A 72,089-nucleotide genomic window follows, 5' to 3' on the forward strand; every position below is an offset into this window, starting at 1 on the left:
ACCCATTAGGGATTAAAGAACTCTGACCAAGAGTCTATACTTTAAATATTAAAATATTTAATTAAGTATACAAGTATGCGTTCATACTAAAATCAGTGTCACAATGACAAGAACAAAAGTATTACGATTGTTGAATATCACAAGTAAGCTCGGGGATGTATAGTCAGTCCTGGGAATGGCATAGCCTGATCAGCTATGCTGGTCCTAGGAGTGATTAGCATATGCCCTAGAATGGTTGTGATGTGTTAACAAGTCTAAAAACTTACCAACAATACCACAAGAAGATCAGTAGAACTTAAACTTAAAATACTATAGGTGTATTTTGTACTACTAGTTACATGTATACTATATTCGTATACCTCTCTTCTCGCGTAGATTTAAATGGTTGGATTCCATCACGGCGACCCGTACTTTCCAAATGAAGGCAATGCCGGGTGGATCGAAGAAGAGCCCGAAGATGAGCATCCAATCCCTTTGGATGATCACCTCGCAGAAGGCTTTTCTGATGGATCTGACTCCGAGCCTGAAGTGACAACCTACCGCTAGTAGGTCAAGCCCCGAACAACAACCCCCGACTAGCTTTTCCAAGTCCTACACCCTTGTGGGCAAACAACTTGAATCACTGGAGTGATGAATAGGGTCAACCCTTACCATACTTTGGGGACCGAAGCTTTTACAACATCAGTGAAGGTGGTTCTGCTGACCGAGCTCTGCCCCTCATTATCCGCAGGATAGCTCGTAATGTTGAGCAAGGTCGAGCAGCCATCGACCGGGTCATGGAGATTGATGCCAACTCAGGTGTCCACATAGTCCGCATCCGCCATCTTGAAGAAGACATGGAACAGACCCGGAGAACCAATGAAACCCTGCAGCAACAGCTGGCTGCCTCCCAAGCTGAAGTCTTGGAACTTCGAGCCCGCCAGAGGGCTCAGGAGCGACACCTTCAAGAGGTGTTTCGTCATGTGTCAGACCTCAGGGCTCGCCCGAGAAATTCCCATCGCCGTTAGATGATGTCTAGTACATCTCTGTCTTTTGTATAAGGAATAGCCTTTAACATCCGTGCTCTAAGTAGCACTTGTCTGTAAAATATTCCTAACTTTCAGTACTCTAATTAGGAATCCAAGAACTGTCAAACTTTTCTGTATGGTATGATGTAAGACCTACTGTTAGGTCGATTTTCCCTAAACTTAATTACATCAGTAATGCCAGTGTTATTGACATCTATCTAATCTGTGGGAAAAATCTATACATTTTTGTTTTCCTACTAATATTCCTTTTTGTACTCTCAAACACTCATTCAACTGTTGGGCTATGGTTAGTTAGTCCATGTGTCACTCTCACGTTGCTTACAAATTGATTCTTACCATTTTTCTTATCTTTATAAACTTATAGCTGAAAGTTGCCTCCTCGCAAATCTCCCAGGAATAACCCTGCACCTCCACCACCTCCTCTTCCTCCGGTCATTGATACTGCAACCTTGAATGCTGTCGTAGCTGCAGCAGTGGCAACTGCCATGGCTCAATATCACTCATCTGATGCCAGCAGAGGTGGAACCCCTATTGAATCAACCCCGGTTGAAACCTCTATGTGCTCGAGAGAGTGCTCCTACAAGGATTTCACCAACTGCAAGCCGAAGCCTTTCTATGGCACCGGCGGAGTCATTGCCCTCTCGCAATAGTTTGAGAAGACTGAATCAGTCTTCGAAATCTGTTCATGCCCTGCTGCGAGCAAAGTCAAATATGCCGCATGCACCTTTGAGGGAAAGGCCCTGACGTGGTGGAACAGCCAGGTTAAAGTTGTAACCCTCGTCATAGCCAACGACATGGGCTGGGAAATGATGAAAGACCTCATGATGGAGGAATACTGCCCGAGGGGCGAAGTCCAGAAATTGGAACAGGAACTTTGGAACCTGACTATGAAGGGCACCAACGTGGTCGCTTATACTGCCCGATTCAGCGAACTGGTGGTCCGCTGCCCCAATATGGTTCCCACTGAAGGGAAAAAGATCGAGAAGTACATATGGGGGCTAGTGCCTCCGTATCAGGGGAATGTCCTAGCATCAAACCCCGCTACCTTCGACAATGCCAAGCGATTGGCACAACGACTCATTGACCATGTAGTCAAAACCCCTGCAACCACAACAACCCTAGCCATCCCGGAACCCTCCAAACCCGCTGACCCCAAGCGGAAGTTTTGGGACGAAAAGAAGAAGCAGCAAGCTGCCAAAAAGCAGCAAATTGTGGCAGTGCATGTCGCGGTAACCCCTACTACTGCTACTGCTCTGGGAAAACAGTATGCTGGAAGTTTGCCTAAGTGCAAAAAATGCAACTTCCACCACAACGGCCCCTGCCGTGAAATGCAGTGCTGTAACTGCAACAGGAAAGGACACACCGTCCGTTTCTGTAAGTTCCCGGCACAACCGATCACCCAAGTCCCTGGCTTTGGCGCGAGCCCGACCTGCTATGGATGTGGCGAAACAGGCCACTTTAAGAGGGACTGCCCCAAAGCGAAGAATGCTGGAGGAGCAGGGAGGGTACTAGCTATAGGCCACGGGGAAGCAGTTGCTGACCCGACAGTGGTGACTGGTACGTTCCTCCTCGATAACTCCTATGCATGCATTCTGTTCGATAGAGGAGCGGAGCGAAGCTTCGTAAACCATAAATTTGCTCGCATGCTTAAACAACAACCACACACACTTAAGGAACAATTGACAGTAGAAATGGCTAATGGGAAAACTGAAAGTACGAATAGCATATACTTAAGTTGTACCCTAACTCTAGATAACCTTTCATTCCCAATCGACCTCATGCCGGTCTCAATAAAAAGCTTCGACGTTATCTTTGGCATGGATTGGTTAAATCTTCATCGCGCCGACATCATATGCTACGAGAAAGCAGTCCGTCTAAACCTCCCGTCTAACGAAACTCTTATAGTCTACGGCGACAAAATCGGTGCAAGTCTTCGTATTATATCAAGTATTCAAGCACAGAAGTATCTGCGTAAGGAATACCATGCATTCCTTGCTCACGTCATCGACACGAGCCTCGAAGCAAAGGAGCTAAAGAACATCCCAGTAGTGAGCGACTTCCCCGACATTTTCCCAGAAGAACTACCTAGGTTACCTCCGAAACGACAGGTCGAGTTCAGAATTGACTTAGTCCCAGGAGCTACCCCAGTAGCCAAGTCGCCCTACCGTTTAGCACCAGCAGCGATGCAGGAACTCTCTCGTCAACTTAACGAACTGCTCAGCAAGGGCTTTATAAGACCAAGTTTCTCACCTTGGGGGGCACCGGTCTTGTTCGTTAAGAAGAAAGACATAACATTTCGTATGTGTATCGACTACAGAGAACTCAACAAACTGACAGTCAAGAATCGTTACCCTTTGCCTCGCATAGACTATCTATTTGATCAACTGCAAGGGGCAAACTGTTTTTCCAAAATTGATCTGAGATCTGGATATCACAAGTTACGAGTACTAGAGGAGGATGTGCCGATGACAGCTTTCCGAACTCGTTACGGACACTACGAGTTCGTGGTGATGCCATTCGGATTGACCAATGCGCCCGCAGTCTTCATGGATCTGATGAATAGAGTATGCCGACCTTACTTGGATCAGTTCGTCATCGTTTACACTGACGACATCCTGGTCTACTCCCGAAGTAAGGAAGAACATGGCGATCACCTGCGACAAGTTCTAGGGACATTACGAAAGGAGAAACTTTATGCGAAGTTCTCGAAATGTGAATTTTGGATCCGAAGAGTCGAATTCTTAGGACACATGGTAAGTGAAGAGGGAATCCACGTGGACCCATCCAAAATTAAAGCCATTGAGAACTGGTCAGCACCCAAGACGCCTACAGAAATTCTTCAATTTCTAGGTCTCGCTGGCTACTACCGCAGATTCATACAGAACTTCTCCCGAATAGCGAAACCTCTTACAACCCTAACCCAGAAAGGCATGGCCTTTGACTGGGAAGAGAAACAAGAGAGAGCGTTCCAAACGCTCAAGCGAGCCTTGTGCACCGCGCCAATACTATCCCTCCCCGAAGGGATAGAAGACTTCGTAGTCTATTGCGATGCATCAAATCAAGGGCTCGGGTGTGTTCTGATGTAGCGAGGTAAGGTCATCGCCTACTCCTCGAGACAATTGAAGACACACGAAGTTAACTACACGACCCACGATCTTGAACTGGGAGCAGTAGTGTTTGCTCTGAAGATCTGGAGACATTACTTGTACGGAATGAAAAACACTATCTTTACCGACCACAGGAGTTTACAACATATTTTCGATCAGAAGGAGCTCAACATGAGACAACGACAATGGGTCGAGCTACTCAGTGACTATGAATGCGATATTCGTTATCATCCGGGTAAAGCCAACGTAGTAGCAGACGCCCTAAGTCGGATGGAATATTCTGGTCGCAAAGTCAAGTCATTGTCAATAACCATCCATTCACACTTGTCTAAGCAAATTCAGGCAGCTCAACTTGAAGCCATGAAACCTGAAAATGTGACGAGTGAATCCCTTAGAGGAATGGACAAGAATTTAGAAGCCAAGGGTGACGGAGCCTTATATTTCATGAACCGGATCTGGACACCGAAACACAATGGTTTCCGAGACTTGGTCATGACCGAGGCGCACAACACTCGGTATTCCGTCCACCCAGGTTCAGATAAGATGTATCTGGATCTTAAAAAGCTATACGGGTGGCCTAATATTAAAGCAGAGATTGCTACCTTCGTAAGTAAATGCCTTACTTGCGCAAAGGTTAAGGTCGAGTACCAAAAGCCCTCTGGTTAACTACAACAACCAGAGATTCCAGAATGGAAGTGGGAGCGGATCACTATGGATTTCATAACCAAGTTGCCCAAGACAACGGGTGGACTTGATACCATATGGGTCATCGTCGATAGATTGACCAAGTCTGCACACTTCCTGCCTATCAAAGAAACTGACAAAATGGAGAAACTTACGAGAACATACATTAGGGAAATCATATGGCTACATGGTGTACCTATGTCCATTATCTCCGATAGAGATAGTAGGTTCACCTTAAGATTCTGGCAATCACTACAACATTCCCTAGGAACAAGGCTGGACATGAGCAGTTATCACACGAGCATCAAGGCAGCTCCATTTGAAGCCCTCTACGGCTGAAAGTGCAGATCCCCTCTGTGCTGGGCTGAGGTGGGTAATACCCAATTAGCCAGGGGGCAAGCTTCCGACAATACTCTCACCGGTCCGGAGATCATTCGGGAAACGACAGAGAAAATCGTTCAGATTCGTGAACGATTGAAAGCCTCTAGAGACCGACAGAAGAGCTACGTTGATAAACGAAGAAAACCTTTGGAAGTTCAGGTGGGAGACCGAGTCCTTCTCAAAGTCTCACCCTGGAAGGGCTTGATACGCTTCAGAAAGCGTGGGAAGCTTAATCCGAGGTACATAGGGCCTTTCGAGATTCTTGCAAGAGTCGGCCCCGTAGCTTACAAACTCGACCTACCCGACGCACTTCGTAACGTACATTCTACATTCCACGTATCTAACTAGAAAAAGTGTCTGTCCGACAAGACTCTTGTAATCCCACTCGACGAGATCGAGATCAATGAGAGCCTCAACTTCGTGGATGAACCGGTAGAGATCATGGACCGTGAGGTCAAGCAGACAAAGCAAAGCCGCATCCCTATCGTGAAGGTTCGCTGGAACCCCAAGCGAGGACCGGAATTCACTTGGGAATGCGAGGATCAGATGAAACTGAAATACCCTCATCTTTTCGCTTAATTGTTGTAACTTCTTATTTACTTAAATTCTAATTTCGGGACGAAATTCCTTCTAATGGGGGGATGATGTGACAACCCAAAATTTCCATTTTGTACGAACAATATCTATTCAATAGAAGCTAGTCCAGTTTCAGTGATTTTAAGACTTTTCCGAATAAGTTTGTGTACATTAGGGCTTACGTTTAAGGAGATATCAGGAGAGTGGATGCTCCTGGGTTTGTGAAACTTGAGCATTTCAAAACTTCATAATGTTATAGTCCAATTCCGGAATAAAAATATTTTTGCCAAAAATATTTCAGGACTATAAATAGAATTCTGAACTAAATTATTCATTATTCACATTTCCAACTAGAGAAAAGCCAATTTCTCTCTCACGGATCTTCGGGTTTCATCCCAAATCGTGAGTACACTTCCCTAGTTGTGTTATAATACTTATTTTATGCTTCATAACATATATTACATGTCAAATATGTGAGATCCGGGAGTTTACCGCCCAAGAACGTTCTTGGGGAGTAAACTCCAAAATGGAGCCTAAAGGCCATCTAGTCCCATTTCCTTGTTAGGCAACTAGTTTAGGATAATATGTAGGTACATTTGAGACTAGAAAGCAACCAAAAACACCAAGTTATAGGTGTTTACGGCCCAAGAACTTCTTGGACCGTGAACACCAAATTCAAGGGCCAAAAATGTGTTTTAATTATTCCTAAGGCTTTAGACACTTAACCTCATTTAATCCTAGCTAATTTAGGGACTTTTAAACATCAAGAACACCCCTTAAAGGGATTTTACGGCCAAGGATATGCTCTTGGGCCGTAAACACAAAGTAAGGGCACCAAAGTGTGCCTAGAGTCCCCCTTAGCCTTAAACAAAAGCCTAGAAATTATCCTACTTGTGCAAGAGGCTTAAAAGAGTTAAAACATCCATCCCATGAGAGTTTACAGCCATAAACTCTAAGGGATATGGTCATTTGGCCGTAAACTCCTCAAAGGAGTTTTAACTATGCCCTAAACTACCCAAAGGATTAAACCACCTCTTATAAATTGCATGCCCATATATCTATAGATATATAAGTAATGTTTAAAGGGATTAGGAAGGCCATCCGCCCTATTTCCTTTTTCTCGATTTGGATGTGGTCTGGTGGGATTTCGGGTAACCATCCAAAGGTCGTTTCAATATTAATTATATATCAAATATACATATATAGACATAAAGGTACTTCCATATTCATGCGTACTAGACACATCATTAGTGAGTTACGATCGGGGTAACACAGGATCATACTATTACAACTTCTAGATCAATGAGTGAGTTCATTCATGAGTCTATACATTACGTTACTATGAGAACATATACAACTATACTAGAAAGAGAATATATACAACTATACTAGAAAGAGAACATATACAACTATACTAGGAGAAGAACATATACAACTATACTAGAAAGGGAACATATACAACTATACTAGGAGGAGAACATATACAACTATACTAGAATGAGAAACATTATATTACATATACAAGAATACGTTAACAATTGTGATCCACTGTGTCGGAGCATGCCTTAAATGTCATGGCCCGAGTTGTAGCCAGAATTCTCTTGGAGGGAGAGTGTGAGTTTGCGTATAGATCTATACTGGATTGACTATCCTACACCTTGCTGCTAGCTACAGCCGGACCTGCAGGTCTGCGGGTGCCAAACGTCATTCCGTTATTACGACCATTCGTATGTCATTGTTACCAGTCGATAGTATGTTGCAATTTATTACATTATACCTTAATATAAATTCGGTTTAAGGTAGTCAGTACAGAAGTAGTTCCTATAATACAAAACTACAGTACTACAATGATTTACCCATTACATATTTTTAGTGATTATTTCACTTAAACATTAGTGTACAAACTATATTTTGTTAAATAATAGTTACACTTGGGAAAATTACACACTTTTACAACAAACGAGCATACAAAACAGTTAAGCCTTGCTAGAAGGCTAGTTTAATAGAAAATATAGGTTTTTCTGAGAAATTCAAACTTTTACAAACACTTACAAACAATTGCTTATATTTTACAACTTGTACTTGAGACAGGTTCAAACGTTTTTGATAACCAACACCGACACTAAAATACTTATGAACTCACCAGCTTAATGCTGATAAACACTTTCAAAATAACTTGTATTCTCAGGTCATCAGTAGACAGGTACCGAGGCTAGCTTTTGAGAAGATGGAGCGCATCCAAGACTCATCTTATTATTTTGATTTACATTATTTTGGTGTCTATAACTGTACAGAACACGCTTGTATTAAAATTATATATTTAATGCAATGGATGATGTTGTTTGCTTATTTACATTTACTATGTTGTGATACTTTACATGACGTCCTCCGCCCCAGAACGTTTCCGCCGTTCTTGGTTTTAAAGTGTGACATATGGGCACAGAATATGTGAACATGATAGGTTATAAACCTCAAGTCGTGTGCTAGTGAAGAAATTCAGGTTTTATTCTTGATTAGTTCTTGAGACTTTCAAGACCTTTAAGACTCCCACTGTCCTCTTGACATATAAGACTCCCTTGTCAAATATTCAAGAGATGATGTTGCATGGAAACATGAACTATATTGCATGGATATCCAAGGGACAATAATGAGGTGGCATACTTAAGTCAACTCTTCCTTATCTTCTTGGATTTGGGCCTTTGGGCCGAGATTTTTGAAAGGGAAAAGAAAAATTTGGGCTTTTTCCGTTAAGCCCAAAATTAGAGTTAGTTAGAGTGTGTTTTATGCTTAAAAGAATGTAGTATGATTTTTATATTTTTATTGGACTAGTTTAGGTTATTCATGGCTCAAAGCTTTCAATTCATTTCATTATAGGCCCAACATGGCCCAAAATGTTGAAATAAATAAATGTGGGTCCAATTAGAGCCCAATTAGGGTTCTAAGCCCAAAATGGACTTAAACAAGAACTTCTAAAGTTTCCAATTGTTTGATGACTATTTGTAGTACTTGTATAATGTATTTGATTGAAGTTTTTGATTCACATTAACTTGAATGTTTAGATTACATGACACAAAATTTCTAGTTGTGACATCCTAAGTAACTAAGATTGGGTATTATTAAGAGTTTAGTTACTTAGTATTTATCATTAATACTTTTAATGAAGGGAGAATTATAGTCTTCTCAAACCTGTTCAGCTAACGACCCTCCACTGGTCAAGGAAGCGGTGGGTGAGAGTGGACACCCATTAAACTGCCATTTTATAGTTAGTAACCTTATACCCCCCTTATAGACTGACTTCATGAATGAGGCCTACTAACGGTAAGACTGACTTTACTCTTATACATATATATATATATATATATATATATATATATATATATATATATATATATATATATATATATATATATATATATATATATATATATATATATTTAACTTATAATATTATAAAGAATAAGGGTTGAATTTTAACTTTTAAAATTCTAAAGGGCTAACTTGGAATTAAAGTATTCATAAGAGAAAACTTTTCAAATTCCAAAAATTGAGGGCAAGTTTTGAAACTATTCAAAACTAATTAATTCCATAACTTATGTGTTTAAAGTAGTTTTAATCCAAAAACTCTTCAAGTTCCATAACTTGAGGACAAGTTATGGAAGACTTTAAACTAATAAATGAATATTACTTTTCTTTCTTTGTAACTTATGGAACTAATTAAGGTTACACATGTTAATGATTTAATGAAGTGACTCCTGAACCTCCATAACTTTTGAGGACAAGTTATGGAGTCATAAAGGCATTCAATGAAAACAAGACTCTTCATTTTTGTAACCTTTGCCAATATTTATGAGTTTTAAGAGACTTTAATGTGACTCTTCATGTAACTTGAGGACAAGTTACACAAAACCATTTTACAATCAACTCTTAGATTAAAATGGATTGAAAAGATATTATCACATAATTTTCTATTAATCTAAATCAACTCATAAGATCAAAATAATTCAAAAAAAACTTTTGGATTCCATAACTTATGGAGTTTAATGTTTGTTTAATGATGAAACTTTTCATGTTCCACAACTTAAAAACAAGTTATGGAATTCTTTAAAACATTAACACCAATTTTTGTAACTCCATAAAAAAAACTTTTAATCAATTTTTTTTAAAACCTTTTCATATCCATAACTAAAGGAGGTTTCAAAAAACTCTTTAGATCAAACTTTTAAAACTAATAAAATAATCATATCATTTTATCTTTTACTAAATTTGACCTAATTTAACTCATATAGCAAATGATTCAAATTTTACAAATAATTAGTTTTTCACAAAAACAAGTAATTATCTTAAAATTTGACAAACATCAATTTTTTTTCAACTTAGAAAATAAAATATTTGCATCACTATAACAAAAAAAACAACCCATGGCTCTAATACCACTGTTGGGTTTTGAGCATTCTAACACTCCTAAGTGTACATGCAACCCTAAATACCTTGGATCTATGTTTTCTCTATTATACATACAAATATGAACATCCAAGGTATTATCCTAATCTAGAATATAAAATAATGAATATAAAAAGATAGAATACATACCTCTTTCATGTAGAAAGTCTTCATGAAGCTTGAGTGCCAGGTGCCTCAAGTGTGACACCTCAAATGGTTCACACAACACCAAATACAAATGGAATAACTTGAGAGAGTTCTACACTTCATGAAAATCGGCTAGCCCTTCTATTACACACACTAGTCCATGATTTCTTGAGCCATGGGATTATTTTATATGGTGGCTATTAGGGTTACACCATGTAACTCATGACTTTACCCATTCCTAATGCTCCATGGATTTTAACCTCCATGGAGCATCCATGGGTCGCCCCATGGACTTAGTCCAACATAAGGAATCTTTGATCACAAGCCCACATATATAAGAATGAATGATTTACACAATCAACCCATATATTTAATTAGTCTCCTTTTGATCACTTAATTAATTCCAAATTAATTCTTGATCAATACTAATTAAATAACCTTATTAATATATTAGAACTTATAATATATTAAGAAACCTTAAGTGTTATTTCACTCATTTTAGTCTATCCAAATGCATGATGCCATGCAACCCAAATGGACCATGCCGGGTCGAGTCAAGTCTTACCAATTATAGTTATGGACTTGAACATTAATCCAACATACTCGAACTGATGTAGCCTTTGCTTTGAGCATGGTTAGCAGGTATCAGGGGAACCCTAGCAAAGCACACTGGACTGCGGTAAAGAATATCCTCAAGTACCTACGGAGGACTCAGGACTGGGTCCTTACCCTCGGTGGGAGTGATGACTTGAGAGTTGTAAGGTATAGTGATGCTAGCTTCCAGACTGATAGGGATAATTTCTGCTCTCAGCCGGGCTGGGTCTTTACCCTAAACGGAGGGGCAATTACTTGGAAAAGTTCCAAGCAGGAGACAGTGGCTGATTCCACTTGTGAATCAGAGTATATAGCAGCAAGCGAGGCAGCAAAGGAGGCTATATGGCTAAAGAACTTCATCAGAGACATTGGATTTGTACCAGCTATAAAGGAGCCAATGGAGATTTTCTATGACAGCAATAGTGCGGTTGCCTTAGCCAAGGAACCAAGAGATCATGGGAGATCCAGACACATTGACAGAAAATATCACTTCATTAGACACCGAATAGAAGAAGGAATCCTCGTGGCAAAGAGGGTATCATCAGATGAGAACCCAACAGATCCCCTCACGAAGGGACTGAGTAGGGTTAAGCATCTCCAGCATGCTCAGAGCATAAGGCTGAAGGATGATACAAGTTTTAGTAGTTAGATAAATTATGAAATTTGTAACATGTAATTAACATTAGATGATGAATAAAAGATGTTTTATATATGAGTAAAGTGTTGCTATCTCTTGTCGATCGTTTACTATATTTCTTTTGCATGTCTTGACTTCCAGAATAATTATGTTTGGTATATCATATTATTCAAACCTCCACAGTCGGTCATATGTCGGAAGTAGGTATGAATCAAGACTGTCATGATTGGTTGTAGAGGTCTAAGGTGTTGGACAGGGCTACAAAAATCATAAGTGCTCATAAGTTCTGAATACTAGACTCAACCCATGCTCACTGGAATCCCTTCATGGAATTTTATCTCGAGTGATCATGAGACGGTAATATCATATAAGTCTTCAAGCCTAGAGATATGATTTGTTACTTACGAGTTGGTTATGCATTGATTGTACGAAAACGCATTGGTAACTCGATGTTATAAAACATGCCTTTGTGTATAATTCAATGAGTGGTAGAACAAACATATGAGTCGAAGTTTATCTGTTCCTTCTAGGATTAGAAGCGATATCTGGGCCCCTCGATGATTTTGTTTTGACCTATGTACCGAGCCCGGTCAGAACTAAATTGATGTGTTCAGTTAAGTTCTATGTCAAACAAATTGGAAATCGGGAAACAAATGTTGGACAATAAGTAAGACCATGTTCCATGTATTTGTCCGGCAGATATCTAGAACAGAGGATTATATGATCACTTATCTTAAATGGCGCGTTCTAGTTCAACACAGTTTAAAGAGCTACGATTGCTGATCGATTCCTGAAGTCGTACTTGCAACTATAGTTATTAGACTTATCCAAGTGGGGGACTGTTGGATATAGTGTCTAAGTCCATAACTATATTTGGTATGTACCTGACCCGACCCGACATGGTCCATTTGGGTTGCACTTCACCCGAACAATTTATGGATAATCTTTTGAGAATAGTATAAGTTATGATTTATTAATATATTATAAGTTCTAATATATTAATATAAGATCATATTATTTAATTAGTATTGATCTATAATTAACCTAAGATTAATTTAGAGATCAAAGATATTACTAATTAAATATGGGCTTCTATATTTATATAGTGTGGGCTAATGCTTATTTAGAATGGGCTAGGCTTGCATGGAAGTCCATGCATACTCCATGGAGCTTTAACCCATGGATCTCATGGAAATGAAGAGACATGGGTATTAGGGTTTACATGGATATAACCCTAATCCACCACACTATATAAAGGAGGCTTTGGTTCTTGAAATCAAGCTAGTGGACACTAGTTGAAGTGAGTAAAGCAAGAGGGCCAATTTCAAGATAGTGGTGCCTATTCTCTCAAAGTTCCAAGTTTGTGGTGATTTGTGATTTCCATTTGAGGCATCCACAGTATTGGTGCTAGGCTCTAAAACTCCAAGCAATCAACTACTCCTACAAGGTAAGTATTTCTACTAGCTTATTTGATTCATGTTCTCCATGCCATGCTAGTTAGGATATGAACCTTGGAAAAATAATTATTTGCATGTATCATAGACAAACATAGATCCAAGGTTTATTAGGGTTGCATGTACACTTAGGAAGTGTTAGAATGCTCAAAACCCTTCAGTTATCGAGGCAAATATGTGGCATAAGTCTAGGTACATAAATAAGGACCAAAATTGTAAAGATTTATATAAGAAAAATTTACAAAAATGGTCCCTATGGTATGCATTTTTTTAGGGTTTTAGTCCAAACCTCAACTTTTTTGGATTTATGGTCCTTTTAGCCTAGTTTGTACATAGAAATGGTCCCCCGACTTAACTTTCGTTAATTTGTTGTTGTTAACCCCCTCATGTGCCTTCCACATGAGGGTATATTTGTCTTTTCACTTCTAAGAGACCATTTTTGCACCTAAAAAAATATATCCCCTTTTTTTTAAAAAAAAATTAATACCTATTTATTAATTTTAATAATTAAAAAATAAAAGAGATCTCTCTCTCTCTCTCTCTCATCAAATTAACTTCACATATAAACATAGGTACCTACATATACTTTTAGAGAGAAAAATAGAAAAACCCATTAATATGTATCTATAGAAAGACAAACAACGTCGTTAGGTATCAACGAGAAGGTTGAGCTTATGCAAGCTCTGTGGTGTCGCTAGTGGGTTCAATGGGTTTGTGACTAGAACACCCTTCACATTCATGTTATGCATATGTGCTTGTTCATATGCATCTTTGAGGGTTGATTCAGTGATTCTAAAACCATTTGGAAGAAGGAAAGTTTTTTCAAGAGTTAATATATGAATGATTATCATTTTTAATACAGCTGATTCAGGATTGTTCTTTATCCATGATTCCAGAAGGTTGAAGGAGAGCTGATTTGAACAAGACCCAACTGAATGATACCATTTGGATTTTCATCTCTTTAAAAAAAACCCTCACCATCGACCCTCCTCCATTCATGTAACTAGAAAGAAACCCAATCCACATAACAAGATGATACTATTATCTAGATTATGAGTCATTGGTACTGGTGGGATAAAAGTGGAGAAGGATAAAGATGTGCTAATAAAAAATATTGACATTGGCATTTACACAAATAGTTGGAGTGCATTCATATAGATTATATAGAGATGTGATGGATACGTACTTGTAGGTCCAAGAATAGAGGGGTATCGATTTCTTAAACTTTAGAAGAAAAAGAAAGAAAAGCGATTGCAGCTAACTGATTCATCAACACCTTATATTGCTGGAAGGAATCGCTCAACAATGATATTTCTTTCCAGTGTTGTAGGTGGGCTATTGGATGTTGCAGATGACATATTGATATGGTGTTTGTTGGCTGATGTAGATCGATCTGTATAAAGGTTGAATCACAAGAAAACCAAAACCTCGCTTTTTTCCTTTTGATTTTTTTTTCAAGTTTAGATGGGTGCCTGGATGATGAAGATCGATCATAAGTGTATGACACAATGATGGTGTTGTGTAAAGATTATTATATGCCAACGAAAACACTAGATACACGAGTATCAAATTCCGGTAAAGACGAAGGTGTGGTGATAATTTTGTTGGAATGAGGTGATGATAAGGGAAAGATAATGCTAATGTCTCTACGATGATTCAGATTTATAAAAACACCTTCAAAATTAAAAACACACACATACACAAATCGAAATTGTAGATGAATATACACCCATAAATCAATTAACAGAAACAAGACCCACACACAAATCGATTCTAGGGACCATCATCAAGGAAAAATTAGAGTACGTATGTATATGTTCTTCACTATGTTTTGGGTGGAGATATATATATATATATATATATATATATATATATATATATATATATATATAGAGAGAGAGAAAGAGAGAGAGAGAAAGAGAGAGAGAGAGAGAGAGAGAGAGAGAGAGAGAAAGAGAGAGAGAGAGAGAGAGAGAGAGAGAGAGAGATATCTTATATATTTTTAACTAGTTTATAACTCGTGAGAACCACGGTTATAAAATTTATTAAACTTTCATAGTAAAAACTTAAAATTATTAATCAACTCTTTCAAATAAGTTATTTTAAATAAATTATTAATTAAGAGATACTTTTTAGTTATATAAAATTATAATTGTTAATTAAAATAAATATATGAAATTATCACTTTATAATATATCTTAATTTTATTTTATTTTTTATTTGAATGTTATTAATTTAATATAATTAAAGTGTGAAATTTAAAATTTAAAATTTAAAATGAAGAATCAATCCTCCTTGATAAATAAAGGTTTTTTTTGCCACATGTCAATCACTCATTAGTTTTGACACTTGTCATTTTGTGGTATTTTTGAAATAAATATAATTAACTTGTCAATTTTTGGTTTGTTTTATTTTTTAAAATTAAAGTCATATATATATATATATATATATATATATATATATATATATATATATATATATATATAAATACATTTCTTTCTTTTTTATTTTCAAGTTTCACATTAAAAAATCTTTTTTGTTTACACTTTAATGTTTAATCTTTTTTTTAAATCACCCCGTGTAATACACGGGTCTCACAACTATATATTAATTTAATGTAATTAGAGTGTAACACCGTAAAAATTAAAACAATTTTTCACATTTTCAAACACATTTTTACAAACTCATTCATTCATAAAATGTCGTAGTATCATGTCTTTGTTTCACAAAATATCTCCCAAGATCAAAATACATAAAATCCCATGTGTGTGTACGAATGAAGTCGGTGCCTTCCCGCGGTCATCACTGGTACCTGAAACACATAACACATAACACTGTAAGCACAAGCTTAGTGAGTTCCCCAAAGTACCACTCTAACACATAATAGCCACTCGAGGCTGTAACTCTATCGACCCTCTGGTCAATGTGTCTCAATGGGTCCCTCCAGCCCCAACTCTCTGTGGGCCCTCTGGCCCTAACTCTAGGGACCCGAAAGTCCTAACTCTGTAACTCTGAATCATGCATATCACATATCACAATAAATCACAACACATAAATAACATGCAAATACACTGGCATATAAGTCTATAGTACCCTGTCACATAACTCTGTTACCACACTAGGTAAAGTATAGTGAGAAGACTCACCTCGGGTATCTCGGCAAATCTGTGACTCGGTAAACGCTGGCCTAGCCTCCGCCTAATCATATGAAATAAATACTCTATTTAATATAACACTCAAAGGCTAGACTATGTCCTCTTATGTCACTCTCGGAAGGGTAAAAGACCATTTTACCCCTCTCATAACTCAAAAGGCCCCACAATAGACTATACCCTAAAAGTCAACCAAAAGTCAACTTTTTGGGTTACGATGCGCGTACCAGATGTGTACGCTGAGCGTACCCGACTGCATCTCAGAATCAGGGAACGCCACCCAATACGCGACGCGTATTGGGATTACGCCCGACGTACTCCCCAGCTTCAGCCCCTTAGCTCTTGAGGTCTTAAACAGTTAAAACCCACATCCAAATTCTAGATCTGACCACATCTAAGCCTCTTAATCCATAAAGTTGATGACTTTAAGCCTTTGCATGGCTGAACAAGTCACCAACTCCCATAATGTTCCATCCTTTAACTCTAGAAGGCTTATTACACAAGCATGACCTCAAACTAACATCCAAGATGGAAACTTTATGGTTCTAAATCATTAATACCACTGAAAAGGGACAGATCTCGGACCATGGAGCACTTTACACTCATAAAGTCTCCACCTTTGGGGTTTTTAGCCCTACAAATGGCACATGCAACAACAACCAAAAGCAGAGGAAAGTTTCGAGCTTTATACCTCCAAGTGTAGCCCTTTTCTCTATTGATCTCAAATCCAAAATGGCACCTCAAGCTTTAGCTTCCAAGAGCTCCTTTCCTTCTCCTTCACTAAGTCACCAAAGCACAAATAGCTCCAACAACACTCTCACACACTAAGGATGATGGGAGGCTCTCTTTTAGGGTTTCACTCACTAATATGGAGGCTGAGAATTGAGCCTTAGCACTCTTTAAATAGTGCACAAGACGGATTAGGGTTTTTGCATCCGGGCCGGGTACGCCCGGCGTAACTCTGGGTACGCCCAACGTACCTTGGCGACTCCGCGTTCAATTTAAGTGCATGAGTACGCGCAGCGTACCCCTTTGGTACGCCAGCATACTCACTTGCTATAAACCCTCCACTCAAGGACTAAACATGACCAATTGACAATGAACAAGGATGACAGAAATGTACCTGAATCTCGGGGTGTTACAATTCTCCCCCACTAGAACCAGACTTCACCCCCGAAGTCTTATTCCTCGAAAAACTCTGGATGCTGCCCTCGCGTCTCCGACTCTGACTCCCAAGTCATCTCGGACCCCTTCCGATGTTGCCACTGAACCAAAACCAAAGGTACTTCCTTGTTCCTCAAAACCTTGATCTTCCGATCCCTGATTGCCACCGGTCTCTCATCATAATTCAGGCTCGCATCCACCTGAATATCCTCCAATGGTACCACTACCGACTCATCGGCTATACACTTTCGCAACTGCGATACTTGGAAAGTGTCATCGATCTGACCTAACTCTGCAGGTAGCTCCAACCGGTAGGCTACCCTGCCTACCCTTGCGATCACCCGAAAAGGACCGATATATCGGGGCCCCAACTTGCCCCTCTTCCTGAATCGGATCACTCCTTTCCAAGGAGAGACCTTCAGGAGTACAAAGTCGCCGACCTGGAACTCGAGCTTGGACCGGCGCCTGTCCGCATAACTCTTCTGGCGACTCTGAGCGGTCAATAACCTCTGCCTGACCTGCTGTATCTGCTCAGTCGTCTGAAGCACAATCTCGGTACTACCCATAACACGCTGCCCGACCTCTCCCCAGCAAATGGGGGTCTGACACATTCTCCCACACAACAGCTCAAAGGGTGGCATACCAATGCTCGAATGATGGCTGTTGTTGTAAGAAAAATCTGCCAAGGTCAAATACGTGTCCCAACTCCCACCGAAATCCAACACACATGCCTGGAGCATGTCCTCGAGCGTCTGAATCGTCCGCTCGCTCTGTCCGTGAGTCTGGTGGTGGTATGCGGTACTAAAATGCAGCCTAGTACCCAATTCCTCATGAAATTTCTTCCAGAATCTGGAAGTGAAACGCACATCTCAGTCTGAGACAATCGAGATTGGTACTCCATACCGCGATACCACTTCCCTCATGTACATCTCTGCCAACTTCTCTGCGGAAGAGCTCTCACTGATAGCAAGGAAGTGGGCGCTCTTTGTCAACCTGTCCACAATCACCCAAATTGCATCGACTCCCCTTGCAGTCCATGGCAATTTGGTGATAAAATCCATGGTAATCTATTCCCACTTCCACTCGGGAACCTCCAACGGCTGCAACTTACCATGCGGTCTCTGGTGCTCGGCCTTAACCCTACGACAGGTTAAGCACCTCTCAACAAACCACGCGACATCCCTCTTCATACAGGGCCACCAATACTCCCTCTTCAGATCTAAATACATCTTAGTGGCCCCAGGATGGATCGAGAACTTCGACCGATGAGCCTCTTCCATCAAAATGGTATGCGTCCTTCCCACAAACGGTACCCAGATACGACCCTGAAATGTCATAAGCCCTCGGCTATCGGTAACGAACTCCGATACCAACCCGACAACTCGCTCTCTCTTCTGGTTTTCATATCTCACGGCCTCAGCCTGTGCCCCACGAATGGTGTCCAACACTGGAGCCATTACGGTCAATCTCAAACATACATCTCGCAATGGGGCGCTCTCCGCCCTACGACTCAGTGCATCGGCTACAACATTAGCCTTTCCCGGGTGGTACAGGATCTCACAATCATAATCCTTGACCATGTCCAACCACCTCCTCTGCCACATATTTAGGTTGGGCTGATCCATCAAATACTTCAAGCTCTTGTGTTCCGTGTATATCGTACACCGAACCCCATACAGATAGTGATGCCAAATCTTGAGGGCGAACACCACTGCCCCCAACTCTAGATCGTGGGTGGGATACCTCATCTCATGAGGCTTCAGCTGCCTTGATGCGTATGCTATCACATGCCGTCTCTGCATCAGCACCGCTCCCAACCCCAAGATAGACGCATCACAATACACAACAAAGTCCTCCATTCCCTCTGGGAGGGCTAACAATGGGGCTTCACATAGCCTCTGGCGAAGCGTCTCAAAGGAGACCTGCTGCTCTGAGCCCCATGAAAAAGCAACACCCTTCTGGGTCAACCTGGTGAGTGGCACGGCGATCTTGGAGAAATCCCTAATAAATCTCCGAGAATAGCCTGCCAACCCTAAGAAACTCCTGATCTCGGAGGCTGACCTCGGCACCTCCCAACTCATCACTGCCTCAACTTTGGCCGAGTTGACCAATATCCCTTTCTGGTTAACGAGGTGCCCTAGGAACGGGACCTCTCGCAACCAGAAATCACACTTGGAGAATTTGGCCTAAAGCCTCTCCGATCTCAGAACTCCGAGGATCTCCCTCAAATGCTCCTCATGCTACTCTTTAGATCTCGAATATACCAAAATGTCGTCAATGAATACGATCACTGAGCGATCCAACATCGGCCTGCACACTCTGTTCGTGAGGTCCATGAACACTGCAGGGGCATTGGTGAGTCCGAAAGGCATCACCACAAACTCATAATGCCCATAATGAGTCCTGAAAGCTGTCTTCTGTATGTCCGCATCTCGCACCCTTACCTGATGATACACAGACCTCAAATCGGTCTTGAGAACCAAGATGCTCCCTGCAACTGATCGAACAAATCATCGATCCTCGGCAATAGGTAACGGTTCTTGACCGTCAGCTTGTTCAACTCCCGGTAATCAATGCACATCTGGTGTGAACCATCCTTTTTCTTGACAAAAAGGATAGGCGCTCCCCACGGCGAGTTGCTCGCCCGAATAAACCCCTTTCCCAGCAACTCCTGAAGCTGCGAGGATAACTCCTGCATCTCTGGAGGTGTAAGGCGATAGGGCACCTTGGCGATAGGCGCGGCCCCCGAAACCAAATCGATACTGAACTCCACTTGCCTCACGGGAGGCACGCCCGACAACTCCTCTGGAAACACGTCCAGGAACTCATGCACTATCAGAACCTCATCAACTGTCCTCGGTCTTTCTGAATCAACCTGCGTATCCATCACATATGCTACAAAGCCCTTACAGCCCTGCTGTAGACACTGTCTCACTATAGCGGCCGAACAAAATGCTGACCCAGAACATGTACCCTCACCGTACACCATAAGAACTCCCCCACTAGGGTCTCGTATGGTCACCAGCTGTCGCTCGTAGTCGATAACCGCTCCAAATCTGCTCAACAAGTCCATGCCCACCATGACATAGACATCACCTATCGCAATAGGAACTAAATCAATCGGGAACTCAACACCGAAAATCTCGAGTACGCACCCTCGGATCACCTTTGTGGCATATATCACCCTCTCGTCAGCTATGGAAACTCTCAGAGGTCGACTCAACGCCCCACGACTAACACTGATGTGCTTACTAAAAGCCAAAGATACAAAAGACCGAATCGCACCCGAGTCAAATAACACCAAGGCAGGTACAAAACTCACAAGAAAAGAACCTACGCATACATAATATAAGCACAATATCGCAACATCAAAATAAATACACGAAAGAATACATACCAGCCACGACAACGGGCGCTGCGCGGACCTCCTCCGTGGTCAACTGAAACGCTCTCCCTCGTGCCTTCGGTGCCTCGGCCTTCACTAGCCGACTCTCAGTAGCTCTGATGGTAGCAGGGGAAGATCCCTATGATGATCCTCGCAGCTGCGGACACTCTGTCTTCCGGTGTATGGTCTGGTTGCAGTGAAAACATACTGAAAACCCCTTGGGGCAGTCCTTGGCCATATGCCCCTCCTTGCCACAATTATAGCAAGACCCTGCTCTGCACACCCCATCGTGGCTCTTGCCGCACTTGCCACAAGTGCGGCCCCTCTGGTTCCCTGATCTCGAATCAGCGGGCTTAGCCCGCTTGGCTACCAGCAGTGACTGCACCGGTCGCCGATCCCTCTCCTGAGACTCAGCCTCCTCCCTAGCCTAAGTCTCCAACTTTATCTCCCTTTTTCGGGCATTTTCCTGAAGCTCAGAAAATGTCCGATACGTCGAGTTCGCCACAAAATCTCGTATATCCCTCCTCAAAATGCTCAGATATCGGCTCATACGTGCCTGCTCGGAGGACATGTGCTCTGGGCAAAACATCGCCCGCTCATGAAACATCCTCGTAATCACCGTAACAGACTCAGTACCCTGCTTGAGGGTCAGAAACACCTGGGCCAAATACTCCCTCTCCACCTGGGGAACGTACTCGTCTCGGAACATAGTAGTGAACCTCCCCCAGGTCGCTGCTGCAAGCTCGGTAGGTGTATAGTTCGCCGTCACAAACTGCCACCAATCCTTCGCTCCCAACCGAAGCTGGTTAATGTAACATCCCGAAATATCAAGAGTAGAGTTGAAGGGCTAAAAGAGTAAATTGGGAAAGAGTGACTCGGCGAGTCCATGGATGGACTCGGCGAGTAGAGTCGCGATTTGGTCGCGTGTTAAGTAGCCGACTCGGCGAGTCAATGAGATGGACTCGGCGAGTAGGCGCTGAGTGGAGAAAACCCTAATTCTCGGGGTTGAGCCCTATATAAAGAACATTATGTTGCTACCTCAGATCTGGAATGGAGAAGGGTTGGAATGCATGAAAGTCCCTATTTGTGAGTGGTTGATGGAGCTATTTTGTTCCAAACCTTAGCCCTAATGTGAAATTGCAAAGATCTCTTTGGATTCACGTAAAGTTTGCCAATTTACGCGGTCGATGAGTTGTAGGAGGCTAGATCTATGTTTTGGATCAATTGCATGGCCTGGAATGCTTTGGAGTGCATTCAGACCGGTGGTACTCGGCGAGTCACATGGGTGGACTCGACGAGTTGCTTGAAGATAAGCTAGAACTCGACGAGTTGGAAGAACAACTCGGCGAGTTGGATGAAGACGGCCTGAAACTCGGCGAGTTGTATGAACAACTCGGCGAGTAGGTTGAAGATAGCCTTAGACTCGGCGAGTATGTTGTTGGAACTCGGCGAGTCTTGTCGAAGAGTTCCAATATTTTCTGGTTGAGTCAAGAATCGGCGAGTCAAGGGATGACTCAGTGAGTTATGTGCGAGTGGACTCAGAGTTGTGGAACTCGGCGAGTCTCAGGGTGACTCGGTGAGGTGAGTCGCGAACTGGGGAAGTTCTGAGCATGGGGACTCGACGAGTCGACGGGTTGACTCGGCGAGCAGGGTCAACCAGGAGGGTTGAATTTGACTGAGGACTTTGACTTTGACCATGAGTTGACCATTGACTTTTATGGCTTGGTCAGCGATGTGGCCTTTGGGCCAAGAGAGGGGTAAAATAGTCTTTTACCCTTAAGAGGGTGCCATGAGAGGGTTGATTCTAGTCTCGAGAGTTATATTCATGAGAGTATATGTCTTACGTGTTAAGCGGTGGCGAGTTCGAGATTCAAGTGTGGGGATATCTGCTTTCTGCTTGCCAGGTGAGTATTCTCACTATACTTTACCTTGAGTAGGTAACCAGAGTTATGTGACAAAGTATTTGTATGCTATGTATGTTATGTGTTGTACTGCATTATTTCTATGTGATTTATGTTGTGCATGTTTTCAGAGTTGGAACCGGAGGGTTCCTAGAGTTAGAACCGGAAGGTTCACAGAGTTAGAACCAGAGGGTTCACAGAGCAGGGTCCACGGACCCACAGAGTTATAGCCTTGAGTGGCTAATATGTGTTATGTGTAGTATTTTGGGGAACTCACTAAGCTTCATGCTTACAGTGTTTTGTTTTATGTATGTGTTTCAGGTTTCTTTCAGGATCACGGGACGGCACCGGCTTGATTGTACACACCAGACAAAGAGTCATGTTTTGATGATCCTGGTTTACTATGCAAGTGAAAATGCAGTTATGATTTGTAATTCAATTATGAATGAGATTTAAAACAAGTGTTTCTAAGAATTAAACGATTATTTTAAAATAAAAAAAATTGTTTGAAATTTTCGGTGTTACAAGTTGGTATCAGAGCCTTGGTTTGAGGGATTCGGATGCGCCTTCGAGTAAATCTGGACTCAAGCTGAGGAAGTAAGAAAAGTTTTCAAATGAAATGAATTTCTAAAAGTGAATAAGAGTTCAAAGATAAAGCGAGAAAGAGGAGTGTGTACAATCAGCCAGAGCCCGAACGGTGATTTCCCAAAATACCCTTACTTTTGTGTTATGAGATATTTATGATGCACTTTATAAGATATTATTGCATGCTAGAGACAGGCTAGGTATTTCATATCTTAGGACTAGAGTGGCCTGATTTGTGATGCCTTAGCCTAGGACTTGTTGTTATATGTGTTATGCTTTTGAGTATGTGATGAGTGAGAGTATCCAGTTAGAACCCATGAGGGGTAGAGTTACAGAGTTCGGTGGTACTTTCGAGGATGAGCCGAGAAAGTGGAGTTATCACCGAGAGTGAGTTCTATGTATTCTTCGATGCTCGAATGCTGCTTGCTTTGTGCTTTGTGGAACTCTCGATGATGGGAGTCAGCTACCAAGTGAATATGACGATATTCAGGAGGTAGATGGCTGGCATCATTAGGAGCTCTTCAGGAGCTGATAGCAAAGAAGTAGGAGGACCAAGGATGAGCCTAGTGGGTAACCTTAGCCAGACGAGTGCGCTGGTAGGGTAGAGAATTTCACTGGGGAGCGAGCACGCGTGATGGGATTGGTGAAAGAGCAGGTTGAGCAGCTACTTAGGAGCTCTGGGATGGTCCGTGTGGAAAGTATGGGTAGATGTGGCAGGTAGTATGGACCCGTACTACTGAAAGCAGAGGACCCATACTTGATACAGGGAGTATTCTGAAGGTTCTAAGGAGCGGATTGAGGAGTGATGTTATGGTTCGAGTACCATACATCGGAGCGGATTGAGGAGTGATGTTATGGTTCGAGTACCATATATCGGAGCGGATTGAGGAGTGATGTTATGGTTCGGGTACCATACATCGGAGCAGATTGAGGAGTGATGTTATGGTTCGAGTACCATACATCGGAGCGGACTGAAGAGTGATCTTATGGTTCGGGTACCATACATCGGAGCGGATTGAGGAGTGATGTTATGGTTCGAGTACCATACATCGGAGCGGATTGAGGAGTTATGTTATGGTTCGGGTACCATACATCGGAGCGGATTGATGAGTGATGTTATGGTTCGAGTACCATACATCGGATCGGACTAAGGAGTGATGTTACGGTTCGAGTACAGTACGCCGGAGCATATTGAGAAGAGATGTCATGGAATGAGTACCATGGTTCGTAGGGAATGATGCTTGTGGTTCTCCGGCTATCCGGTCATGTTTGAGTTCGAAGAGGCATCCCTTGAGAGGGAGATCGAGAGCCTATCAGAGTATTTTAGTAAGGATTCAATGAGAAGGGAGACTTTCGATCTGAGTTGAGCGATTAGTCGATAAAGGAGATGTCACCTTCTATGATCTGGGTGGTACTGATTATGTTTGTGTGCAAAATATGAGAAGCATGATGTTTAAGTTTTGGGTTTGGGGGTAAACCCTGCAGGTCGTCATTGATGATGATTTCCCACCAGAGTATCAGGTAGCATGTGTGCCGCGAGGCAGTGATTTATCATGATCAGATAGTCAGTTGCGACTGAGATAGTCGAGGACCACATTACACCTATTTGAGTATAGTAGGATGTATTGTAGTGGTATCAGTGGGGAGTTCAGTCGAGTTTAGCAGTGCAGAGAGTTTTCTATCTATGTTGGGTATTGAATATGGGTGTGGGTCTCTGTTCTTGAGATGATCCCGGTGTTGGAGCGTTGGTTGATGAGTTGAAGTGAGGGGTACGATGATTTTGTGGTTCAGTCTATGAGCCAGGGATGTTATTGAGCAGTTGAGTTGTTTGGTACAGGATTGGTACGAGAATTGGAACGACTAGGGGCAGTCGTGACGAGAAGTTCTTGAGGAGTTCATCAGAGGTTCAGAGTATATGAGGTCGATTGATTTCCTTAAAGGGGATTGTTGGACGTTGTGTAGCACTTTCCATGGGCAGGTGCGATTTTGCTGGTGAAAATAGTTGTGGGTTGGTTGTGTGCTAATTGGTGATGGTTTGAACCCTGAGTGGGGGAGAACCGGGTACCGTATGTAAGAAAGCATAGATTTGTCAAGAGCAGTTATAAGTGGAGTATAGAGATCTGCTGTAAGAAATCATGAGACCAGAGATGTCGGTGATCGAGGGAAGGGGGTCAGAGTGAGTTAATGCGGAAGTACTTGTTTGAGAAGGATGAATGTCTCCACGGCAGGTGTTTAATGGTCAGGAACCTGGTAGTGGTCAGTGTTGTTGCCAGTAGATAGAGAATGATTGGGCAGCCAACTCCCGGGTCGGTATGCGTATCCTTTCTTTGATTTTGAGCGGTGGGAAAAAGGGTTTCGGAGAATTATCAGCATATTTCGTAGCACTAGCGTTTTCTCGTATTCCAATTGAGAAATTGGATACACCGAAGTTGCATTTTGGGAAAAATGTAGATCTAATTATGGGGTTCAGAGGAAATGTATTATTGTATCTATATGATGCTTGGGGGCAGGAGATCAGTGGTTGTGGCAGGATCTTGTGATGATTCTCTTGGGATATTCCGAGGTATCCGGGTATGATATCTTTATTTTGGGGTTACTTGTGAATCTGGAGTAGAGACGACTTGTGGTATATCAGGCATCTATGGATCTAGTGGGAGCCCTTCGAATATGGGCATCCAGGGAGATTATTTAAGAAAGTGGATCTTCGCAAGGGTGGGCATTTTGATATGTCGATTGCCTCCAGAGTCTGTGATCTACATTCGAGTCGAGTATGGGTAGCTGCCTATGATAGTCTGCGGAGCATGAGCTAGTGGAGTCAGAGGGTGTTGTGATACTGCGGGGAGCTGTAGTACTCACTAGTCAGAGGGTGTTGTGATACTGCGGGGAGCCGTAGTACTCACTAGTCAGAGGGTGTTGTGATACTGCGGGGAGCTGTAGTATACACTAGATGGCAAGAGAATGTGATGATGGAATGTCCTCCGATCAGTGTGTGATGTGGAAGAGTTTTGGGCTTGAGTAGCCCTAGTATTGAGTTTTGGAGCCTGGGTGTTGAACCGGGGGCGAGACTGGGGTCTCCGTCTCTGTTGGGAGATGCGCAAGGGATATGTGCAGCAGAAACCAGAGATCAGAGTTGAGACGATCTTCGGTTGGATTGTATTTTTCTCGCATGAGGAAAAGAGAATTTCGTGACTTGCGTGTCACTGGGCCGGGATAGTGGTCACGGGGAGGAAGTTAGTAGGATATTTGGATCATGATATGGGTGACCTTTGGAGGCTCAGCTGTGGAGTCAAAAGCTGACCTGGTGCTCAGTCTCGAAGAGGGATATGAGAAATGAGCTAGAGCTTATCATGATGATGTCTGAGGACACTTCAGAGCGAGCGAACGACTCAGACACTCGAAGACATGCTTCGGGCATGTGTATTAGATTTCAGGGGGAGTTGCGGCACGTATATATCCTTGGTTGAGTTATCCTATATCAACAGCCATCATTAATGCATTGGTATGCCACCCTTTGAGCTGTTGTATGGGAGGAGGTGTCGGACCCTCATTTGTTGGGGAGAGGTAGCGCATGGACCCGAGAGCCCTTGCGAGCAGATCCAGAGCATGTACGATACATGGAGTAGTGGCAAGGTTGACAAGTGGATTTCCCTGGGTAAGGGAAGAGAAAGGTATGTAACCCCCGGGGGGGAAGTGTTGGTCCACGGAAGTGAAAGTAGTAATGAGAACGGATGATTTGGAGTATGGTGGTTGAACACTATGTCTGTGACAGTGGTATGGAATGACATCATGATGGGATGTCTACTAAGGACGCGGAAGGGATTCCGCAGGTGTAGAGCCAAGAGTCTTAGGATGGATGCAGGGAAGGAGTCTGGGACTCCCAGCTTGATTCTGATCAGGGTATTGGATATGTACTAGTGGTTCATCCTAGGGGATGTTGGAGGATATCATCAGTGTATCGGGTTTTCCCAACCTGAGGGCGCTGGAGCAAGTTCAGCATGCGTATGTGATTGCAAGAGTAGAACTCGTGGGAGTTGCTCTGAGATTGAGAATGGGTCTTTCCGTCGTCACGGAATGGATAAAGTGGGATTCGGATCGGGGATCCGATGGTTCATGGCTTTCTAGCCCTTATGGGTCGAGTGATTGTTGAGATTTGGGGGAAGTGATGCTTCATGGGTAATTCTCGATTGTTGAGTGTGATTATCAGAGGGTACAACCGGTGCCCGGTTTGAGACGGTGGTCAGGACACCGCAAGGAAAGAGGAAGTGAGTTCGAGTTCGATGGTTAAGCTTGAGGAACCTGGTCCAGTTAGGGCCAGGTGGCGCGTCGTGGGCATATTTTGGAGTTGAGTTGCGGTAGGCTTCGAGGAAGAAGCCTAATTTAAGTGGGGGAGAATTGTAACATCCCGAAATATCAAGAGTAGAGTTGAAGGGCTAAAAGAGTAAATTGGGAAAGAGTGACTCGGCAAGTCCATGGATGGACTCGGAGAGTAGAGTCGCGATTTGGTCGCGTGTTAAGTAGCCGACTCGGCGAGTCAATGAGATGGACTCGGCGAGTAGGCGCTGAGTGGAGAAAACCTTAATTCTCGGGGTTGAGCCCTATATAAAGAACATTATGGTTCCTTCCCAGCCTCTTTATCACCCCTTGAGTCCCAGAAACCCTAATTTCGTGGAGGAACCCCATTGTTGAGCAAATTGGAACTTGGAGAGGTGGTTGTTGAAGAGATCTTAGAGAAGAAGAGGCTTGGAGCAAGGGGCTTTGCTTGGAATTGAGTTTCATTGCAATTGGGGCGTTCTTCTAAGGTAATATCTCGTTTTTGAGCTGCTATTTCCTAGATGCATCATTGTGGGGGTATTAGAGATCATATCTTTGGATGTACTAGAGTTTAGAGGTTAGATCTGAGGTTGCTACCTCAGATCTGGAATGGAGAAGGGTTGGAATGCACGAAAGTCCCTGTTTGTGAGTGGTTGATGGAGCTATTTTGTCCCAAACCTTAGCCCTAATGTGAAATTGCATAGATCTCTTTGGATTCACGTAAAGTTTGCCACTTTACGCGATCGATGAATTGTAGGAGGCTAGATCTATGTTTTGGATCAATTGCATGGCCTGGAATGCTTTGGTATGGATTCAGACCGGTGGTACTCGACGAGTCACATGGGTGGACTCGACGAGTTGCTTGAAGATAAGCTGGAACTCGACAAGTTGGAAGAACAACTCGGTGAGTTGAATGAAGATGGCTTGGAACTCGGCGAGTTGTATGAACAACTCGGCGAGTAGGTTGAAGATAGCCTTAGACTCGGCGAGTCTGTTGTTGGAACTCGGCGAGTCTTGTCGAAGAGTTCCAATATTTTCTGGTTGAGTCGAGAATCGGCGAGTCAAGGGATGACTCGGTGAGTTATGTGCGAGTGGACTCAGAGTTATGGAACTCGGCGAGTCTCGGGGTGACTCCGCGAGTTGAGTCGCGGACTGGGGAAGTTCTGAGCATGGGGACTCGACGAGTCGACGGGTTGACTCGGCGAGCAGGGTCAACCAGGAGGGTTGACTTTGACTGAGGACTTTGACTTTGACCATGAGTTGACCGTTGTCTTTTAGGGCTTGGTCAGCGATGTGGCCTTTGGGCCAAGAGAGGGGTAAAATAGTCTTTTACACTTAAGAGGGTGCCATGAGAGGGTTGATTCTAGTCTCGAGAGTTATATTCATGAGAGTATATGTCTTACGTGTTAGGCGGTGGCGAGTTCGAGATTCAAGTGTGGGGATATCTGCTTTCTGCTTGCCAGGTGAGTATTTTCACTATACTTTACCTTGAGTACGTAACCAGAGTTATGTGACAAAGTATTTGTATGCTATGTATGTTATGTGCTGTACTGCATTATTTCTATGTGATTTATGTTGTGCATGTTTTCAGAGTTGTAACCGGAGGGTTCCTAGAGTTAGAACCGGAAGGTTCACAGAGTTAGAACCAGAGGGTTCACAGAGCAGGGTCCACGGACCCACAAAGTTATAGCTGATGGGTTTTGGTCATAAGACATCCTATGTGCTCATGCAAACCCTAATGCTTGGATCTAGGTTTCTCTATTGTACATGCTTTGAATCCAAGACTATAAACCCTAATTCTAGCATATGGATATCAATATTAACATATGATTAGGTTTAAGATATTACCTTGATTGTTATGTAGTAATAACAATCCCAATTCCTCCTTGAATTGACTTTGGAAGGCTTAGAGTCACAAGTGTCACTCCTCTAATGGCTTACAAACACCAAGAGCAAATGGAGAAGGTATAAAGAGAGAGGAGAGGTGTTAGAATTCGTCCCTAGGACTTCTTGGGAAGGCTTGGACGAATTCATGAGCCTTAGGGGTCTTTATATAGGGTTGGGATTAGGGTTTCAGTCCTTATCCTTATCTAGTTACTTACCCATCAAGCGACCATAAGATAAGCCTTGAAAAACCCTTATCTCTTAAGCCTTGAACGATTTCAAGGATATCCTTATCCTTGAATTCGTCCATCCTTTAACAAGGATAACCATTGCCCTATTTTGTAACTATCACATAATTACAATTCAGCCCCTCTAGTTTAATTAATTACACTTGATCACAAAATTAATTCTTAATTAATTATTGACCAATATTAATTAAACAGATATGATTTCTCCTTTAATATATTATTCTTATAACATATTAATAAATCATAATAACCTCTCTCTTTATTTATTTCTCCAATCAAGTTGCTTTGGTGAAGGCAACCCAAAAGGACCATGCACCATCGAGTCAAGTACATACCAAAATAGTTATGGACTTAGACACTAATCCAACAATAGCCTCGAGTGGCTAATATGTGTTATGTGTGGTATTTTGGGGAAATCACTAAGCTTCATGCTTACAGTGTTTTGTTTTATGTATGTGTTTCAGGTTTCTTTCAGGATCACGGGACGGCACCGGCTTGATTGTACACACCAGACAAAGAGTCATGTTTTGAGGATCCTGGTTTACTATGCAAGTGAAAATGGAGTTATGATTTGTAATTCGATTATGAATGAGATTTAAAACAAGTGTTTATAAGAATTAAACGATTATTTCAAATGCTCTGGAGATGAGCAAGTAAAGAAACACCCCTCTATGTCTGAAATCCATCTCATCGCCGCAATCGGGACCTGGGTCCCGTAAAACTCCGGTGGTTTTATGTTGCTGAACTCTTGGAACAGCAATGCATCACCACCCTACGGCCTCGTCGCAGCTATAGTTGCAGTGGCCACAGCAACAACAGCCTCAAAAAGAGCAGCGTACTTCTCATCAAATGTATCTATCAGCGTGGTCTTGATAGAACCGAACATCTCTGGTATCTCTGCCATGATGGCCGCAGCCACCTCCTCCTGGATGATCCTACGGATCTCCTCATCCCTCATACCACTGGTCCCTGGTGTGTGGCGCGTCCCAACCATGATCTCCCTTTCTCTGAATTACAACACAAGAATAATTATCAGGGACTCGCTCGAGTATACTCACACTCAAATACTCCACCCTACTTGTCCCTTGGTACTCCAAGGATTCTTACTTGGACTGTACACTGACCCGGTGTCTTCAGTAGTACAGACCCAATACTACCGTCGACACCGCATCAGTATTCACCCCAAGTCCTCCACCCAGAGTCCCAAGTCCCAAGTACTCTAGTCTCTCTAATCATATGATACTCGCTAGTAGATCTCTCACAACCTCCTTGCTACTACCTAAACACTCTGAAGTATTCCTAGCAGCAAGACTCCTAGACTCATGCATCACATATCAGGCCACTCTAGTCCTAATAAGAATACCTAGTCTACTCTAGCATGCATATCATAGCTCATCATATAACATATCACATCATATCTTATAACACTTATAATAATGGTATTTTGGGAAATCACCGTTCGGGCGCTGGCTGTTCGTACACACAACTCTGCTCTGTTTGTCTCGTAAGTTCTTCTTTTGAAAACTTGTTTTATTATCAAAATTTCCTCAAATCCTCGGTTTCAGTTCAGATACGCCCGAAGGTGCACCCGAATCCCTCAAACCTAGGCTCTAATACCAACTTATAACACCGTAAAAATTAAAACAATTTTTCACATTTTCAAACACATTTTTACAAACTCATTCATTCATAAAATGTCGTAGTATCATGTCTTTGTTTCACAAAATATCTCCCAAGATCAAAATACATAAAATCCCATGTGTGTGTACGAATCAAGCTGGCACCTTCCCGCAGTCATCACTAGTACCTGAAACACATAACACATAACACTGTAAGCATAAGCTTAGTGAGTTCCCCAAAATACCACTCTAGCACATAATAGCCACTCGAGGTTGTAACTCTGTTGACCCTTTGGTCAATGTGTCTCAGTGGGGCCCTCCAGCCCCAACTCTCTGTGGGCCCTCTGGCCCTAACTCTAGGGACCCGAAAGTCCCAACTCTGTAACTTTGAATCATGCATATCACATATCACAATAAATCACAACACATAAATAACATGCAAATACACTGGCATATAACTCTATAGTACTCTGTCACATAACTATGTTACAACACTAGGTAAAGTATAGTGAGAGGACTCACCTCGGGTATCTCGGTAAATCTCTTACTCGGTAAACGTTGGCCTAGCCTTCGCTTAATCATATGAAATAAATACTTTATTTAATATAACTCTCAAAGGCTAGACTATGTCCTCTTATGACACTCTCAGAAGGGTAAAAGACCATTTTACCACTTTCATAACTCAAAAGGCCCCACAATAGACCATACCCTAAAAGTCAACCAAAAGTCAACTTTCTGGGTTACGCTGCGGTTACCAGATGCGTACGCTGAGCGTACCCGGCTGCATCTCAGAATCGGGGAACGCCACCCAGTATGCGGCGCGTACTGGGATTATGCCCGGCGTACTCGCCAGCTTCAGCCCCTTAGCTCTTGAGGTCTTAAACAGTTAAAACCCACATCCAAATTCTAGATCTGACCACATCAAAGCCTCTTAATCCATAAAGTTGATGACTTTAAGCCCTTGCATGGCTGAACAAGTCACCAACTCCAACAATGTTCCATCCTTTAATTCTAGAAGGCTTATTACACAATCATGACCTCAAACTAACATCCAAGATCGAAACTTTATGGTTCTAAATCACTAATACCACTGAAAAGGGACAGATCTCGGACCATGGAGCACTTTACACTCATAAAGTCTCCACCTTTGGGGTTTTTAGCCCTACAAATGGCACATGCAACAACAACCAAAAGAAGAGGAAAGTTTTAAACTTTATACCTCCAAGTGTAGCCCTTTTCACTGTAGATCTCAGATCCAAAATGGCACCTCAAGCATTAGCTTCCAAGAGCTCATTTCCTTCTCCTTCACTAAGTCACCAAAGCACAAATAGCTCCAACAACACTCTCACACACTAAGGACGATGGGAGGCTCTCTTTTAGGGTTTCACTAACTGATATGGAGGCTGAGAAATGAGCCTTAACACCTTTTAAATAGTGCATAAGATGGATTAGGGTTTTTGCATCTGGGCCGGGTACGCCCGACGTAACTCTGGGTACGCCCAGCGTACCTTGGCGACTCCGTGTCCAATTTAAGCGCATGAGTACGCGCAGTGTACCCCTCTGGTACGCCCAACGTACTCACTTGCTATAAACCCTCCACTCAAGGACTAAACATGACCAATCGACAAAGAACAAGGATGAAAGAAATGTACCTGAATCTCGGGGTGTTACATAGAGTGAGAAATTTAAAATTTAAAATTTAAAATAGATAATTAATAGATTGACATGTGGCATGACAGGTGAGATATAATATTAATGAGAATTTTTAATATTGTGACACTTGTTAATAGGAGAATAAACTTATTCATTTATTAGAATAAGGATTATTAAAAAATAAATAGGTATTATTTTTTTTTAAAAGTGGGATATATTTTTTTAGGTGAAAAAATGGTCCCTTATAACTGAAAAGACAAATAACCCTGATGTGGGAGGCTAATGAGGGGGTTAACAACAATAATTTAACAGAAGTTAAGTCGGGGGACCAATTCTACGTACAAACTAGGCCAAAATGACTATAAATCCAAAAAAAATCGATGTTTGGACTGAAACCCAAAAAAATAATACCACAGGGACCGTTTTTGCAATTTTGTCTTTATATAATTCTAAACCATGGAAATAAATCAAAAAAGATAAAAAAAAATTATGTGGAAAAAATTAAAAAGGTAGAAACAATACTATTCATTTTACAATTGTAATTAGATATGTATATAATTCTAAACCATGGAAATAAATGAACCTATAAACAGATGTAAATAAAACAAAGACAGAAGCATGCTTCTTGATACAAACTAAGGTTTCTTGGATCGGTAAGTCTTTATTGTTTTCTGAATTAATATATTGTTTGTCAAACAAGAAACTACAGCTAGTACCCGTCACTTAGTACACCCTATCTCTTCAAGATGATACTCTTTCCATTGATCTTTCATTTCACTTGGTTATTTTTCAGAAACATAAACCATGTATTTTCTCATCATAAAACTTGGGCCCATTGAATTTATTGTTTTAAAAATAGAGATCTTTTTATCTCAAATGGGATGAACACTTGGGTTATATTGGGTTATTGGTGTAAATTGCCCTTATGTTTGTCTTGGTTGTAGATCATATCAACTATAATAAATGAAGATTCATTTTAACATATGTCAATCTCTAATGAGTTTTAACACTTATCATTTTATGATATTTTTGAAATTAAATAATATGCACATGTCAATTTTAGGTTTTTCTATCTTTTAAATTTAAAAAATCACATAATACTTGTATATGCAAATTATTAAATATAATAAATATGATAGTAATTGTAATTAATACGTTTTTGTTTTTTTATTTTAAAAATTTATTTAAAAAAATACTTAATGTTTACATTTTAATATTTAATTTTTTTAATTAACCTTTGTATATGGGTTTTACACCTAGTGATGTATATATTCAAGTGAATTATCAATGACACGATTGGTTGACGAAACATCTTCTACTTAGGGCCCTATAGAGTAATATGACGTACATGCAATAAATCATATAATAGTTATAATTCACTAACAATAAAATGCATAGATTAGAAAACAAAAGTTTAGTTGCTTCTTTAACTTAAACATTGGTTGGTGTTTAATTTCTTCTTGTAGAATTTATAGTTGCTTTCTACCAATAAACAGAATCACAGAACCAAAGACTAAATCTACATTGATTCTAATCCAAGTGTGTGTCGTTAGTTATGTAAGTTTTCTCAATTGCACTTCCACCAACGTTTTTATAAAGACATCTATCCAATTCGTTCAGCTTCCCAACTTTATTTTCATAGTAGTCCACCAGCTCCGACCTAGTTTACATCAACCGCATCTCAAATCTACAAGCTAGAAAAACAAATTAAACACACAAATTAAAACATATAGTTTCAAGAATGGTACCAGTAGGCGAGGGTCTGAAATGGCGCATATCTGTCATATATCTCCATAGCCATTACATTCATATTTTTCTTGTCACAATCTTCTCGTTGGTGGACCTGATATTCATCATGACTACTTAGAAAATAGATATATTAAATGGCACTAAGCTAGCTATATATAATCGTATGGAAAATGGAAATGTCAACCTAATTTCTGTTTGAAGCAATAAAACAAACCTGTTTGATAAGTCTTACAGTTTCAGAGTCACATGGAATAGCATCATAGAATCCCATGCACATCAATGCATTGCTAGAAACAAAGTCACCGAACCCTGAAAGGGGCATCAACTTTTGGTACAATTCATTTCCATCGCATAACTTCTCCAAATCCATGAGCCTGATTTTACCATCTGTGATATTCTTAGCTAATTCATGTACGTATTGAGCTCGATATCCCAAGTTGCACTTCTTGTTCAACAATATTGGGTTCTTAAAAATGGCGACTTCTTGTGGGCTTGGGAAATTTCCCCACGACTCTTCAACACAAAATGATTGTTTCTTTCTACCTCTTTTCGCCGGATCCACCACTCCTTTTTCAATGTTCAGCCGTTTTTGGAGAACACAAAGTCCTTCCGCCAGTTCTAAACTTTCTTTGAATCTACAAAAAGATCAATTCGTTTAATTAAAAGACATCAGCTTTGCTTTTTCCTTGACATACATTTATATTATTACGATTTCTTTAATCCTTTTAGTTTCTGTTCATAGGGACGGAACTGTTTTGGTCAAAAAAAACAAAATTATAAAACATTTTTATATAAACTAACAGCTAGTATATATTAAAATAAATTAAAAACCTCAAAGAAAATGATATTACGTTTGTATATAACAAAGAGTAGAAAACTATATACTCATAACATTATTAATTAATGAAAGTAGATGCCATTGGAAGAAAAAGAATACTATTACCCAGCGTTAAGTATGGCCTGAAATAAAACAATAATTCTCGATCTCCTCTGATATTAAATTATTATTATTATACTGATCATATGTTAATAAATTTTGGAATATATTATTTTTTATGAATAAAAAGAGCGCTATTATATGTTGAGAAATTAAATATTAGAATTAGAGTTTGCAAATAACTTTAAAAGATGGACTGTTTGAAGGGAGCTGTAGGACTTTTATAGTATTATAAGTACGGAGTTAGGAAGGACATGTACATACGAGGCTCTGCAGAGGAGCAAAGACTTTACAAGATCTTCGAATAGAGATGGGTTACGGAAAAGACGACCAAACCCTTTCTTGGCAGCATCCTTATGTAGTCCATGAAACTTCTTCAGTTGCTCCTCGTCTGCATTAGAAAGCCTAAGCATCCTCTTTACTTGATCCTAAAAAACTCATATAATCAGAAACAGATATATATACATGTATGTATAAATTAAACATACATGTTCACGTAAGTACTATACACACCTTTATAACTCTGGAATTAGAATATAAGCTTGGTTCATCAGGTGCGCTAATGGAGAGGAAAGTGGTACAAGGTTGGGAAATGGAGACCCTAACAGAACGGTGATCGGGTAGGCGGAGTGGTCTGACGAGGGTTTTAGTGGATGGCATCCAACGGTTTGGAGCCATCATAAAGAAACCATGATTGCAAACTGCTTTCTCTAACACAAACCCCTTTGGGACTCTCACCTTAATCTCCATTCTTATGAATTCTCAAAACTCATAACTTTCTATTGTTTTATATATAATCAACCGACCATTTTTTAGAAAATATTTACTTCCATAATTAGATATTACTTTTCAAAACTCAGATTTCTTACAAACTATTGCTTATATTCTGAAAAGTAAGACCCGTATATATCAAAGGGAAGTCTATATTTTTATAATTTGTATCCATCTGTCTTGATTTGTTTCTAATAAATAAACGAATCTCCTGAAAAAAAATATATTAATTCCTCAGAAAAAAAAATCACATTATTAACCTGGCCTTAATTAGATAAAATATTAATTAAAATAGAGGATATTTGTACAACTTGTAGTCATGAGGTGATAGATTTACTAGGTTAAAACCCATGTAGCCATGTAGTATATGATTGACAATTTAAAATAGCACAAATAAAGGAACCAATATGGTACTATAAGTAATAAAGTAATGATTTTGGACTTTGAACACTATTTAGGAAGAACATGCAAGTTAGATATAATAACTTGAATTCAAATGACATGAAGATTCTTCAACTCGATAATGATTTTCCACTACTACAAAACGTCAAATAGGACTCACGATATATAACTCGATTTATGAAAAAAACGGGACATATTATGGAAAAACCGGGACTTATAAAGGGGAGAGTTATATAACCCGGTTTAAAATGAGAACCGGGATATATGAGTGAATTAAACAACCCAGTTTCTGATGATACAGCTGACTCTTTTAGCTGTAAAGTTATATGATCCGGTTTTCCAAATGAAACCATGTTTTATGGCTCTGGACCGTGCTTTTGACAGGGTTATAGGACTCATTTGTCAACAATCAGATTTCTATGGCTTTGGGGTGTGCTCTTGTTTCTTTTTTATATTAATTTTTTTCTCATGTAGAACACAAATAATCACTCGGGTGATGCTTAAATTGTATGTTGTATTAAAGGCATCTGGGTTTTTTTTTAACGATTAAAGTATAGACCTCAGTTTACTTTGTGTGTATATTTTTTCCCCCAATGGTGTAGAATTACATGAAAGCATAGTCAAGTTCAATAAATTACATCAGGTGAATACTATATATTAAAAACATTGAGCATAGTTCACCAAAGATGTCCTTGGATGCACTCTGATGGATATAAATACAACACAAATTATGCATCAGATATAAATACAAAACCAATTCCGCATCACCTAACATTTGTTCATCCGTTTTGAACCTTTTGTCTAAAAATGTAATTTACTCCAATAGTATATCTATTTATCAAGGATTGTTTGATCTAAATAAATTTTATAGGACAAATAAATATCACCATATCAGTAAACCCCACGTATTGTAATTTTTGCTGACCCTGTTTTTTTTTAACAAATCAGAACTTGTATTTAATAAAATAGATAAAAACATATGGAGTCCAGAATCGTGAATCATGAAAGTTAGGCCGATACCAAGACAAGTCTGATGGATCCTTGACTTACAAATCAACAAAGAAAAGGATATGAAGAAGAACCAAAAAACTTTAATAATACAAAAAAAGAACAAAACGTTAGGTAAGTCTTTAGTCTCGTTTGTAGCTATGGGGAGTAGCATCGGAAAAAGAGAAGTAGCGTTGGAAAAACTATTCCATGTCTCACTCTGCATAAACGAAACACAATCATCAGTGAAAAGCATATTTAAATTCTTAACTTTATCATATCAAGAAACAACAAAACCAAATAAGATTATCATAAAAGTATATTGATTTTTTAACTTGACATAAGAAAAAAAACATATAAAATTATCACCAAATAAAATATTAATTTTAAAACTTAACAGATCATGAAACAAAAAATTTAACAGATGATGGTAAAATATTTTTGAATAATAATTATCGTTGATTTATGGGATTACTTTTGCTATTTATTGCATTTATTCAACCATTAATGCAAACAAAAACCCAACGAGACAACACATCAGGGAAAAAAAGGCAGCTATGTGTTTAATCCTCCATTAACATACGCAAAAAATCTAAGTGAAGAAAGATAGACGTTGCTTGGTAGGTTCCTCTTAAGTTAACTAAGTGGTAACTTTTAATTTGTTTACACTTCTTTGCAATTCCAGTCAATTAAATATCAATACATGTGCACACAAATTTATTATTTATCTATGTATTCATAGTGCCGAGGCATGCCATATAAATGTGATAGCAAGTGAAATCTACAACACAGGTATTAACTTTAAAGTGCCCAATTTATGCAAATTAGAGTTGAAATCAACAACATTAACAAAATCATAATAGAAAGGGAGGAACCTGATGCTATGTTGATGATTTCAGTATGGAATTACCATCCTCAGTGTCTATATATATATATATATATATATATATATATATATATATATATATATATATATATATATATATATATATATATATATATATGATGTTTTGAAATTAATTTATGTTTATCTCTACGTGCCCCTCACGATTTCTTCCCCTGTATGGTTCTCTTATTTTCTCCTCTTCTCTGAATTCTCTCTATCTCTTTTCTTTATGAGTGAATCAGTGCTTATTAATTCTATAGGGCAAAATGGAGAAAGGCATATACATAAATATATACAAAGTCAATGAAAGGGTAGATAATCTTGGTTTTTGGCAGGAAATTAAATGCAAAAAGTAATATATAATTGTTTATTGACTATACCATATAAGTACTAACTATTTTTTATTATTTAAGTTTGTTGATTTTGTTAATTTATGATTGTTATTAGTATTTCGTTATTTATTTTGAGTTTGAGATTGCTGATTTTGCTATAAGTTATCAAACAAATTCATTATATATATATATATATATATATATATATATATATATATATATATATATATATATATATATATATATATATATACTAGTGAATTTCTAAGGACCGTGCGTGCTGAGCACGGCCCATGAAGGGTAATTTTGGAATTTTAAGAACAATGTGCAATATATTATCTTATCATGTTTCAAATGAATTAAGTTTTATTGATTTAGATGTTTGGAAGTTGGTTAAAGGTATATATGCATATTGTTTACAAAATCACATAAAATATAAAAAGTACATTTAAAATGCATATAAATTGAAAATGGTATATAACTAATACTTATAGAAAATATTTTGTATGGTAATCATTTATACATATAATAAGGTAACTGGTTTATTAGAAACTTGTATTTACATACAACGCAGACTATGAGAAGCTGTTATCAAAAGTAACGGCCTATATACACCAAAAGATGCTACGCCGTTAACTGCGGTTACTTAATATTTACATTGTTAAGTACCCAAAAAACTTGTTGACTATCTTACAAAAAAACATGTCTTTAACCATTAAAACCCAACTTTAACTATTTTTCATGTAGTCTACCTCCAACCATTCAGTCCCAAAGTATGAACTATTTTATCTTTTTTTTTCGGCCTTTTATCACGAGCTTCAGGATGGTGTTCTGTCTTTGTAGGAAGTAGTGTGGTTACACTTTTGGAGCAGCAAGTTGAAGTAACATCTGGAAAATGTGTTGTTGGTGCTGATATTGTGCTGCCAACGGAAATGACATGGTGTTTGTTTAAAGTAGGTGATGGAGAGTTGGGTAAAACGATTGTAATATTTGGGTTTGGGTTTTCATCTCCTTTGTATGCTTTTACAATGCTAACTTTCATTTATTTTACTCCACGGAAACATATAACATACAAACGAACAAAGGCTACAACTTCTGACAATTCCAAGGCAGCTGCAATGTCATTGTGAATGTCGATACCCTGTCACATGTTATAATGGTTATGCAATGTCTTTATAGCAAATACTTATTACAATTTTGAAGATAATAGCTAGTTATAATTGCAATTTCTTCATTGGTTTTCACTTCTTCCGGATTGAAAAGTAAAAAATTTTCTATGTGGGGTGTAGTTAGCATGGCTTCAATACTTCCACTTTCATCAGTAATTGTAACAGTTGCCCGTATCCTAAAATTAAGGTGCTTGTATGAGAAATAGATTTATATTAATAACTATGAGAAATAGTAAGGAAAGTGAATTTACATTGCCTCGATGTCTGATACAACTTTACACGAAGGACACATGATAACCCATGTGGTGTCGGCTTCTAAAGCTTTATGACAATTCGAACATCCAGTGTACTAGAATCTTCTTCCTTTTGCAGAAAGTCCAAGTCTCCCTTTAATCCAACCGGTCTTGAACTGTTTTTAAAGATGAAGTTACTTTGCAAGTACAACATTTACATATACCTTTTGTCCAATATAACAGTAAACTATGCATTTAAGTGTAGTAAGTTACAATGTTTGAAGAAGCAGGCACGACCCCAATGGAAAGTATAACATCATCCGGAGGACATGGGAGTAACAGTTCAATATTTTTATGGTTTTCCATACGAAGTAACTCATTAATTTCAGTTCTGTTGTCCAGGTACCTATTCATTAGTAATATATAAGCACACATATTGTTGGGAAATTTAGGGTTTGTGGTGGAGATCTGGATACCAACTTGGATCGTGATATCACTTTCCGAACTGATATTTCTACCCTATGTCTGGGTTACAAGAAATTCAGCCTAGGATAATCCAAGTGGACACTTACGTTTCTAGGCACAGAAAACGTAAGCCAATATGTTAAAGGGTTCTGTGAATGTGTGATGAAAAACCAGAGCTAAAGAACGTAACCCACTTCTGGAAAGGAGGAGTTGTTTATATATTAAACACGATTAGGGTTCCATTAGGGTTGGGCTATCATTAGATGCTTTGGAAGCAAGTAATATTAATCCGGATTAGGGTTACCAAAACTAACAAGTTTCATTAGTTTTACCATAATCACCCTTAAGAAATTGAGATTTCCATTATGTTCCCACATGTAAAATTCGGTGAGGTTTTACCATAATCAATGGGACCCCAACAAATTGAGATTTCCATGAGTTTCGTTAGTTTTACCATAATCAGCGGGACCCCAGCCAGGTGCTCTGCCCCTTGGACCCCACTAGGTGCGCTGCCCCTAGACCCCGCCAAAGGGACGCTGCCCCCGGACCCCCGACTATTCGTCGAACCGGCTTCTGACTCGATCTTATACATGTGTGCACTCCGCACAACCCTGTACATGTATTAGAGTACAAATCATGAAGCCCCTTAGCTCACATGTTAGTTCCATTTACTTAAAATGACATAATGACACTAAAATCTCAACACATATGAAAGTATGGAAATTATATACTTATATTAAAAATTGAAAAGTATTTATGTATATAAATGTTTACCACTTTCGTAATTGTAAGTCCTCAGAAACAGGTGGATTGATCATGAATGTAGTGTTTGGTCTCGTAGTAAGGGAAATATCTATAACATCAAGTCTCAATTTTAAACATTGTAAACTTATATAAAAATAGATAAAGAGGGGCTTGCATATATACCATATATATAGGTATATATGATATATATTAAAAAATGTTGCTTACAGTTGAAGGTTGTGACTTTTAGTCTTAAACCAAAGATCAGTGGTGGTTGTCTGATGGCTTCCAACATTCTCCCTTCGTGTTCATCAAATTCTTTCCACAATGTGACATGTAGCAGTATTTTTCTACAATAAACGTATGGAAATATAAAGTTCAATAACAAAGTGAAACTGAAAATTGAAAATACGGTATATTGCATACTCTTCATTGATAATGATAATATCACGTCTTGTTACAAGGTCAGCACCATGTTCCTGACTTGGTAAACATTGTAAGACAATACCCCTAACGTCTGCAATTGAAAAATTAATGAGGAAGTGCGTAAGTATAATTTACTCGGAAAGATAATTTATTAAATATTAGACGTAAACTTACTTTGCAGATTTTCTGATTCAGCATAGGCATATAGTCTGCTGAATTTTGTAAATTCCAACAACCAAGGTATAGTTGTTGGAATACGTTCCGGTATTTCTTCCACAAGAGTACTTTTGGTCAAAATCCCTGAAAAAGGATAGGAACCAATAGAAAACTTTGGATCATTTTGTATAACAATAGCGCCAGAGATGTTATACTTGTGATATTGGCTGAAGATAGTTGCGTAGTGACCTAAATAATCACTAAAAATGAGCTCTGTCACTGTCGTTCCATCCTGATCCATCATCATAATTGTCTTGCATGTATTGGCTATCTTCTTTGGTCATATGTTGTACATGATGACATTCTAAGATCTGAATAGTGGCAGTCTAATGTTTTCCATGTGTTTGGTCGATTTCCATTATTGGGAATATACGTCTATCCATTTTAGCTTTAACTGTGAACAATAAATATTGCTTATTTCAGTATAATATATAATAGCATAAATATATAAAGATTATCAATAAATCATAACTTTTAATCAATGTGAAACCAAATAAAAAGCAAGTGATATCATAAAAAACAAACCTGAAGATGCAGACATGATGGTGTTTGTATGAAATAAATACTAACATCTAATGTTATATATATAGGGTAAAAAACAACTACGTGTTAAAGTTAGAATTAAAGATGATGTCACTATACCAAGGTGGAATAAAGGTGTCATTTCTTAACAATAGATGGTAAAAACGTGGCATTAAAACAAGGGGTTAGTAGATCAATGAATGACTGATGACTGTTTAACTATTATGCTTGTAAAAAAATTTAAAATGAATTGGAAACTATTAAATCTTTGTGTCTATGATATTTTGAATTATTATGCGACAATGTTATCCATAATATAGGAGTCTAATCAGGCGGATAATGAAAGGTAACTAACGTGGCATGACTTTGAAATTTGATGTATGTCGTGGCGTTAATACAAAGATGATTAAAAATCGCAATTATCTTCAAAAAATAGAACTTATTGGTAATTATCTACATTTGCGGTATTTTTAAATACTACACATCAAACTTATCTAAATAATATATAAGGCATACATTAAAGATGCCATTTTTTCTTAAAAATAAAATGTTTTTAAAACTGCAAGGTCGGAGAATTAATTTTAATTATTAATAATATAAAAGTGTATGTCCGGGCGTTTAAAAGTAACATATATTTGTTTCCATCGGAAAAATAATAAGGTATTTTATTATATTTGGTGCGACTGAAGAACTTGTAAAGATAATATTATTTTGAAAGTTGTAGATATTTACTGTTTGCCAACAATCACGTTACTTTGTTAAATTTTGAAAAAAAAAATAGTAAAATTGTTGCTACATTAGCATAATGATTAAAAAATCGAAGCAAGTTATTACAATAATTGGCATAATGATTAAAAATTTGAAACATGTTTTTACATGATTTTTTAAATCGGTTTGAACCGGTCGGAATAGACAACTTGTTTTTTTTTTTTTTTTTAAGGTTTGAATTTTTGGACGATATGTAGGCATGTATATGTAGGAAAATATTACAAAAAAATAAAAAAAATAAAAAAATAAAATTTATAGAAACCGGTTGACCCGACGGTCGAACCGGTTAAACCGATTGAACCTGAAACAAGTAACCATACCAGTTTAACTAAATATCGGTAAAGAAATGCAAGTAACTTCCTATTATATTTACAAAATGTGTGTAAATAAATTGCACATTTGGATTTAAACCTTACTTCAACAACCTTTATTTATTGTCCCTTTCAAATAAAAAGACATTGATAAAGTTAGTTTAAGTTTTTCTTAAATTTAAATAATGTCTTTCTGATTTTGGTATGTAATAGCCAATAAAATAATATTACGTATAAGGTATATGTTTTGAGTTCTCAAGTAATGAATTGATGACGTAGCCATGTGTAGGCAAGCTCTTATTTGTCTGATGTGCCCTGCAAAAAAGATAAGGATATTCTTTAGAATTGTCTCTTGCACATCTATCATCTGTTGTGCGATTGTTTTCACATGCAACTGTTTAAAAATGTAGATGAAAAAAAAGGTACTTACTACAACTTTCGATTTTTAGTTGTTTGGAAGAAGTTGTAACTTTCCTATAACTGTTTTGCTGTTTGGTACAAAAGTAACAATGTGCTTCTGTCAATCAAGATAAGAGATGATGATTGTGATGGTTCAACGATATTTGTAATTGGTCACCTGCAAAGAAAGAACAAGTGTAAAAGTGAAAAACTAAATTGAAAGTAAACCGAAAAGAAAATAAAATTTACAATAATGGAAGTTTACATGTAACAATGTTGAGCTCGTTGTAAAACGTCCCGGTAGACAATGTTTTTTAATTTTATTGTTGCAAGAAGAAGAAAAGCAATCTTTTATGAAATTTTTTATATTTTCAAATTTTGTTGCACGTGGAAGTGCAACATAAAGTTGTCCATGTGAAAAGACAGGCTCCTTCAAATAAACACCAACAAAGTCTAAAGTTTGGCCCTGGGCCTTGTTTATAGTCATCGCAAAGCATAATCTAATTGGGAATTGAAACTTGATAAATGCAACAGTATATTGTTCACCTCTTGGTGGTTGCATTGGAATTCTATGAATAAAAACTTCTTTTTCCAGCAAATTGTCCATAACTTATCTCTGCACGTATTACGTTTCTTTGAAAGTCTTTGCAAAAAAGCCTAGTATCATTACACAATCCTTCAAATGGATTCATATTTCTTAACAAAATAATAGGCGAATTATACTTTAAAATGAGTTTATGAGGTGGCATACCATTTGGAGTCAAAGAGTGCAAAAGGTCTTCATATTGAGCCTGATCATTTGGATCAGCAGTTTCATCAAAACTAATATACTCAGTCTCAGTACCTAGAAATTTATTTATTAAAATATCATTAATTTCATCAACAAACAAATTTTTGGTGGTTAAAACAACACGATTAGAAGCAAAAGGAAAATTCTCAGCATTAACATTAATAGTTGGATAAACAAAATCTATAAGTGCATTTAGTCCGGGCATATTGTGGGAAGTCTCAATTAGCATTGATGATGGCAGATTAACCATGTAATCGTCTGTTAAACATTCAACTCCATTGCCAACAGTAAGAAGAAAATCTGTAAAAGTTAGATCAAGTCGTGCACGCATGTTCTCTTTTAAATGTAATTGACAAAGAGATGCCCATAATTAAGAATTAGTCAAACAAGCATCAATAATTTGTGCTTTAGTACCCTTACGAACAACTGGATGTGTCTGCCTAAAATCTCCACCAAGTACATCTACCTTACTGCGACAACCCGAAATTTATTCTATCACGATATTCCATTTCCGTTAGTAAAACCGTTCGTATTTCAAATTTTCCGTTAACTTTCGATTTAAATTAATTAAAGTGGGACTTTCATTATGACCTCGTGAGTATCCAAAACCGTTAGAAACACATGAAAACATCCCAAATTATTATTTATAAAATATTTAGTTTCAGCTAAGTCGGGTTAAAACAACTAAATCGGGTACGACCAAAAGCCTCGTTTAACGATAGTATCGGGTAGATTTTGTTGGATTAGTGTCTAAGGCTGTAACTATATTTGGTAAGTACTTGATCCGGTTGTGCATGGTCCTTTTGGGTTGCCTTTACCATAGCAACTTGATAGGGTGATTTAGAGAGAAGAGATATTATTATTAATGTATTATAGGAATAATATGTTAAAAGAATAATAATATTATTTGATTAATATAAGTCATAAATTAATTAGGAATTAATTTGGTGACTTAAAGAGATTAATTGAATAAAGGGGTATCAACTGTCAAATGTTTGAAAGTTGTATTTGAGCTGATAACCCTTATGGATATAGGGTTGGACGATTTTAGGAATATGGATCACCTAGAAATTGTCCAAGGCCTTATCTAGGAAAGGATTTGGATTGCTTTGAGGCTAAGTTATCCAATTAGGGTTTTAGGGTGAAACCCTAGGAGCTCACAATATAAATAGACCCATAGGGTTGAGGAAATTGGCATCCTTGTGATTGGAGTAACCCTAGAGCCGATTTCCCTCTTCCTTATCTCTCTCAAATCATCTTCTTGCTAGTTGGTGTTTGTAAGCCATTAGAGGAGTGACATTTGTGACTCTAAGCTCCAAGAAGAAGAAGGTTTTCAAGCAAGTAACTCAAGGTATCATTCTAGATCTGTTTCATATGTTTTAATTGTTAGTTTACAATAGATCTAGCCATGAAAGTCTTAGATATGCTGCATGTTCAATTAGTCAAACCTAGATCTAAGATATAGGGTTGTATGTGCACATAGGTAAAGTTCTTATGTCCAAAACCCAACAGTGGTATCAGAGCTATGATTGGTTTCAATTGAATATGATGCTTAACTGTTTTACTTGCTGAAAATCGTTTTTCTTGCCCTCTGTCGACCCAACTCGGCGAGTCAGTATTTGGACTCGGCGAGTCCGAGCTTCAGACAGAGGATAATTCAGGATTTTGTTGTTGTTTTGTCTTGGATTGATATCTAAATCGTTTTATTATGTAAAAATTCGAATTTTAACTTAATTTAATGATTATCCTTGACATAAATATAGATAATTTCAAATCCTTTAAATATTGATTATTTATATGATAAATATTGGACTATTTAAGATTATTTGATAATTATCTAATGACTAAAATTGGATTAGGTCAAATATAGATAATTATGAAATTAATTTCTTAATTTGAATTATTTGTTATTTGATCCCTATTGTTTGAAAAAGTTCAATTTCTATCCCGAAGTTTTTGAAATTTGAATTTTGTGATTAATTGTTTAATTTAGAAGAATTTAAATTTCAACCCCTAGAGTTTTACAAGTTTAAAATTCAACCCTATACTAATATATTATTAAAATCTTAATAAATATATAAGTAAAATTAAAATGCTAGTCTTACCGTTAGTAGGCCTCATTCATAAAGCCGGTCTATAAGGTGGTCTAACGCCCGCAAATCTGGGCTAGTCAAATTAGAGGCAATAGGGGTCGAAAACGACTTTTCGACAAAAGATTATTTAGAATAAATAATCTTAACCAAGTTTTAGAGTATGTTACAAGGTTTTCGTACATATAAAGAACGCCGAAAACCGAGTTATAACGAAGAAGTTATGACCCGTTGAAGTTTCGCGACGGAACTGGCACGATACCGGGAAGCGTAAATAGTGAATTTACGATAGAGCGAGATTTAGCCTTAGCGATCTAAACGAAAGTCGTAGAATATGTTAAACTAAGAACATCGATAAAAAGAACGCCCAAATCTGACTTCGTATGAGGAAGTTATGATTTTTCTAAGATTTAGCATAGCAGTGCACAACCCGAAATCTGAATTTTAGATCGGTCGATTTTTAGCCGACGGGATCTAAATGAAAGTTGTAGTACTCGTAAATACCAATGCGTGGATATAAAGAACGTCAATAATAGAGCTCGTATGCAAAAGTTATGGACGAAGCTTAGTCCCTACTTTTCGAGCGCGGCGAATTTGATACAGTTTTGTAAATACGAGATAGAATGAGAATTAGCCAACGAGGTCTAAATGAGAGTTGAAGATCTCATTAATAGGAACTCAACGGTAAAAAGACAGACAAAAATGGAGCTCGTATGCGAAAGTTATGGACGAAGCTTAGTCCCTACTTTTCAAGCGCGGCGAATTTGATATAGTTTTGTAAATCCGAGATAGAATGAGAATTAGCCAACGAGGTCTAAATGAAAGTTGAAGATCTCATTAATAGGAACTCAACAGTAAAAAGACAGACAAAAACGGAGCTCGTATGCAAAAGTTATGGACGAAGCTTGGAGACTACTTTACTATACACTTCCTATAAATACAAGGGTGAACTCCTCATATTTTCTTCACACCATAAGCCTTTCTTTCTCTCTCTAACTTCTCTCTAACCTCCCTAAACCCCTCCCAAGTCTAGGGAACCTCCCTATCACGAGAAGAAAGCCCCGGAGCGCCCGACGGCTCCGAGAAGAAAAGCTTTCGGCTCGGAAACGCTGCTCCAGCGAAGCCCGGTTTTTAATAAAAACCCGCTGTAAGTGAGCTACGCCTATAGTATATTTACTATAGATTTTATTTAATTATAGTAACATTGTTAGGACCTTAAAATAATTATTTAGGCTATTATTATGAGTTATATTGAGTGTTATTTAACGCTTATATAATAGTAATAATAGCTAGACTATTAAATTAGTCTCGTCAAGCGTTAGACTAAACTCTAGTGGTAATGATACTAGGTTTCGTCAAGGGATAATTGTTTTAAGAGTAACGAAGTGCTGTCCGAGTGCCGACTCACCACCTTTCAGGTGAGTGCATAGTCCCTTTCATCTTACACATAGATATGAAGTATTTTATATAAACTACGTGCTATGTGTGCACATTATCTGAATACTTGTTGTCTATGTTGGATGAACGTTTTATACATGTTTTAAAGGATTTAAACTGTATACGTATTTTATATATACGAATATGTTGGGTATGAGATGGGTAGATGAATGATGAGAGATAGAAGATGACGTGAGTATATATTGGCAGCTATAGACTTAGTGCCTATGAGACGAACACCGGTAGCTATGGACTTAGTACCTTTTAGACGTTGGTAGCTATGGATTTAGTGCCTGTTGGGAATTGGTAGCTATGGACTTAGTACCTATTAGTTAGACGCTGGTAGCTAAGGATTTAGTACCTGTTGAACATTGGTAGCTATGGACTTAGTACCTATTAGATAAAGACTGGTAGCTATGGATTTAGTACCCGATGAATAGACTATAGCAGCTATGGAATTAGTGCTTTATGAACGAACATTGGCAGCTATGGATTTAGTGCCAGTCCTATAACCCTGGAAGTAAGGGACTTCAGAATAAACGAATGCAGGATAGACGACTCTTAGGTTAAATCCTTAAGAGTAAAGAAGATAACGGGGATGGGTAATGGGTTTAATTGTTTGATGATTAAACATAACAATTATATTATTGTGGGTTGAAAACCCTATGTACTCACCAGGTTTCCCAACCTGACCCACTCAGTTTATGTATATCACAGGTGACGAAGTGAAGTGACATTACACTGAGAGATTTAAAGAGATGTAGATCACTAGTGTAAATCATTGTAAGTTCTGTTTATGCTTATGTTTCGGTATTAACGATGACATCCCAAACTTTTTAAAATGAAATAAATACGTTTCCTCAAAAATGTTTTAATAACGTATTTACCATGTTTTTCTGGGAACACATTCCGCAACCTTTTTATAAAACGAAGTACTCTGATTTTCATAAAGCATAAACAAAATCGGTCTTTTCTGGCCGTGATTTTGGGGATGTCACAGTTGGTATCAGAGCATTAGTTTAAGCGAACTAGGAATATGGATTTATTTCTAGACTTAAACTTAGAATGCTAAGCGATGATTGTGAGGTGTGAGCACTAGCTTATTTTAGGAATTGTGCCTAAAATGCTTTTATGTGCTAAATGCTTTGTGCATGATATGTTGTTAATTGTTCGGATCTATGGTTTGTTGCCGACCGGATCTGGAAACCTTATGTGTTTAGGATTCTAAACGTACGACTACGGTATTAGAACTAGCACGTAAACGTTTCGGAGTGATAAGGATGATTTAAACGTCAAGTAAAGGTCTAAATTCACCTTATTCGGTGTATAGATCGAGATGGTAAGGACCCGTAGCGGAAACGTAAACGCAAATGGGAACAGGAACCAACCCCCAGTGGTTCAGCAAATACCTGTTGTAGAAGAAGTTGCGCCTGAGCCAGTCACCATGGCTGGAGTTCAATCCATGATTCGGGCTATGTTGGCTGAACAAAGGGAAGAAATGAGACGGATGTTGAATACGGACGGACCTACTATGCCCATTGAGCAACCCGAACTGATTCCCAAGCAATCTGAGGAAGGGAACTACAGCCGCCAAGTGAGTCAAGTTGGGACTCAAGGTGAGCAAAGGGATGGCCCAGAAGGGAGAAACAACAAGGATGGGCTGATGTACAAGAATTTCTTGGGTGCGAAACCCCCAAGTCTCTCAGGAAGCCCGAAGCCGGTTGAGATTATGGATTGGATCTCTGAGATGGAGATGGTGTTTGAGAGCTGCAGCTGTAACGAGAAACAGAAGACTGTCTTCGCTGTAAGACAACTGAAAACTGGAGTCTTGAGCTGGTGGAAGCTATTGGCAGATACGATGCCACGAGGAGAAGCCTTAAGGATGTCGTGGGAAGAGTTTTTGGAACAGTTGAAAATGCAGTACTGCTCAGAGGTAGATCTGATAGACCTAAACAACGAGTTTCAGAACCTGAAGAAAGGGAAGATGAGTGTTGATGAGTATGCCACCGCATTCACCGAGAGGATGAAGCTATTCCCCTACTTGGTGCCTACTGAACTCTCCAAGATTGATAGGTTTGCTAACGGACTGCCCACTGACTTTGGCCCAATGGTCAAAATGGCAACTACCTTGAAAGCAGCTGTTAGGGCAGCTAAGAACGTAGAGGCCCAGATAAGAGAAAAGGGTCTAGAAAAAGATAAGGCAGGAGAGAAGCGAAAGTTTGAGGGATCTTCGAGGTCGAACAAGGAAAGAAAATTCTCAAAACTTGGAGGAGCAGATGGAGGTGAAGCAAGATGGTGTGATAGATGCAAGAAGAAGCATGGTGGGAAGTGCAATGAAGAAGTGACTTGTTACAAGTGTGGGAGGACTGGCGACTATTCCAAAGACTGCACACATGATGATAAAGTATGCTACGGATGTGGAGGCAAGGGGCATATGTCCAGAGACTGCCCAAAGAAAAATAAAACAGTAAGACCAGAAACGCCACCAAGGCCAAGGGCATTTCACATGATCCTCGACGAAGCAGAAAACCGTGCGAGGAATCACAGATGAGGACTTCATATCAGAAGAGCAAGTTATGTAGTAGCCATAGTATTTTATGATGTAGCCTAGTAGAGGCATAGTCTAGGGTGAACTTGAACACCTATGTAATCGTTTCAAGAATTAATATAAAACCTTCGTTTTGTTATCTGATGTGTCGAATGATTGTGTGATTTGTTGCATGGTGACTTGGGAAACTGCGAGACAATACTTGGGACGAGTATGAGTAGGTGTGAATGGTAGTAGAGGCCTATACTACCGGAAGCACAGGACTCACACTTGGATCAGGGAAAGTCACAAGGTTACCAAGAAGCTAGTAATTGATTTCGTTTTATTCAAGTGTGTTGTTACCATCGTTTCGGTAATGACTAAGAAGATTGTTGATATTACGACCCTAGTGGTCTAATCGAATCGAGTCCGACTACGATGAGTATGTTGTGTGGTTCAGAGAACCAAGTTTGATGTAGCGTCTGACTTAAACCAAACGGTTGAAATCAAAGCGATCAATAGAAGTATCGCACTCGTTGTTAAAGAAGTTGGTGGCTAGAAATGCCTAATGTTAAAGTGTGATTATATCACATTAGAACATGAAGGAAGGCATAGTCTGTTTTAGAATTTAACTCTAAGAGACCTAAGTCTAAGTGTTGCAACATACGATGATAGGTCATTAGAATATGACACATCGATCTATAGTAGTAATAAAAGAACTTATCTCAAGTCCGTATCCAGCAAGGATCGAGATTGTGACTTGAAGGTCATAATTTGGAGTCTAACCTGAGGTAGAGAGCAGGTGCACGATCGAGTACTCTTACAGCCAATGAGTTTAAGAGATAGAATTGAAGGAATGTAGAAGTTATAAATATTACCTAGGATGAAGAGATGACGTATGGAGTCATTATACGATCATGTTTCGTTGATGATTCCGGGACGTAATCATCCTAAGGGGGAGATAATTGTAACGCCCGCAAATCTGGGCTAGTCAAATTAGAGGCAATAGGGGTCGAAAACGACTTTTCGACAAAAGATTATTTAGAATAAATAATCTTAACCAAGTTGTAGAGTATGTTACAAGGTTTTCGTACATTTAAAGAACGCCGAAAACCGAGTTATAACGAAGAAGTTATGACCCGTTGAAGTTTCGCGACGGAACTGGCACGATACCGGGAAGCGTAAATAGTGAATTTACGATAGAGCGAGATTTAGCCTTAGCGATCTAAACGAAAGTCGTAGAATATGTTAAACTAAGAACATCGATAAAAAGAACGCCCAAATCTGACTTCGTATGAGGAAGTTATGATTTTTCTAAGATTTAGCATAGTAGTGCACAACCCGAAATCTGAATTTTAGATCGGTCGATTTTTAGCCGACGGGATCTAAATGAAAGTTGTAGTACTCGTAAATACCAACGCGTGGATATAAAGAACGTCGATAATAGAGCTCGTATGCAAAAGTTATGGACGAAGCTTAGTCCCTACTTTTCGAGCGCGGCGAATTTGATACAGTTTTGTAAATACGAGATAGAATGAGAATTAGCCAACGAGGTCTAAATGAGAGTTGAAGATCTCATTAATAGGAACTCAACGGTAAAAAGACAGACAAAAATGGAGCTCGTATGCGAAAGTTATGGACGAAGCTTAGTCCCTACTTTTCAAGCGCGGCGAATTTGATACAGTTTTGTAAATCCGAGATAGAATGAGAATTAGCCAACGAGGTCTAAATGAAAGTTGAAGATCTCATTAATAGGAACTCAACAGTAAAAAGACAGACAAAAACGGAGCTCGTATGCAAAAGTTACGGACGAAGCTTGGAGACTACTTTACTATACACTTCCTATAAATACAAGGGTGAACTCCTCATATTTTCTTCACACCATAAGCCTTTCTTTCTCTCTCTAACTTCTCTCTAACCTCCCTAAACCCCTCCCAAGTCTAGGGAACCTCCCTATCACGAGAAGAAAGCCCCGGAGCGCCCGACGGCTCCGAGAAGAAAAGTTTTCGGCTCGGAAACGCTGCTCCAGCGAAGCCCGGTTTTTAATAAAAACCCGCTGTAAGTGAGCTACGCCTATAGTATATTTAATATAGATTTTATTTAATTATAGTAACATTGTTAGGACCTTAAAATAATTATTTAGGCTATTATTATGAGTTATATTGAGTGTTATTTAACGCTTATATAATAGTAATATTAGCTAGACTATTAAATTAGTCTCGTCAAGCGTTAGACTAAACTCTAGTGGTAATGATACTAGGTTTCGTCAAGGGATAATTGTTTTAAGAGTAACGAAGTGCTGTCCGAGTGCCGACTCACCACCTTTCAGGTGAGTGCATAGTCCCTTTCATCTTACACATAGATATGAAGTATTTTATATAAACTACGTGCTATGTGTGCACATTATCTGAATACTTGTTGTCTATGTTGGATGAACGTTTTATACATGTTTTAAAGGATTTAAACTGTATACGTATTTTATATATACGAATATGTTGGGTATGAGATGGGTAGATGAATGATGAGAGATAGAAGATGACGTGAGTATATATTGGCAGCTATAGACTTAGTGCCTATGAGACGAACACCGGTAGCTATGGACTTAGTACCTTTTAGACGTTGGTAGCTATGGATTTAGTGCCTGTTGGGAATTGGTAGCTATGGACTTAGTACCTATTAGTTAGACGCTGGTAGCTAAGGATTTAGTACCTGTTGAACATTGGTAGCTATGGACTTAGTACCTATTAGATAAAGACTGGTAGCTATGGATTTAGTACCCGATGAATAGACTATAGCAGCTATGGAATTAGTGCTTTATGAACGAACATTGGCAGCTATGGATTTAGTGCCAGTCCTATAACCCTGGAAGTAAGGGACTTCGGAATAAACGAATGCAGGATAGACGACTCTTAGGTTAAATCCTTAAGAGTAAAGAAGATAACGGGGATGGGTAATGGGTTTAATTGTTTGATGATTAAACATAACAATTATATTATTGTGGGTTGAAAACCCTATGTACTCACCAGGTTTCCCAACCTGACCCACTCAGTTTATGTATATCACAGGTGACGAAGTGAAGTGACATTACACTGAGAGATTTAAAGAGATGTAGATCACTAGTGTAAATCATTGTAAGTTCTGTTTATGCTTATGTTTCGGTATTAACAATGACATCCCAAACGTTTTAAAATGAAATAAATACGTTTCCTCGAAAATGTTTTAATAACGTATTTACCATGTTTTTCTGGGAACACATTCCGCAACCTTTTTATAAAACGAAGTACTCTGATTTTCATAAAGCATAAACAAAATCGGTCTTTTCTGGCCGTGATTTTGGGGATGTCACAGGTGGGTATAAGGTTGCTTCCTATAAAATGACGCTTAATGGGTGTACACTCACATTCACCGCTTGTTTGACCGGTGGAGGGTTGTTAGCCGAACAGGTAGGATAGGACAACTCTCTGTCCTCATTAATAAGTATAATGAATATATATAAAGTAACTAAACTATTTTATAAAATTCTCAATCTTAGTTACTTTAGGAAAAGTGAATTAATGCAATCCCATGAAATTCCGCTTTGCACCCTTGCTAAGAACTTAGTGGAACGTGTGTGGTTTACCGGCACACTAATTGGTTCTAAGCAAAGGTGTCAAAGGGTGATTCATTGTTTATCAAAGTTCAATGGAGCGTGTGTGGTTTACCGGTACATCGAATAGATGATTGTAACAATGAAGGCACCATGTAGATTTGCATGGTAATTCACACCCGCTATGTGATCCTCGGTATCCCAGTCACTAACTAGAGGGGCATATTGAGATTTAAACATCCCATTGGAGAGTTAAATGAATCTCTAAAATCTAGGAATTCTCAATAAAACTTAAGGTTATGTTTTCGTGGTGAAGAATTAGTGAATCGTCATTCACTTACCTCCAAATTATTTGCAAGATTGGATTACGGCATCCCTTTTCTAATATGTAAATAATGTTGTTGGGTCCTAGCCCTAATTTTTCATTTTGGGTGTTTAATTAGGGATCCAAATTCTAATCAAACTTTGTCCTTTCTATTTGTAGATGTCGAACACAAACAACGCTGCTGCTAACTCATTCACGTTAATGAGTCTTTGCCAAAAGGTGACCTTCGATGGTACGAACTTTAGCGAATGGATAAGATACATTCGCACCATTGCACGCTACCAGGACAAAGAGTATGTCCTTGACGAAAAGCTAGAAAAGGTCAACCCGGAAATCGCTACTCCCGAAGAGATGGCTGTCTTTGAGACACACAAACGTGATGCGACAAAAGTTCATTTCATCATGATAGCCACTATGAACCAAGAATTCCAAAAGTCCTATGAGGACATGTATCTGTATGAAATGCATCAAGACTTGATGGAGAGGTACCACCAAAGCGTGAGGCAAGAGCCCTGCGAGATCATCACTAACATGATCACCGCTAAGATGGGAAATGGAGAGTCGTTGACTGTGCACTTACAAAAGATGCAACGATATGTTGATTGTCTTCACAAGTTAAATGTTAACTTTGGGGAGGATTTGGCCATCGACATTGTTCTTCATTCCTTTCCTTCATGCTACAACCAATTGAGGATGACCTACCACATGAACAAGGAATAGGTCACCCTAAGCAAACTCCAAGGACTCCTAAGGACTGCTAAGAGCAACCTAAAGGACAAGTCTGTTGCACCAACTCCCGCACCAACCGCTGCTCCTGTTTTGGCTATAGGGCAGGGAAGGTCAAACCGGAAATCGCTACTCCCGAAGAGATGGCTGTCTTTGAGACACACAAACGTGATGCAACAAAAGTTCATTGCATCATGATAGCCACTATGAACCAAAAATTCCAAAAGTCCTATGAGGACATGTATCTGTATGAAATGCATCAAGACTTGATGGAGAGGTACCACCAAATCACGAGGCAAGAGCCCTGCGAGATCATCACTAACATGATCACCGCTAAGATGGGAAATGGAGAGTCGTTGACTGTGCACTTACAAAAGATGAAACGATATGTTGATTGTCTTCGCAAGTTAAATGTTAACTTTGGGGAGGATTTGGCCATCGACATTGTTCTTCATTCCTTTCCTTCATGCTACAACCAATTGAGGATGACCTACCACATGAACAAGGAATAGGTCACCCTAAGCAAACTCCAAGGACTCCTAAGGACTGCTAAGAGCAACCTAAAGGACAAGTCTGTTGCACCAACTCCCGCACCAACCGCTGCTCCTGTTTTGGCTATAGGGCAGGGAAGGGGCAAGAAGAGGAAGGCTCCTTCAAAGAGCCACCGCAAGGGAAAGTCCCGAGATGGTTCCTCTTCTAGTGGGACCAAAGTTGATCATGCTAAGCCCAACCCTAACCCGAAGGAGGCAGAGTGCCATCATTACCAGAAGATAGGGCATTGGAAGAGAAGTTGCCCGGAATATCTACAAGCCATCAAGGATGGAAAGATCAAGCCATCTTTTGCAGGTATATACACAATTAAATCTAGTAATTCATTTCACACTATTTCTTGGTTTCTTGATACAGGATGTGGTTACCACATTTGTTTTGATTTGCAGGGACTAAGAGGAGATAAAGATGTGGAGCAAGGAACAATATATCTGATCATGGGAAACAGAAGATCGTCTCCTGTCACCAAGATTGGAGTATATTCTTTAGTGCTTAGTAATGGATTAAGTCTAGATTTAAACAATTGTTGCTACTCACAAAATATGGGAAGAAAAATCATTTCATTTCATGGTTTGTTTAGACAAGGATTTAGATATTCGTTTAATAATATGAATGGTTCTATTTATGCTTATCTAAATGGTGTTTTATACTTTGAATAAATGCCTTGTAATGGAATTTATGAAACTGTTATGGTTGTAGATAACCTAGGAAATGATGTGTTGTTTATAGATTCTTCCAATAGTATGGATAAAGCATCTTTGTGGCATTGTCGTCTTGGACATGTCAACAAGAAATGCATAGCCCAACTCCAAAAGGATGGAGTGTTGGAGTCATTCGACCTTAGGGAAGATGACACGTGCGAATCTTGTTTACTTGGAAAGATGACCAAGTAACCCTTCACTGGCACTTGTGAGAGGGGTGAGAGTTTATTGGATCTCATACACACGATGTATGTGGGCCCTTTAGATCCACCACAAAGGATGGAAACCGCTTCTACATGACTTTCACCGATGATTATAGTAGATATGGACATATTTACTGTTGGATTAGTGTCTAAGTCCATAACTATTTTGGTATGTACTTGACCCGATTGTGCATGGTCCTTTTGGGTTGCCTTCACACTGATGACTAGACAGGATGATTGTTGAGGCGAGAGGTTGGTTTATTGTTAAGAATAATAAATTGGAGTATAAATATGATTTGTTAATATATTATATGAATAATATATTAATTTGGAATCATATTATTAATTAGTATTTAATTAGAAATTAATTAGGAATTAATTTTGGGATTAAAGGGATTGACTGAAAGTGCAAGGGCTATTTTGTAATTATTCAATAGTTGAGGCTTTGGGCCATTGGATCACCTTTATTAAGGCTTGAACGAAAATCCTAGAAGGATCTAGGAGTTTTCGTCCAAAGGGCTTAAGGAAAGGAGTCCATGGACTTGCTTAGGCCCTAAGCTAAGGGATTAGGGTTTACACCTTGAAACCCTAGTTAGCCTTAAGTATAAATAGCACCCTAAGGCACTAAGATTTCGTCCAAGCCTTGGGAAACCCTAAAACGGATGAAATCTAGGGCAAGATACCCTTCTCTCCTCTCTCCCATATTCATCCTTTCACCTAGTGTGTTTGTGAGCCATTAGAGGTACTACACTTGTGGTACTTGCTTTCAAGAGCTAAGGAAATTCAAGGAACTAGTTGTTATTGCTATATAACAACAAAAGGTATGTATTCTAGTTTATATATGAATTTCGAAAATAATAGTAGCATGCCAGGTTTCTTTTTGTGTTCATAAAGTTTTATAACTAATAGTGAAAACATAGATCCAACTCTAGGGTTGCATGCACACATAGGATTGTTTGCTTAAAACCCATCAGTGGTATCAGAGCCATTGGTTTTTGTTTTCAATTAGCATTATTCAAATGTATGAACTTGACATATTAGGGTTTAGGGCTAATAAACCTTGGAGGCTTGATTTTCGAAATTAGGGTTTCTAAACCCTAGATTTCAAAAATTTTGTTAAGATTTCCAAAACCTTTTCTTTGGCCTCAAGATTTCGATTTTAGGGTTGTCTAACCCTAGAATTTCGAAATTGCCTCTTTCCCAATGATTAGATCCTAAATTTTAGGGATTTGGATATTGCATATCTTTTAATTATCCTTTAAATGTTAAATTTGTTAATTAAAGATTTTGAATATCCCATCCCATATTTCTAGGGGATTTAAGGGATTAGGTTAAATTAATTGTTTAATTTAAAAGATATCCTTACAAAAATAAAAGATAATTGTCAAATTAATTAGATAATCATTTTCTTATGTGATAAACTTGATTTATTTGATAGATTATCTTGCAAGAAATTGAATTAGGTCATATTTAGATAATTACTAATTAATTGGTTAATTATTAGTATTTATAATTTGATCTACAATGTCCTTGCTTATGTTTTGAAAAGTTTCAAAACTTGCCCTCAAGTTTTGGAATTTAAATTGTTTGATTAAAAGGTTTAATTTTGAAAAAGTCAAAATTCTAAAACCCTAATTTTGAAAAGTTCAAATTACACCCTTATGGTTTTATTAAATTAATTAAGTGTATAATTAAAAGAGAGTTAATAAATCCATAATGATATGGTTTATATTAATTAAATTAAAAGTGTAATTTATAAAATTAAACCACCTAGTATTTTAAAAGTGTAAAATACACCTTTATACTATGTATAACATTAAAAGTCTAATATTATATATGTATAAATTAAATGCTAGTCTTACCGTTAGTAGGCCTCATTCACGAAGCCAATCTATAAGGGGGATATAAGATTATGGCCTATAAAATGGCCGTTTAATGGGTGTCCACTCTCACCCACCACTTCCTTGACTGGTGGAGGGTCGTTAGCCGAACGGGTAGGATAGGGCAAACCCTTTGCATTAAAAGTATAGTGAAGTATAAAGTAACTAAAAGTTTTAGAAAATTCCCAATCTTAGTTACTTTAGGCAAAACTGAATTGATGCAATTCATGAAATTACACTTTGTGCCCTTGCAAAGACGTTAGTGGAGCGTGTGTGGTTAACCGGCACACTAAATGGTTCTAAGCAAAGGTAGCAAAGGGTGACTCAATGTTTCTCATAGTTCGGTGGAGCGTGTGTGGTTAACCGGAACATCGAATAAATGACTGTAACATTGGGGGCACCATGTAAGTTTGCATGGTTATTCACACCCTGTTTTGTGATCCTCGGCATCCAGTCACGAATCGAGGGGCATATAGTGATTTAAACATGCCATTGAAAAGTTCAATGAATCTCAAAGGATCTAGGAATTTTCAATAGATTTAAAACATAAATTTCTTTTTTGTTTTTCATGGTAGAAATTGGTAAATCGTCATTTACCTACCTTCAATTATTCTGCAACTAGATTACGACATCCCTCTTCTAGGTTGTGGAGTATTGTGTTGGATCCTAGCCTTTATGTTTCATTTGGGTGTCACATCAAGGATTTGAATCAACTTAACTTGAATTTTCTCCCGTTTTGTAGATGTCAAAGTATGACAGCTATGGTCTTCTCAAATCCCATGGAACAAGCTTTCCACATGAAGATGATATTCCGCGATATGATCGAGGAACAAGAGATCATGCTTCACTTCCTCCACCTCCTCCAATTATTCTCCCTAACCCACAAGTTCGAAGCCTTGAAAAGTTCAAACTCACTCAAGCCGTTTTGGCAAGTAAACATGAAGATGGGAAACCTATGTGTGCACACGTCTTAGAGATGAAGTCGCACATCGATAGGTTAAGAATGTTGGGATCCGATCTCATCTATATGCTTAATGCTGCTGAATCAGAAATGATTTGGCGCACTGGAAAAGCAAAATTGATTGGTGAATCTGCCTTCCAGACCTCTATGGATATAGGTAATGGCAACGAAATGCATGCCATGATCAAAAAGTTTGATCATAAGAGAAAGGCAAAGTCTGAAGTAGTTCTGTGTGCTGTTCCAAAAGAGTCAATTTGCTTTTATTGCCAAGAGAAGGGGCATTGGAGACGAAGCTGCCCTATTTACCTAAGAGATCTAAGAGATAGGAGAGTCAAAACGTATGGCTCTACTTTATGTAAAATCCATTAACTAACTCTTTTAAGTTTCTATTCTAGATTCTTAAGACATGATGTAATAAGATTACATTTTGATGTTTTATAGGATTGAAGAAAAGAGAGGAAGCTTAAGGGAAGAAGTGAGCGGAATTTAATCGTGAAGAAATGGATTTCGATCGCATTACTTGAAGATTGGGTTCTTGAGCTACTACTTAGAGTTAGAATAAGATTGCAAAGAAATATGTATCAACATAGTTTTTCAATGAATTGCATTGTAAGGACAAATTTTTCCGCAAGAAAATAAATTTTGATTATATATTATTTATTTATCCTTGCAATGACGTGTATGAAAAATTGATGTTTGAATGTTTCTATTATTAGAAATAATGGATTTGATTCTTAATTATGTTGTTTGTGGAAATGTCGAGAATTTACCAAATAGGGAGAGTTTCTCATCGCCCAAGTTTCAATTGGACAGAAACTTGGAATCATGCAACTTGGTTGCATGATGAATGAGAAATTTCATATTTGGAAATTAGACTAATTCGTTGACAAAGTGTCAAGTAAAGGACTAGGAGATCGAGTACAAAAAGTTGTGTGTTGATCAAGTCCACCACAAGAGTAACAAAGATATTCGTCATGATTTACTAAAGATTTAGTAAATATGATTATACTTATAAGATTAAGTGTAATTCTGAATTGATTGAAGAAGTTTAAATCAATAGCAAAACGAATAAGAAGAATCAAGTAGGCAGAAAGATAAAAGTTTCTCTATTCTAAGAAGAAGGGAGGCTACCTTTTATTATGTTTTATGATAGGTCTGAATGATTAAGAACCATATCTCAATTGATCCTCTAAGTGAGTCTCAGTCCGATTGTATGTCTGAGAAGAGGAATCAAGAATTGAAGAAATGGTTAAATCAAGAAGTCAATCATACTTCGTTCCAAAACAAGTCTTAGAGTCAAGATTGTGACATTGAGTGACAAGTCTTAAGAAGGTTAATAACATTCATAAAATGTGGAAAGTTGTGATGTCTTGGATAAGACAAAGACCAACTAGAACCAATTTTGTGAAGTGTTTTGTCTTGATAAAAGCTACACTAACTTTTGAATATTTTTTTGTTGAGAAATGTTTATTGACAAGAGAATCTTATATGTCAAGGAGTCAGTGGGAGTCTTAATGGTCTTGAAAAGTTCAATAACTAATCAAGAATAAACCTTATCGATAATCACTAGCACACGACTTGAGGTTCACAACCTATCGTGTTGACACTATCTTGTTTCGGTGCCGTTCCAATTGAGTTAATTATGCATGTGAGTTCTATGAGTTCTCATTTGAACGCATAAAAGTCAAGCACCTTGATCAATGAAAAGTACATTGATAGGAAAGGATGAGCTGCTTAACTACTTGGAAGACATGGTGGGCACTCGTGTTACCATAAGGCAAGAAATCAAGATTGAGAAAGTTCGGTCCAAATGAGTTTGGATTTGTTGCAAAGTTTGGTTTTGACAAATTCGCATGGATAGGAACACATACACCATTAAAATCTAAGTGTCATAAGATTCCCTCCTTCATGAAAATGACTGTGAGGAAATGCTTTCACCAAGAGAGATTTTAAGAAGATAGTGATTGTGAAAATTGTATTCTCGAATTCGATTATGGTTACGGTATCCCTTTCCATGATTCGAATTGTGAGATTTGGCAATTAGTCTGAATTGGTTAGACACACATATGAGCTATCTAAGGCAAAGGTGTATAAGTTTGAGAAGCTTAGATAAAGGATTATCAAAGCATTAGTTATTAGAAATATGAACTTAAGAAATTCAATAGGTATTGTTTTTCTGGAAGTTAAGCTGTTTTCTGAATACATGTCAAAGCTAGTGGGAGCATAAGTGTTATGCTTATATGATAATAATCATGATGATAGTAGGAGCATAAATGTTGTGCTTGTATGATTATTAAGGCAAGTATTGCAAGTTAGCAATATTAATTATAGAAAACAAGAGTTATACTTTGCAAAGTCGTAAGGGTTGAATAGTTCTTTTGCTATAATTAAGGGTGAGAATATTATGCTTCATTTCAAATCTAAAGGCTTAGGTTGTGAAATGTTAATAAATTTAGTCAAGGATATATAGTGCGTTCTCAAAATGTCGATTATGATTATGGCATCCCTCTTCATAATTCGAATTATAAGAACGTGACACATAAGATATTATGGCAGAAGATTGATAAAGTATCGTATCTTTATGTAAGACATTATGCATCGTGTCCCATACGCTTTAGGTATAGGATCGATTGCAAATGCTATAATATTTGACCATTCTAAAATTTTCCAAATGTCTAGCGCATTAAGAGGGAAAAAGGACAAGAATCGGTTTTGACTAAGATAATTAAACAACTATCAAAGGACGATCCAAAGCTCATTGAGGATTGGTCGCTTGTGAGTAGTTGGAAGTATGGTATTGGATGGACCATATCGACATTATTATGAATAGATAAGATTCTATTAAGAATGAGTTGTCATATGGCAAATATGGAAATGTTTCCATATTGGGAGCTGATTATTGAGAATCTATGTCTAGATTAGAAACTTTTATGCAAGAAGGATGTTCAAAGGAATATAATTTTAGTGAGAGACATCATATCTATAGAATTGATTCTGATAGAAATTGGCCAAGTCTTGATGATTTTGAGCTATGACTTTACGAAAGGATCATTGCATAAAATGTTAGAATCTAGCATACTCTATAAGTGACAAGAATTTGACATTCTTATACTTATTATAAGGATTGGGAGTTGTGAAATGAGTATGACTGTTTCACAAAGTAAGGACCGTAAGTAAAGATAATGTGCATGCTAAGAGCATGGGACAATTGTTGTTATAATTCAAGTAATAAGTTAGTTAACCGAAACAACAAATAATGAGTAATCGATATGGTGATAAATAAAAGGTGTTTTATTTATACTCAAGGGTTTGGGACCATATAGGATTAGTATTATTCTTGTGTTTCACTTTGCATGTTTTGAATTCCTGAATAATTAATTATTTCAGAATAATCAAATTATTCGAACAGACCACAGTCGTTCATATGTTGGAAGTAGGTATGAATGAAGACTGTCGTGAATTGGTGTGTGGATTGTCTAAAGTGTATTAGACATGAGCAAATGTTTGCTGCAACGTTCATGAGTGCTTATGAATATGATTTGAGCATCAGATTAAACCCACGCTCACTTGGATCACTTCATGGATTTTATCACGAGTGACTGGTGAGATGATGATATCTTATATTCTTGAAACCGAGATGTTGTATATTGCGAGTCGGTTCACATTGATAATATGTAAACGCACCAGTAACTTGGTGTTATAAAACATATTATTGTGTGTGATTCGGTGAGTGAGTTCAAGCAAGCATTGAATCAAAGTTTATCCGTTCCTTTTATCCAAAGTAGGATGAAAGCGATATCTGTGGGCCCCTCGATGATTTAATGATGACACCCTAAGCGCTTGGCCAAGCCGAGACTAATTTGATGTGTTCAATTGTAGTTTATTGTCAGTCGTCATACATTAGAAATCGGGAAACAGAACATAGACTGAGAGAATGATCGTAATCCATGTCTCAGTCTATACGATATCTAGAATGGATGAATATATGATCCCTTATCTAAAGGACGCGTATCTGATAAGATCAGAGTTGACAACGGCTTTTGAAAGCTATGATTGCTAATCAGGATTTGTGGTTATACGTAGAATAGTTATTAGACTTACCCAAGTGAGAGACTGTTGGATTAGTGTCTAAGTCCATAAATATTTTGGTATGTACTTGACCCGATTGTGCATGGTCCTTTTGGGTTGCCTTCACACACTGGTGACTAGATTGGATGATTGTTGAGGAGAGAGGTTGGTTTATTGTTAAGAATAATAAATTGGAGTATAAATATGATTTATTAATATATTATATGAATAATATATTAATTTGGAATCATATTATTAATTAGTATTTAATTAGAAATTAATTAGGAATTAATTTTGGGATTAAAGGAACTGACTGAAAGTGCAGGGGCTATTTTGTAATTATTCAATAGTTGAGGCTTTGGGCCATTGGATCACCTTTATTAAGGCTTGAACGAAAATCCTATAAGGATCTAGGAGTTTTCGTCCAAGGGCTTAAGGAAAGGAGTCCATGGACTTGCTTAGGTCCTAAGCTAAGCGATTAGGGTTTACACCTTGAAACCCTAGTTAGCCTTAAGTATAAATAGCACCCTAAGGCACTAAGATTTCGTCCAAGCCTTGGGAAACCCTAAAAGGGACGAAATCTAGGGCAAGATACCCTTCTCTCCTCTCTCCCATATTCATCCTTTCACCTAGTGTGTTTGTGAGCCATTAGAGTTACTACACTTGTGGTACTTGCTTTCAAGAGCTAAGGAAATTCAAGGAACTAGTTGTTATTTCTATATAACAACAAAAGGTATGTATTCTATTTTATATATGAATTTCGAAAATAATAGTAGCATGCAAGGTTTCTTTTTGTGTTCATAAAGTTGTATAACTAATAGTGAAAACATAGATCCAACTCTAGGGTTGCATGCACACATATGATTGTTTGTTTAAAACCCCTCATTTACTTAATCAAGCACAAGTTTGAAATGTTTGAAAAGTTCAAAGAGTTCAAGAATGAAGTGGAGAATCAATTGGGCAGTAAAATCAAGATGCTTCGATCCGATCGAGGAGGAGAGTACCTAAGTCTTGAATTCCACGACTATCTCAAGGAATGTGGAATAGTTTCACAATTGATGACACCTAGGACACCGCAGTTAAATGGTGTGGCAGAAAGGCGCAATCGAACCCTGTTGGACATGGATCCTTCTATGATGAGTCGTGCTTCACTACCTATCTCATTTTGGGGGTATGCCTTAGAGACTGCCGCCCATATCCTTAACCGAGTCCCTACAAAGAAGGTTGCCAAAACACCTCACGAGATGTGGACAGGGAAAGCTCCGTCGTTGGCACATATCAAGGTATGGGGTTGTGAAGTTTTCGTAAGACGAGAAACTCATGACAAGCTCGAACCTCGTAGTGAGCGATGTATTTTCATCGGCTACCCGCAGAAATCCTTTGGATATCTCTTCTATAGACCGAGTGACAATGTAGTCTTCGTTGCAAGGAGAGGGGTTTTCCGAGAGAGAGAACTCATAAGCCAAGGAGACAGTGGGAGGCAGATTGGTCTTGAAGAGATTCATGAGTCGAATGATAAAGGAACCTCTACCGCTGGCACTCAACCCGCGGAGGAAACTCCGGTTGAACCAATTGACGAGTCATTACCTCTTAGACGTTTCGAAAGAGTTAGAGTTTAACCTCAGTTGTATGGTTTTCATATTACTACCGAAGGGGACACGTATATTAGTGATAGTACACTAATAAATCTAGATGAACCTAATTGCTACAAGGAAGCCATGGCAAGCCCGGAGTCTGCAAAATGGAAAGAGGCAATGGACAGCGAGATTTAATCCATGTATGACAACCAAGTTTGGAATTTGGTTGACAATGTGCCCGGACGTAAGACGGTTGGGTGCAAATGGATCTTCAAGAAGAAGACCGACATGGATGGGAATGTGCACATGTACAAGGTGCGATTGGTTGCGAAGGGATTTACTCAAACTCCCTGTAACATCCCGAAATAGTAAGAGTAGAGTTGAAGGGCTAAAATTGTTATTTGGGAAAGAGTGACTCGGCGAGTCCATGGCTGGACCCGGCGAGTAGAGTCGCGACTTGGTCGCGTGTTAAGTAGCCGACTCGGCGAGTCGATGAGATGGACTCGACAAGTAGGCGCTGGGTGGAGAAAACCCTAATTCTCGGGGTTGAGCCCTATATAAGGAGCATTATGTTCCTTCCCCAGCCTCTTTATTTCCCTCTTGAGTTCCAGAAACCCTAAATCGCGGAGGAGCCCCATTGTTGAGTGGATTGGAGCATTGGAGAAGTTTGTTGAAGGAATTTTGTGAGAATTGAAGGCTTGGAGTAAGGGGCTTTGCTTGGATTCGAATTTCATTGCAGTTGGGGCGTCCATTGGAGGTAATATCTCGTTCTTGAGCTATCAATCTTATGGATTCATCATTTTGGGGTTTGTGGAGAGTATGTCTTGGTATATTTTAGAGTTTGGAGGTTAGATCTGAGGTTGCTACCTCAGATCTGGAATATTGAGGGCCCAGAGTACATTAAAGTTCCTGTGGTTGGGTGCTTAGTGAAGCCATCATGTCCCAAACCCTAGCTATGAGTGAATAAGACTTGGATCTCTTTGGATTCACGTAAAGTTTGCCACTTTACGTGATGGATGAGTTGTAGGGGGCTAGTTCTCTGTTTTGGAGCAATTGCATGGCCTGGAGTGCTTCTGTATGGATTCACACCGGTGATACTCGGCGAGTCACATGGGTGGACTCGACGAGTTGCTTGATGATGGCCTGGAACTCGGCGAGTTGTATGAACAACTCGGCGAGTAGGTTGAAGATAGCCTTAGACTCGGCGAGTCTGTTCTTGGGCTCGGCGAGTCTTGTCGAAGAGTCCCTATATTTTCTGGTCGAGTCGGGAATTGGCTAGTCAAGGGATGACTCGGTGAGTTGTATGCGAGTGGACTCAGAGTTGTTGAACTCGACGAGTCTCGGGGTGACTCGGCGAGTTAGGTCGAGGATTGAGTGAAGTTCTGATTATGGGAACTCGGCGAGTAGGGTCAGTCAGGAGTTGACTTTGACCTTGTCTTTGACCAAGGGTTGACCAGTGGTTTCCAAGGGCATTTTGGTAATTGTTGATTGTTGTTTTGAGTTCAGTGCATTGGCGGTTGTCCAGTGGTGGAAATCGAATCAGTGATCGGAGCAGTTCGGGTTACCTGTTCAGTCGGCAGTTTCGAGGTGAGTTATCCTCAGTATATCAACAGGGTCTAAGGCACCAAGGCCGGCCCTTATCGGATTGAGATCCGGGTAGTTGTTGTTATGTTGTTGCTATGTTATGTTTGTATCCTGAGAGCTAGGATGGTATATAGAGACCTGTTTGAGATTGGTATCCTGAGAGATAGGGTGATGCTATGCTAGTGATCTGTTAGGTCGGTATCCTGGTTAGGATGATGATATGCTATGTGATCTGTTGATCTGCTTGTCGACTTTGAATTGCTATATGATTGTATGTATATGTGCACATGGTTGTTTGGACTGGAGTTGGGTTGAGGTGGGTCCTGCTGCGTGCTGTAGGCCAAGATACCCAGGGCGGACCGGTTGTCCCGAAGGCCCAGCGAGCGGTCCGGATAGGCTGTAGGCCCCGAAAGGGCGGACCAGACGTGCCGAAGGCTCGGAGAGTGGACCAGATAGACTGAAGGCCCGGTGCGGGCGGACCAGTCATACTGTAGACTCGGAGAGTGGACCATATAGACTGAAGGCCCGGTGCGGGCGGACCAGTCATACTGTAGACTCGGAGAGTGGACCAGATAGACTGAAGGCCCAGTGCGGGCGGACCAGTCATACTATAGACTCAGAGAGTGGACCAGGTGGATTGAAGGCCCGGGACCGGGCGGACCAATCACACTGTAGACTCGATGTATGTGGATAGACTCAGAGGGTGTACCAGGCGGACTGTAGGCTGATGCGGCAGACCAGTCACACAGTAGACACGAAGTGCATGGCTGTTCTGTGATCGGATATGTTATGGCATGTTATGCGTGTATGGTATTTGTGGTTGGTATTTTGGGGATATCTCACTAAGCTTTCGGGCTTACAGTTGTGGTTTGATGTTTTTCAGGTTCTTCAGGAGATCGTGGCAAGGCGAAGGCGTGATCGTACCGCTCCTCATGATTTTGTAGTGTTGTGATTCTGGGAACACGTTAAATGTTTTGTATTGAAAACCCTTTTATAAATAATTATTGGAATCGAGATGTTTTTGAAAAATTTAAAATTGGTTGTATTTTTCGGTGGTTACACTCCCAGAGTTGACTATGATGAGACCTTCTCACCAGTTGCGAAGATAAAATCTATTAGGGTAATGCTAGCTATTGCCGCATTTCATGATTATGAGATATGGCAAATGGATGTCAAGACCGCTTTCCTTAATAGGAAGTTGGCTGAGGATGTTTACATGGCTCAGCCAGAGGGTTTTGTCGATCCGAAGCATCCAAATAGAGTGTGCAAGCTTGAGAAGTCCATTTATGGACTTAAGCAAGCGTCTCGCAGATGGAATCTTTACTTTGATGAGAAAGTCAAAGAGTTTGGATTTGTGCAAAGCGAAGATGAATCATGTGTATATGTCAATGCCAGTGGGAGCATAGTTAGCTTTCTCATTTTGTATGCCGATGACATACTGCTCATAGGAAACGACATCCCGACTCTACAGGAGGTAAAGTCCTGGATCGGGAAGTGCTTTGCTATGAAGGACCTCGGAGTAGCTTCCTATATATTGGGAATAAGGATAGTGAGAGAAAGAAGTAAGAGACTAATAGGACTTAGTCAGAATACTTACTTAGATAAGGTATTAAAACGTTTTAGTATGGAAAACTCGAAGAAGGGAGAACTACCGATACAAAGTAATAGCAAGTTGAGTAAGACTCAAAGTCCGAGTACCGAAGCTGAGATAGTTGAGAAGAGCTGATTACCTTACGCTTCCGCAGTTGGCTCAATCATGTATGCTATGACTTGTACTTGTCCTGATGTGGACTTTGCTTTGAGCATGGTCAGTAGATATCAAGGGAATCCTGGTAGAGTGCATTGGATTGCGGTCAAGAACATCCTTAAGTACCTTCGGAGGACCAAGGAATTGTTTCTAGTCCTCGTAGGGAGTGATGACTTGAAGGTGCGAGGGTATAGTGACGCCAGTTTCCAAACTGATAGGGACAACTACCGTTCGCAGTCGGGATGGGTCTTCACCCTTAATGGAGGAGCAGTAACTTGGAAAAGTTCCAAACAGGAAACTGTAGCTGATTCAACGTGCGAATCAGAGTACATTGCAGCGAGCGAAGCGTCAAAGGAGGCAATGTGGTTGAAGAACTTCATTGTCGATCTTGGAGTTGTGCCTGCCATAAAGGAGCCCATGGAAATTTTCTGTGATAATGAAGGAGCGGTTGCCTTGACCAAGGAACCGAGGGATCATGGTAGATCTCAGCATATCGACAGAAAATATCACTTTATTAGGCATCGAGTAGAAGGACACCTCGTGGTTAAGAGGATATCATCAGAAGATAACCTAGCAGATCCGCTTATGAAGGGACTGAGCAGGGTTAAGCACTTGCAGCATGCTAGGAGTATTGGGCTGAAGGATGATATTAGTTTAAATTAGATAGTATTAGAAACGCGTAATACATAAATGTAATTGACATTTGATGACTAAATAAAGGAGTATTATTTATAAGTAATGTTACTGTCTTATGATAATTGTTTAGCTATTGTTTCACTTTGCATGTTTTGACTTCCAGAATAATGGAGTTTATTAAGAATAATCAAATTATTCAAACTGTGCACAATCGTTCATATGTTGGAAGTAGGTATGAATGAAGATTGTCGTGAATTGGTGTGTAGATTGTCTAAATGGTATTAGACATAGCAAAGTTTTTCTGCAATGTTCATCAGTGCTTATGAACAAGTTTTGAGCATTGGAATAAACCCGCGCTTGCTGGAATCACTTTGGAGTGATCGCAAGACGATAATATCATATGGTCTTAAAACCTAGATATATGGTTTATTATTTACTAATTGGTTGTAAATTGATAATGCGAAACCGCATCAGTAAATTGATGTCATAAAACGCATTGTTATGTATATTTGGTTTGTCGATAAGTAAATGCATAGAAGTCGAAGTTTATCTGTTACTTTTGTCCTAAGAGGGTAAAAGCGATATCACGACCGCTCGATGATTTGATTTGACTTATGTGTCGGGCCCGGTCGCGACTAAATTGATGTGTTCAATTAAGTTGTATGTCAAATAAATCTGAGATCGAGAAAATAGTTGTTCGACAATGAGTATGACAATGTCTCATGAAATCGTTTGCACGATATCAAAACAGAGGACTGTACGACCCCTTATCTAAAGGACAGGTTACTGATAAGATCAGAGTTGGCAGCGTATTTGAGAGCTATGATTGCTAATCGGGTTGTGTTTATGTTTATAGTTACTAGACTTATCCAAGTGGGAGACTGTTGGATTAGTGTCTAAGGATGTAACTATATTTGGTAAGTACTTGATTCGGTTGTGCATGGTCCTTTTGGGTTGCCTTCACCACAACAACTTGATAGGGTGATTTAAAGAGAAGAGATATTATTATTAATGTATTATAGGAATAATATGTTAAAAGAATATTAATATTATTTGATTAATATAAGTCATAAATTAATTAGGAATTAATTTGGTGACTTAAAGAGATTAATTGAATAAAGGGGTATAAACTGTCAAATGTGTGAAAGTTGTATTTTGAGCTGATAACCCTTATGGATATAGGGTTGGACGATTTTAGGGATATGGATCACCTAGAAATCGTCCAAGGCCTTATCTAGGAAAGGATTTGGATTGCTTTGAGGCTAAGTTATCCAATTAGGGTTTAAGGGTGAAACCCTAGGAGCTCACAGTATAAATAGACCCATAGGGTTGAGGAAATCGACATCCTTGTGATTGGAGTAACCCTAGAGCCGATTTCCCTCTTCCTTATCTCTCTCAAATCATCTTCTTGCTAGTTGGTGTTTGTAAGCCAATAGAGGAGTGACATTTGTGACTCTAAGCTCCAAGAAGAAGAAGGTTTTCAAGCAAGTAACTCAAGGTATCATTCTAGATCTATTTCATATGTTTTAATTGTTAGTTTACAATAGATCTAGCCATGAAAGTCTTGGATATGCTGCATGTTCAGTTAGTGAAACCTAGATCTAAGCTATAGGGTTGTATGTGCACATAGGTAAAGTTCTTATGTCCAAAACCCAACAGATTTCCACCGGGCCATAAACTCAACCCCTATATAAGGGATTGGGTGATCACATTTTGAAGCTTTTTCGCTCTCTTAAGACACTTTCTCTCACTAGTCTCTCTCTAAAACTCGACTTTGATCCAAAATCATCCATTTCAAGCTCCAATTTGGTAAGAAATCCATCCTAGCTCATAGTATAACATGTTTGGCTTTCAAATTCGTGTTTAAATCATGAAATAGGACCAAGAACTTGTGTTTACGGTCTAGGAACCTTCCCAAACCGTGAACACCTATAAATGGGGTTTTGAAGCCCCAAAACCCTTCCAAATCACTTCTAGTGATTAGTTAAGACCTTTGGACTTGCAGGAATTAACTTAGAGCACCAAAATCATACCATTTAGGGGGTAAACATGAGTTTATGGCCCAAGAACATGCTTGGATAAACAACCCTCATTCATAGACCTTAAAAACCTTTTAAGGTGTTAAATTGCCCCTTGAACACCTCCAAAAGATTTTATGAGCTTCCATGAGTGCATAGAACCTTATATTCCTTCATGAGATGCACCAAAACACAAACAAATGATTCACAATTGAGTTTACAGCCCAAGAACATTCTTGGACCGTAAACACCCCTTCTTAGACCATAAGCACCTCCAAAGGGTGTTAAAGTGCCCTTAACACCTGGTACGACTTAGAATTGGACCTAGAACTTTGGATGCTTAGCCTACAACCACCAAAACACATGATTCATGGACAAACATGATTTTATTGCCGTAAAATCATGTGTTTACGGTAG

General features: G+C 38.9%; 2 protein-coding genes and 1 long non-coding RNA gene across 3 annotated transcripts; 1 reads left to right on the forward strand and 2 right to left on the reverse strand.

The window, feature by feature from the left end:
- Window positions 1-34,637: 34,637 nt before the first annotated feature.
- On the reverse strand, window positions 34,638-36,386 carry LOC145068300 (uncharacterized). Its single transcript, XM_079015248.1, has 6 exons — window positions 36,150-36,386; window positions 35,930-36,064; window positions 35,409-35,449; window positions 34,914-35,334; window positions 34,699-34,793; window positions 34,638-34,644 (listed from the first exon to the last, which is right to left on the reverse strand). Exons 1-6 carry the CDS (start codon window positions 36,384-36,386, stop codon window positions 34,638-34,640), a joined length of 936 nt encoding a protein of 311 aa, XP_078871374.1.
- A 5,265-nt stretch (window positions 36,387-41,651) lies between these two features.
- LOC145068301 (uncharacterized) lies at window positions 41,652-45,388 on the reverse strand. Its single transcript, XM_079015249.1, has 5 exons — window positions 44,851-45,388; window positions 42,226-42,351; window positions 42,052-42,142; window positions 41,854-41,975; window positions 41,652-41,734 (listed from the first exon to the last, which is right to left on the reverse strand). The coding sequence occupies exons 1-5, from the start codon at window positions 45,386-45,388 to the stop codon at window positions 41,652-41,654; spliced, it is 960 nt and encodes a 319-aa protein (XP_078871375.1).
- Window positions 45,389-48,137: 2,749 nt separating this feature from the next.
- Window positions 48,138-49,412, forward strand: LOC145071439 (uncharacterized). Its single transcript, XR_013690464.1, has 3 exons — window positions 48,138-48,294; window positions 48,497-48,565; window positions 49,302-49,412. It is a non-coding gene; the product is annotated as an uncharacterized LOC145071439 (long non-coding RNA).
- The last annotated feature ends 22,677 nt before the right edge of the window (window positions 49,413-72,089 follow it).

This window comes from Lactuca serriola, chromosome 8, assembly GCF_051521515.1.
Source record: "Lactuca serriola cultivar US96UC23 chromosome 8, Lser_US96UC23_V15, whole genome shotgun sequence".
In the NCBI taxonomy this organism is placed as follows: Eukaryota; Viridiplantae; Streptophyta; class Magnoliopsida; order Asterales; family Asteraceae; genus Lactuca; species Lactuca serriola.

What these genes read in the sequence shown, in the direction of transcription:
- LOC145068301 (XM_079015249.1), bottom strand. Translation starts at nt 45,388, where the DNA reads ATGCGTGCACGACTTGATCTAACTTTTACAGATTTTCTTCTTACTGTT. An exon ending in ACAATTTGCTGGAAAAAGAA is followed by an intron (nt 42,352 to 44,850) that starts GTTTTTATTCAT and finishes ATCCTTTTTCAG; the next exon opens with GGATTTTGACCAAAAGTACT. An exon ending in AAAAGTCACAACCTTCAACT is followed by an intron (nt 41,735 to 41,853) that starts GTAAGCAACATT and finishes TTGATGTTATAG; the next exon opens with ATATTTCCCTTACTACGAGA.
- LOC145068300 (XM_079015248.1), bottom strand. Translation starts at nt 36,386, where the DNA reads ATGGAGATTAAGGTGAGAGTCCCAAAGGGGTTTGTGTTAGAGAAAGCA. An exon ending in CTAAAAGGATTAAAGAAATC is followed by an intron (nt 35,335 to 35,408) that starts GTAATAATATAA and finishes ATCTTTTTGTAG; the next exon opens with ATTCAAAGAAAGTTTAGAAC. An exon ending in CTGTAAGACTTATCAAACAG is followed by an intron (nt 34,794 to 34,913) that starts GTTTGTTTTATT and finishes GATGAATATCAG; the next exon opens with GTCCACCAACGAGAAGATTG.